The 50,802-nt window shown below is 34.4% G+C and overlaps 2 protein-coding genes, 1 non-coding gene and 1 pseudogene across 4 annotated transcripts; 1 reads left to right on the top strand and 3 right to left on the bottom strand.

The window, feature by feature from the left end:
- Positions 1–1,274, bottom strand: part of LOC140833422 (uncharacterized) — a 2,079-nt pseudogene extending 805 nt beyond the window's left edge.
- A 5,570-nt stretch (positions 1,275–6,844) lies between these two features.
- On the bottom strand, positions 6,845–9,222 carry LOC140834075 (large ribosomal subunit protein uL1z). Of its 2 annotated transcripts, none has more exons than XM_073198697.1 (6): positions 9,111–9,222; positions 8,935–8,972; positions 8,055–8,274; positions 7,797–7,962; positions 7,412–7,617; positions 6,845–7,190 (listed from the first exon to the last, which is right to left on the bottom strand). In XM_073198697.1, the coding sequence occupies exons 2-6, from the start codon at positions 8,937–8,939 to the stop codon at positions 7,137–7,139; spliced, it is 651 nt and encodes a 216-aa protein (XP_073054798.1). In that variant the 5' UTR covers positions 8,940–8,972; positions 9,111–9,222; the 3' UTR covers positions 6,845–7,136. The 2 variants fall into 2 exon arrangements, with proteins under 2 accessions (XP_073054798.1, XP_073054797.1); XM_073198696.1 differs by having other exon boundaries at positions 8,935–8,975; positions 9,111–9,218.
- Positions 9,223–18,263: 9,041 nt separating this feature from the next.
- LOC140834074 (cytochrome b-c1 complex subunit 9) lies at positions 18,264–22,087 on the bottom strand. The gene is made up of 3 exons (XM_073198695.1): positions 21,860–22,087; positions 21,561–21,608; positions 18,264–18,539 (listed from the first exon to the last, which is right to left on the bottom strand). Exons 1-3 carry the CDS (start codon positions 21,977–21,979, stop codon positions 18,492–18,494), a joined length of 216 nt encoding a protein of 71 aa, XP_073054796.1. The 5' UTR covers positions 21,980–22,087; the 3' UTR covers positions 18,264–18,491.
- A 14,375-nt stretch (positions 22,088–36,462) lies between these two features.
- On the top strand, positions 36,463–36,568 carry LOC140835630 (small nucleolar RNA R71). Its single transcript, XR_012118951.1, has one exon. It is a non-coding gene; the product is annotated as a small nucleolar RNA R71 (small nucleolar RNA).
- Positions 36,569–50,802: the final 14,234 nt, after the last annotated feature.

The raw sequence follows: 50,802 nt of genomic DNA, 5'->3' as shown, positions 1-50,802 counted from the left end.
CAGAAAATGGACAAAGACAAAAAGATGAACAACAATCACAATAAAGAACAAAAAAATCTAGTCATTTTTATAGGACTGAAGAAGAGTAGGTAGGAGTGAATTCAGCTCCAACGAAAGAAATCTCCAAACACTTCACAGCAATCATCAGTGCCCCTGGTTAGGAATCAGATTCTCCTGCTGACCACCCTTGATTCTACCACTGTTTTGAACTATCTTGTATAAAATTCAGCTTTTTGACAAAGATAAAGTGGATCAATGTGGAATTCAAGACTCTTAGTAACTCTACATTTCGAAGAAGAGTATCATTAGTGTATTACTGTATTTGGGTGCAAAACACAAGTTTTTACTTTGAGCACCAAAAGCTGGTAAAAAATGCAGCATTAATACCCAAAACTTGCTGCGACGAGTATCGGAAAAATCTGAACAATAACATCAACTTTGAAAACTTGAAGTTGTTATGATTAAGCGTTGCTCGTCTAATTTTACGCAAACCATGGTCAGGAAAACGACCTAATAAGAAATGACCAAGATCTTTAAGCCCAAAAGCAAAGTTTATCCATTTATTGCTGCATTTTATCCATGTGAAAGATTGCTAATTTAACATTTCACATGGATAAACTTTTTTAAATCGAGAAAAGCACTGCGGTCTTAAAAAATTGGGTCGAGTCCTCGACTCACCTCGGGGTCGAGGTTGGTCGAGCTCTTTTTTGTGTCAAGCGAAGAGCTTGTTTTCAATTTATATTAATTTTTAAAAAATATCTGTGTCGTGACCGTTTCGTGAAATTTCATGAGAACTGGAACGACGACCTCCACGACAGTCTTCGCGACCGTAATTGCGAACCATGGATCACACCTTTCAAACAAGAAATACAACAAAAAGTGATGCGGATCCCAAGTACCTACTCACCAAAATCTTTTCAAGAAATGAATACCAAACACTCAAGTTTGTAAATACGCATCAAACAAACAGTCACATCATCATAATGATAGTTCTTCTGCCATTAAGCTTACAATGAAAGGAATCCCACAAAGAACACAAGGAAAACAAATGAGTAAATCACACACTATCAAATAAACAAAAATAAATAAAAAATAACACCTCGACTCTTCTATTTTTAGAAAATTATGAAGTGATCTAGGATTGAATCCTTACAGAACTCGAAGATCCAATCTTTATCTGCTGGTGTCGGGATTAAACAAGAAAACAAATTTTACAGAGTACCTGAATTTGTTTGAAGATAAAGGGCCCGATTCTCGCAAATGACTGCTGATATATATATATATATGTGTGTGTGTGTGTGTGTGTGTGCGCGTGTGTGTGTATATATATTGAGTTCTGTAGGAAGAATTTGATAATGGGAGTAAATGATCAAAGAGAAAGATACCCAACGCTGCCAAACAAAACCTGCGGACGCCCCTAGATTTCGCTTGCTCCATGGTTTTTAAATTTAGAGGGGCTACGCCTACGTCTACATGGTTTGGTATATGCATGGAAGACGTGTGTCCACATGTAAAATCTATTTTGTTGTTATTAAATAATTAGTTAAAAAAGATTTCGAGGTATGCATGTATATTTGATAAAATAATTATAAATTTGTATAAAAATAATAGTCATTTAGTTATATTATTTTGATGACAATAATTTAAATTAATTAAAAAAACGTAGTTACGTGATTATAATTGATTCAACGAAATATACAGACTAATATATATATATATATTGGTGTGTTGTGTTATAATTTTAGTCCGTATATACATATATATATATATATATATATATATATATATATATATATATATATATATTGGTGTGTTTATATATATATATATTTTGATATGCTGCACACCTATGTGAACACCGATGAGGTGACACTCACCCATTAGATGCGCAATTTTTCAAGTGTGCACGATAGGTGTATATATATATATATATATATATATATATATATATATATATATATACTAATTACTCTGCACAAATGATGCGTGTGTGTAAAATCTTTTTATCATTATCGATGGATTAAAGTTAAATTTGACAAATTATGGGAGGATTAAATTGATATTTGAATGGTTGAAATAAAAAAAATAAAAATAAAAGTGTTTGTTGAAATTTAAAAAGAAAAACAAAAAACAAAAGTATAATATTAGTATCATATAAGGGTAAAATTGAAAAAAAAAAATTGGTGTCCTCTCTAAGTAGTTATTATCATGTCATCGCATTTAATAATATAGTATAGAAATATAGATATAAGAGTAAAATGTAATATATTAAAATTATTTTTTATATTAAAATTTCGATAAGTTTATATGTAGAAAATTGTTGGAAGTTTGCAAACTATAAAGAAAATTATAATAATTATAGGTTAGTTTTGAAAATACGACTTGAATATGCTAAATTTTATTCACAAGATCATCTTGTTTTATTAAATTGATAATTATAATTAAACATATTTATAATTTTAAACGGTAATTAATGAATTTTTTTAATGCTGAAAAGTGGATAAACTATGATGGTTAGGTATAATTTATAAATTTATTAAAATGTATTTTTATGTTATTTCTTATTAAATGAAAAATATAATTTTTAAATATGTTTGTAGTTATAACAATAATTAATATGGGTAAATATCATTTTAGTGCAAGAACTATTGATAAATTATTACATAATTATTGTAAATGAATTACTCGATACATAAACTATTTATGATTGACAAATTGATACATGATCAAGCTAAAAAAAATCAATTTTATCATTACCCTAAATTGCATTTTAGTTCAATTACCAATAATAAATTCAATAAGATGAACACTTTTTTTAAGATTATATATTTTTTTTGATTAATTTTTTTAAAAATAATTTTAATAAATAATTATCAACTCAAATTTACAACTAATTTTTTTAAATTGAAAAAAATATAATAAATGAGTATCTGCCCCCAGAGGATGTAGGTATTGTTTTTGCATGACCGGAACAAAAAATAATCATCATTTTAGTTTTTTAAAACTGGTATTTATATGTTGGAATTTGAGAAATACTCAAAATAAAATTATAGATAATGAAATGACAAATGTTATGTAAAAAAACCTATGACGTGTGACGGTCGAAATACCGATACGAAAAAATATGAAATCTCATTCATTCTCGACTTACGCAACTCTAATGATAGAAAGTTTCGTACTTGATTTAGATATTTATGATAAAGTTTTATGGCTTTTCGACTTATACTTTACATTAAATTTAAACTGAGTTTTGTGGCTTTTTTAGATGACATGTGACGCCAAAGCACCGATATGAGTTTTTAACTCATTTCCTTTTTTCTTTATAATATTAACCCATATTTATTTCTATTTTAACTATCTAACTTCTCGACCTATTCCAATACCAATTTAACACCATTTTTTCTCTCACTTTATAATATTAGCCCATATATAGTAGGTTTCTTGTGAGACGGTCTCATGAATTTTTATCTATGAAACGAGTCAATCTTACCGATATTCACAATAAAAAGTAATACTTTTAGTATAAAAAGTAATATATGGATAACCCAAATAAGATATTCGTCTCACAAAATACGACCCGTGAGACCATTTCACATAAATTTTTGTCATATATATATATTGAGATTACTTATTTTTCTCCTCTTTGTTTCAAGTTGACACACACATGTATTCACCGCAGTTGATTCCATATTTACGATTTACAAGTAATTTCTCATCTCATATTCCATACAGATTCAGAATAGTATTTTTTTTTCAGTAGATCTGTTTTATTTTGATTTATAGCTTGTTTAAATTTCATATTTTCTTTAAAAAAATCAAATTTTAAAAAGATATATATATATATATATATATATATATATATATATATATATATATATATGTATATATAACACACATTACACACCTTATATTTCAATTTCCTTCTAGCCATTTTCTTGTTCCTCCAAGCTTGTAGAGCTCGATTCTAGCTCTATTGTACCTAGCTAGGAGCTCAATTGAAGGTATCCCCAAAGCCTAGAGATTCGAATTTATACATGGAATTCGATTATTGGTATAATATTTGATATTTGTTTTGTTGGTGGTGGTAGGTTTAAATAATTTTGCAAATCGGAGGTAACTAAGAAATTAAAGATTATTTTCGAATTTTAGTCATATATTTGAGATTAAAGTCTAAAAAAGTTTTGATTTGGAATCACAAGTTGGTGTTTCGATTAAATTGAGAGAGTTATGTTTATTTTTCTGAAGCTGCTCAGCAGTTGGAATTTGTTCGCAAACAAAATGAATCCATTGTATTCAATTAAATTCCAGGAGTAAAGAAACGGAGATTTTGAATTTGGTTTCAACTAAAAAAGACTTGGATGATCAAGTATCTATCATTTTTCAATTGACGAAACTCCATTTGAGTAAGAATAAGTTGACTCGTTCACAAGTCTAGATACAGAGCTGAAAAATGGAAAATGGTAAACTTGGTATGAATAAGAGTCGAGTTGAATGTTGAGCAAAATAATCCAACTTTGAATATTTGGAAAATTTGATGAATGATTTGAATTGTTATTGACGATTATGGTTATTCAAATGGATTAGGCCGAAATCTTAGAAGTTTCAAGTTGATCATTGGGCAGTTGACTTGGTGTGGTATGTTACAATTCGGTTTCGTAACATACGATGGTAAGACATAAATTACGTTTTAAACATGTTTATGTGTTGTTTATGTGTTTTGTGGATTATGTGAGTTCTTAAATGTCTCGTTGATTTATATGTTTATTTATGTGGACATATTTTATGACATTTCGGTTAGGGCGTGATATTAGGACATATATTTGAGTCTAATCGTTCTGTTAATCGTTATAGTTGTTCACGACACTCGTTTTATATATTGAGATCATGATGTGGCTGATAGGCCTATATTGAAACACTTGAGACTGTAGATTCGATTGAGCAATCCCGCCTATTAGTGCAGCCATTCAGGATGAGCGCCGAGATTGTGTCATCTAGTTCTGTTAAGTTGTGCTATCCTGTTATACCGTGACAGATGTGTGGAGACCGAGTCGTAGGTGTTTGTATTAGCATCACAGCGTGTAGTCTATTATTGTGGGTGTTGGTGTTAGCATCACGACATACATGACAGAGCAGCTTAGTCGTATGACGATGTATCTTCCATGTACGTTTTTTCTCGAGCAGTACTTCTGTTGTTATCATATCGTTTATTTGCTCCAGCTACCCGTCATTATGGAGCTCAATTTCATGCATTGCATAATTTATTTTATATTTGTTTATGTATAATTTATGTTTATTTTTGTTGTTTTTTAATTGTTTCATACCATAATTCTAAAATTAGTTGTTTATGGCGGTGGGGGCTACTATGTTTGTTTTTGGGCATCATGGCAGGTCACGAGTAGTTTTGTAGCACAAGGGGAGGGTCTGCTAGTGGAGCTCGTGATTGAGGTTGGGTTGCATTGCTTCTGTCGGTTTGGAGTCTTTCGACTAGTATATATATTGAGATCTGATTATTATTTCTTGTTTGGAGTTAGTTCATGTTGATTTTTAGTCTTGTCGGCTTATTTGAACTACTGTTTGTGGATTGTTGGATTATGTCTAGTCGATACTTGCACGTGATTGTTTATGAATTTTTGAATTACACGTATTTTAATTTTTTATATGTCATATTTATGGAACTGCCATGCCGAAAGTTTTTTTATAGACCTTAATGTTCATTTTAAAATATTTAAAATCAATTTTCGCTAAATTTTTATTTTAATAAATATTATTTGATAATTAAATTGTAACTATAATAATCGAGCATCAGATATGCCTTTTCTTCATTTATTTGATATAATTTATTTATGTTTTTGGTTAAAATATTATCTAGCGTGATATGTGTTACATTTGCAAATTGCAATATATTTTCACATAATAAAAATTTATATCAAACAATTATGATATTTATTTTAGTCGGCCCAAACAATAAATCTTGGTTTCATTGAACAATCACGTATGAAAAAACTCACTCATTTTCAATCTATAAATTTCATAATAACCAGATTCCCGAATTTCAATAAATCAATATCAAATTCGAAAAACTAAATTGGTCATTATTTTTATTTCCATCGTCCAAATATAATATTTTTGAGTTCTTGTAATATAAATTTTTTTATTATATTTTTATCAATATGATAAAAAAAAATTAGTTTTATATTCGAATTGATAATTATCAAAATATAATTTTTAAATAAATATGAATTTTTAAAAATTAATCAATAAACCAAATTAAATAATCTAAAAAATAAAAATGCATATCAAACTGAATTTACAAAAAAAACTCTCGATCGACTTTTTCACAAGTCAATTTTGTGAAATATCTCTGACCCAATTTGACCATTAAAAATATTATTTTTATATCAAAAATATTATTTTCATTATATATATAGACTAAGTTGACATATATATGTACTTGAATTTGTTAATGGTAATAGATAACAGAACTTAAAAGTAATCAAGTTTAAGATAAAATAAATTTTTATTTAATTTGACCGTATATAAATTTATAGTTTATGTACCAATTAAAATATTAACAATAGTTCATATATCAATTTATTAATAATTCATATACCAAAATAAATTTTACTCATAATAATTTAGATATCCAAATCAAATCATAATCTGAAGTAGAAAATAAAAATGAAAAAACGGGAGTGATGTAGAACGAGTTGGTATCTCATGTGGAACGATTCTCCATATCCCTTTCGTCCAAGAAGACAAATGGAAGCCCATGTTTAATATAGAACTCCCGCAAGTTAACCATTATGTTATCTTTTAGAAAAACACATTTATCTAAGGGCCAAATATAAAATATAAAGTTTCTGTAAAGATTAAAAATAAGCTTTTTCATTCACTTAAAATCACCTAAATCAGGTCCCTAGTATTACTTTTTTTAACCATAAAAGAAAATGACACCTTCTTGCCCACATTTCGACCTGTCTTCTTGCCCACATCATCATGGTAAAATACTAAATGAGTAAAGTAGAGTTTGTTGTCTCAAAACAAAAAAAAAAACAATCTCCATAATCCATCTTCCACATTTCAACTTGAATACAAGAAAACTGATTTGATCTTGAAAATTAAACAAGAATATCACCTCAGAACACGCGTTGTGGCTTCCCCATCGTGCTCTTCAAGTACAAGCACCTCACCTGATTGACAACAAAACGGCCCTTCAGCAACCTTGGCAATTATAAGGTGAAATAACCATATATATGACACATTTAGGGTAAAATATTTTCAAGCTTCAACAATATTTTAGAGATATGGTACATGTAAAAAATTTTATTCCATCACCATGAGCAAACATTATAGCTAATGTTAAGAAAGATATATTTAGATGGCTAAAATATAATGGAAATTTTTGACTCACATTTTGCCAGTTTTTCTTCAAAAGAGAAACTAGGAAGTTGACACTCATTTGCACATTTTGGAAAATTTGTTTCTCTTCCATGTCACAATTTCCAACAGCAACTCCCATGCAAAGCACCTTCTTCAATTGGAATTTGACGGTTGCCTTGGTCTCATTCACCTTGGATTCTAGAGATTCTTGGTGGGACACAAGGGTGGGAAACTTACCTGCATTTTCATACAAGGCGACTTGAAATTTGACTCAATTTTATGACAGAGGTTATCACCATTGGTCAAAAAGGTGTTCACAAAATATGATGATGATCATCATCATATAGAAGATAATCTCTTACCTACTGCTACACATACTCGAGTTAAATCCCAGAAGGGTAAATTTTTTCACTTACCTGCCTTGTTAAGACCAGGGCCCAAGAGACGGGGAATTTGCTTGATAACAGCTTCTGAGGCCAAAAAAGCATGGTACTTTTTTGCGAGCTTCTTGACCAATTTCTTGTTTTTGTTCAATTTCTTCAGAGCCTCCACATCCATTGATTCCAAACCAATTTTCTCGGCCTGCAAATAAATACGGGGTTAAGTGAAATGAACAAGATTGCCATAGAGAACACGTGAAAATTTTTACACCCTTAGCAAGGTAAATTGTATACCTCTTCCACATGCTGAGCATCTCCAAGCATACAGACTTTCATTTTGGGTCTTGGGATGTGAGGCAATTTTACAGAACCACTGAATCGCTTGTCCTTCTGAGGATCGTAGTTCTTCAATCCAATCTGAAGCTCAATTGTCTCAGTAAAGTTGCGCTTTTTCTCCTTAACATCACTTGTTATCTGAGAAATGGCTTCCCTCACAGCATCACTCTGAAGTTTACTGCAAAAGCATTACAATCAAACCACATAAGCATTCACAAATAGATGTGCCAATAATCTCTGTATGAACCTTAAACACTTCATTTCATCTTGAAATAAAATCCCTTTTGTTTTCACAATTACAATTATAAACAAGGGCAAACCGCGAACCAAGCATTTGCTGAGGGTTAAAAATAAGCAAGCATGTATACCACCCGAGTAAAAATTCAGATTTAAATCAAAAGTTTCGGCTAACGACCATCCCCCCAAGAAAAAGGTGGAATCTTGGCACCATAGGTAAAAAGAGCAGCATAAATTTAAACGAAACAATCAAAGAGATACCATAACTCATATCCTTCAGACCACAGCCAACACCATAAATGATTTGGTGAATTCAAGAAAAACATATAACCGGAGAAATTTCTCAATCAGAATGCCAAAAACTCAAGGAGATCAAACAGAAAACACAACAAAGGATGAAAATATTTGCTTACGAACAACACATCCAAGCATATCCTCATACATTGCATCACTTAAATCCTCTTAAAACTATTAAATGGGAAATACCAAGTATAGGAGGATTGATTAGGAATCATACTCGATGTTACATAGAAGTAAGAGGAACCCATTACACTTCACTATCAAAATAAACGAAAACTACAGATAAAACAATTCAACGAACCTCATGATTCAAGAACTTCCACCCCTCCGAATCAAGGTCTGCTGCGTATCAGCAAAACAATTCCACAAATTAAAAAACATTAAAATCAATATCCCTTCAATGAATTTACAAACCAAATACCTCTACAACTATATATACGCGCCTGAAGAAAGATTGTAAATGGTGGAAGGAAGTACCTGAGCAGGGAACCAAGATGAGTGTGTGCTAGAGGAAACAAAATGGAAACAGCAGAACATATAAATGTGGAGCTACAAAACCCTAGAGCATGTCAATTTGGGCCACACGATTACAGCCCATATGATTATATTAAACGGCCCACTAAATATCGGGCTATCGAAATCAAATTTTTTGGAGCCCTTTTCAAAAAAAAAAAAAAAACAAGAAAGAAAGAAAGAAAGAAAATGACCAGAATTGTAATTGGAACATATTCAGTATTTTCAGTTGCGGTTGGTTCGGACAATGAAATTATTGAATGATTGGTAAACAAATGACAAAAGAAACGATTGATAGGGAAATGTAAACCAACCTTGACGAATAGACTATTAATACCTAGGTTGTGGAAGAGTTTATTTACCCAACTTTAAGCACACATAATCACAAATATCAGAGAGAGCGTGGTTTTGTTAAAAACGAACCAAACATGAGACAAAACCCTAAAGAACTTACAATCTCACATTATTACTCAAACAAACACAACCTTAAAGAATACTTGCACGAGTCTCATATATGTATATTTTTTAAGAAGCGATTTTTTTTAGTACAACATCTATAAATTAATAATCTCCGTAAAATAACATTTTTTCTTAGTCCCGATTTAGTTCAGATTACTAAATTAATAATTTCGATAAATTAATAAGATAATAATTTTTCAAATGTTCCTTATATAAACTTATGATCTCGTCGATATCATAAATTAATTAATAACCAATAATTATTTAAAGTTACAAGCATTACAAGGGTGATTTAATAAAATATGAAATAGATTGGTGAAATTTATTTGATTAGTCAACAAAATGAATATTATTTTGTTACTAGACAGATGTCAAGTTTTTAATAGTCTACCTAGTCAATCAAATCAAATGTCGTAATGTCGGAAACTTGACGTACGAGAACTTATCAGGATGTCACACATCCCAGTACTGTTCTCATTTATTCACGCTTAACTCAACAAACTGGAATATGATATGATGTTTATGTCATATTGATTTACAATCTATCACAATTTGGGCCGAAGGTAGGGAAATGGTAAGGCTGATATGTAAAAGATATGAGGAACACAAACAGATAGACACACACTTTCCCAAACTCATGGATCTAATAGCTCAACACATTAGTATCAAAGTATCTGTACTTTGCATTGCAACAAGTATAAAGAAATAAAGTTGTTCCTTCACTGATATTTATAACTTTTAGTAAAACGGTAAGCGCTCATCTCTACAAAATTTGAATTTTTTTTCTCATCAAATTCATCCATCCGCCTAAATACAATTTCAAAAAAATAAAAAGTTTGAAAAATTCTCCCATAATTATGGAAAAGTCAAACCCCAGATATACAGTTCCATACAATGTTACTATAATCATCTATCTTAAAATAGTAGTTCAAGCGCCAAGCGGCCAGACTTGTTCAAACAGGCAGTCTGAAACAATGTTATATTATATTAAATAATAGTATGTTTCTAAAAATCTTAAATGTGTATAGAAATAATAAAAAAATATTTATCAAGGTTTTAAAAATAAAATAAACTCTAATACTGTCAAAATAATACCTTAACAAAAATCCAAATAATTATATATAAAACAAAAAAAAATATTTTTTTTAAATTATTGGCCGCTGTCCAAGTACTTTTCAACCGGTTCACCGGTTCTTGACCGATAAAACAATTTTTAAAAAAATTTCGGATTAGACCCATGATCTGTAATCGGTTGTCAGTTGAACCGGACAGTCCGATCCCATTCTAAAAACACAGGTTCAATAAACATTATCGAGAAATTTTCCTATTAAGCTTTTGGAAGAAGTTTCCATGTGCGAACTTTAAGTTGGAAATTTTTTTGAGTCGTCAAAATATATCAGGTTCGTCGAACTAGTCCGCACCGTTGTGAAAAATTGATGAGTTGAGTTATGGTTTTGGTGGCTGGTTTGGAGGCGACCCTAAACAGGCCGCATGTTGTGGCAAGGCGGGGCAAGGCAAAATAGCCCACCAGTTTTTTAATAAATAAATTTTTATTTTTTCATTTGTTGTGAAAAAGTAAAAATTTATGGTAAAAAGTAAAAATCTCAAACTCTCAAAATTTACCAAACTACACACTTTATAATATTTTTCTCTCTACTCAATTGTGATTTTCTTCACAAATGAAAGATCTATTTATAGAGTTTCATTACACATAATCCAAAAATAAAATACATCATTACCTACATCATCACACACAAATTTCTAACTTTACAACTCTTATTTTCAACATTCAAATATTCAACTATTACTTTTCCATATTAAAATATATTATTTCAACACTTCCCCTTGTGATGATGATCATGATACGATGATGTCTTCATTACGTGTTTTGTACTGCCTCGTTAAAAACCTTACTAGGAAAAACCCATTGGGATAAAAACCATAGTAAGGGAAAAAGAGTGCAGTCACGTGAACTCCCCCTCATGTTGACACGAACAACTCTTCACAAATTTCGTAGATTGCGCATCCCAATATTATATATGTGCTTTCTGAATATTGACGTAGGTAGTGCCTTTGTGAAGAGATATGATGAGTTTTCACTTGATTGAATGTGACGAACATCAATACATTTATTCTTCTCAAGCTCCTTGGTGAATGCGAAGAACTTAGGAGGAATATGTTTAGTTCTGTCGCTTTTTATGTATCCTTCTTTCATTTGAGCAACACATGCAACATTATCTTCATATAGTATCACAGGCTTCTCATCAAATGATAATCCGCATGAAATTTGGATATGTTGGATCATTGATTTTAACCACACACATTCACGACTTGCTTCATGTAGTGCAATAATCTCGGCATGATTTGATGAAGTTGTTACGAGCGTTTGTTTCTGTGAACGCCAAGATATTGCAGTGCCTCCACGAGTAAATACATATCCAGTTTGGGAACGTGCCTTGTGTGGATCAGATAAGTATCCAGCATCGGCATAACCAATTATACTTGGATTAGCATCTTTTGAATACAAAAGTCCCAAGTCTGTCGTTCCTCGTAGATAACGGAATATATGTTTAATTCCGTTCCAGTGTCACTTTGTTGGATATGAGCTAAATCTTGCCAACAGATTCACGGCAAAAGATATATCAGGCCTTGTACAATTTGTAAGGTACATAAGGGCACCGATGGCACTTAGATATGGTACTTCTGGACCAAGAATATCTTCATCATCTTCACATGGACGGAATGGATCCTTTTCTATGTTTAATGATCTAACAACCATTGGAGTACTTAAAGGATTTGCTTTATCCATATTAAAACGTTTAAGGATCTTTTCTGTATAATTTGTCTTGTGAACAAACATTCCACATTCTTTTTGTTCAATTTGTAAACCCAGACAATACTTGGTTTTTCCAAGATCCTTCATTTCAAATTCTTCCTTCAAGTATGACACAACTTCTTGAATTTCCTTATTCGTTCCAATGATGTTTAAATCATCAACATATACAGCAATAATTACACATCCGGATGTTGTTTTCTTAAGGAAAACACAAGGGCATATTGAATTATTTACATATCCCTTTTTCATCAAGTGATCACTTAGTCGATTATACCACATTCGACCTGATTGCTTTAACCCATATAATGATCTTTGTAATTTCACAGAATAGCATTCCCTGGGTTTTGAACTTTGTGCTTCAGGCATCTTAAATCCTTCAGGGATTTTCATATATATATTACTATCAAGTGATCCATATAAGTAAGCTGTAACAACATCCATAAGACGCATTTCTAAATTTTCAGATACCGCCAAGCTAATCAAATACCGAAACGTAATTGCATCCATCACAGGAGAATACGTTTCTTCATAATCAATTCCGGGCCTTTGAGAAAAACCCTGTGCAACAAGTCGAGCTTTATATCTTACTATTTCATTTTTCTCATTTCGCTTTCGAATAAAAACCCATTTGTATCCAACAGGTTTTACACCTTCAGGTGTAAGGACTATAGGTCCAAAAACATTACGTTTATTTAGCGAATCCAATTCAACCTGGATGGCTCCTTTCCATTTTATCCAGTCCTGCCGATTTTTACATTCACCAAAAGATTTTGGTTCATGATCTTCATTATCATTTATGATGTCGATTGCCACATTATAAGAAAATATATCATCAATTTCATCTATATCTTTTCGGTTCCATATTTTTCCAGTATTGATGTAATTGATAGAGATTTCATGATTCTCGTCAGTTTGTGGTTCTGACAGAACATTTTCATCATCATGTGTTTCTTCAGGAACAACATTCTCTATTTTGTGATCATCATGTTTCTCTATGAATTTTCTTTTTCGAGGATTTTTATCCTTGGAACCGACTGGCCTTCCACGCTTCAGGCGTTTAATGACATCATGAGTATCTTCCATTTGTTTCTTTGGAATTTCAATTCGAGCAGGGGCATTTGCAGCATGTATATATGATTTAGTTACCCTTTTGTGTCTGCAAATGCATCTGGTATTTGATTTGCTATTCTTTGCAAGTGTACAATTTGTTGTACATCTTTTTCACATTGTTTTGTTCTTGGATCCAGATGTAACAATGATGATACATACCATGTAATTTCTTTTTCGGTATGTTTTTGTTCTCCCCCTAACATTGGGAAGATTTCCTCATTAAAATGACAATCAGCAAAACGTGCTGTGAACACATCTCCTGTCTGAGGTTCAAGATATCGAATGATTGATGGACTATCATAACCGATATAAATTCCAACCTTTCTTTGAGGTCCCATTTTCTTTCGTTGTGGTGGTGCAATAGGCACATACACCATACATCCAAAAATTCTCAGATGAGAAATGTCTGGTTCTTTACCAAATGCAAGCTGCAATGGGGAGTATTTATGATATGCACTTGGTCTGATGCGAATTAATGAAGCAGCGTGTAAAATTGCATGTCCCCATATAGAAATAGGGAGCTTTGTTTTCATAATCATTGGTCTAGCAATCATTTGCAGACGTTTAATCAATGATTCAGCCAATCCATTATGTGTATGTATATGAGCAACATGATGCTCAACAATGATTCTCATAGACATACAATAATCATTGAAAGTCTGGGAAGTAAATTCACCAGCATTATCAAGTCTAATTTTCTTGATTGAATAATCGGGAAATTGATTCCTCAATTTTATTATTTGAGCAAGTAATCTTGCAAATACAACATTTCGAGTTGACAATAAACATACATGTGACCATCTGCTGGAGGCATCAATCAATACCATAAAGTATCTGAATGGTCCACATGGTGGATGGATTGGTCCACAAATATCACCCTGAATACGTTCAAGAAACATTGGTGATTCAGTTTGGATTTTGACTGGTGATGGTCTTATAATAAGTTTTCCAAGAGAACATGCTTTACATTGAAACTTATTATTCTGAAAGATCTTCTGGTCTTTCAGTGGATGACCATGTGTATTTTCTATAATTCTTCGCATCATTGTTGAACCAGGATGTCCCAATCGATCATGCCAATTGGTTAATATAGAGGAATTATCAACTACCATGTTTGATTCAATGGGACTTATATGTGTATAATGCAATCCAGTAGGGAGCATTGATAGTTTTTCAATCACATATTTCTTTCCTGATTTATATGTGATAAGACACATATATTTCTCATTCCCTTCATTCATTGTTTGAGTATCATACCCATGGGAATATATATCATTAAAACTCAACAAATTTCTTTTCGATTGTGGTGAATATAAAGCATCATTGATCAAAAAATTTTGTACCATTAGGTAACAAAAATTGTGCTTTACCACATCCTTTAATCAAGTCTACAGGACCTGATATTGTGTTCACCGTTGTTTTTGTTGGTTTTAGTTCCAAGAAATATCTTTTATCTCGGAGGATAGTGTGCGTTGTACCACTATCGGGTATGCAAACTTCAGCTTTGCTCATAGCATTTTCCATATTTGAACTTCAAAAAAATATGCAATGAAATAAAATTACTGACAATACATATATAAATATAACACATATCATAATTGTACAATAAAACATTATTATATGAATACATGAAAAACAAATTATTGTACATTTATATTCTACCACTATATTGTTCATTTTCAGAAAAATCATTGAGAAAATCTACAGCATCAAAATTGTTCATTTCTATCCCACCAACATGTTGATCATTTCCAGAGAAATCATTCATAAAATCACCAGCATCAAGATGAGTTGAATCACTCAAACGGTCACTGCGTTCAGTGAAGTTGGTCTCCTTTTCTTTCCCCTTTAATGATTCTTTATAAAGTTTACAAAGGTGCTCAGGGGCTCGACAAACTTTGGACCAATGTCCTGGAGTACCACATCTGTAACAAGAACTTTCATATCTTTTTGAGTGATTCTCATTAACACTTGTATTCTCATGATGTCTTTTCTGTGGATGGTTTGGGATGCTCTTTTGAGATGAGTTATAACTATCTCTATTATTTTCAAAACCACGGCCGCGTCCACGACCACGACCAATTCCACGTCCACGTCCACGTCCACGTCCACGTCCACGACTTCGACCTCGACCTCGACCAAAACCTTGTCTTTGAAATTGATTTTGGTTTCCAGGTATAAATTCATTTTTACTTACAGCATTTACTTCTGGAAATGCTGTTGATCCAGTGGGTCGGGACTGATGATTTCTCATTAATAGCTCGTTGTTCTTTTCCGCCACAAGAAGACAGGCGATGAGCTCAGAATATCTCGCAAATCCACGTACTCTATATTGTTGCTGTAGAGTAATATTTGATGCATGAAATGTGGAAAATGTTTTTTCAAGCATCTCAGATTCTGTGACCTCATGTCCACAAAATTTTAATTGCGAGATTATTCTATACATCGCCGAATTGTAATCACTGACTTTTTTAAAATCTTGGAATCTCAGTGTGTTCCATTCATCCCGGGCGGTCGGAAGTATAACTTCCCTTATATGTTCAAATCTTTCTTTTAATCCCTTCCACAAAGCCATGAGATTTTTTTCAGTCAGATATTCACATTTCAATCCATCGTCGAGATGTCGACGTAAAAATATCATGGCTCTTGCCTTTTCTTGTGACGTGCATATGCCATTTTCTTTAATGGTCTCGCTTAGACCCAATGACTCAAGATGCATTTCTACATCTAGAGTCCATGGCATATAATTCTTTCCCGTGATGTCGAGCGCAATAAATTCGAGCTTTGTTAAATTTGACATGGTGGTACTAAAAAAAATTACGATGCATTTTATTAGTTAATAAATATTGCAATACAAAGTAACGGATAAACAACAAGTACAAGTATTTGTAAAAATAAAGAAAACGCACGAGGAGGATATTCTCCGATAAATACAAGACTCGTGAGTATGATAACCAAAATAATTAAAAATATCCTTGAGAAAGCCATCTTCTTTTTTCTTCGAAAAATTTGATGATGAATAATTTTTAGAGAAGAAGAGAAAGTTGGAGTGATTGAATGTGTTTGTGAGATGATATTTATAGGGCAAAAACTAGCCGTTTGTTACCGTTTATGACCGTTGGTGTACAAAAAATAAATGTATGTATTTGTATAATTTTATGGTAATAATATGATGTATATAATATTAGACATGTTTAAATAATTATGTATATCATATCATAATATTATAATGAGTGTCATAATTTATTTTGTTTAAAAACCTTATAAGCTTTTATACTTGTCGTATCCCTTACCGGGAGTGTGGGATGTCGTCTTAACATCCTCCCAGGATTTATAACAAGTTTATGAAAAATTTATTTTTATTATTTCTAATAATAACATTATATTGTATATTAAATAAATACACAATAAATAAATAACAGTAAAATAAATATTATTACTTTTGTTACCTTTTTCTTCTGTTTGGAGCTTGGAATAGTATGTAGGACTTTTAAAGCTTCGTGCTGATAACGTGTTGTGAAAAAGTAAAAATTTATGGTAAAAAGTAAAAATCTCAAACTCTCAAAATTTACCAAACTACACACTTTATAATATTTTTCTCTCTACTCAATTGTGATTTTCTTCACAAATGAGAGATCTATTTATAGAGTTTCATTACACATAATCCAAAAATAAAATACATCATTACCTACATCATCACACACAAATTTCTAACTTTACAACTCTTATTTTCAACATTCAAATATTCAACTATTACTTTTCCATATTAAAATATATTATTTCAACATCATTAAATTTTTTTGGAATTGTTACATAAAATGTTTATTTTTAAATTACGTTTTTTCATAAATTTGAAACTAATATTTGATATAATTTTAATGTCTTACATTATTAATATTAACCTACCTAGCCTACAACCCGCGATAGGACGGGTTGAAATTTTTCTAACTAGGGGTGAATATTCGGTCGGTTTGCTTACCGATCGAACCGAATTAGCCATAACCGAACCGAACCAAAATATTTGCCATAACCGAACCGACCAAAATATTTTTCATAACCGATGAAAACCAAACCGAATTAAAATCGGTTAATTCGGTTGGTGATTAGTTTTTTTTTTTTAAAAAAAATTGTGATTTAACTTTAATTATATATATAATTTTTCTTGAATACTACAATCTTCGCAAATGCATAAAAACATAAAATCCAATACATCACAAATGTATAAATTTTGTTTGAACACAATTATTACATATTATATCGATTTTAAAATTAAAAATTAAAATATATATAAAAATTGATAATAATAAAAATTTATTAAATAATAGTATTTACTATATCGGTTAATTCGGTTAACCGATTTCAAAATTTGAAAACCGTAACAGAACCGAATTAACCCATATAACCGATTTTTTTTTAATTTGAAAACCGAATTTCCGAAATAACCGAATCGAATTTCTAAATTGGTTCAATTCGATCGAATTGACTCGATTCGATCGATTAATTCGGTTTAACCGAACACCTCTTTTAATTCGGATCGGTTTTTACCATGGCGGGACAAAGTAGTAGGTCAGTCCGTTTAACAGTTTTAAGCAAAACTAACATAAAAATATATATATTTAGTTTCAAACACAGCAAGGACAACAGTTGTAGACCCATTCAACCAAGACCAGAAAGGGTTAGGATTATGACTTATAATCTGATGATCGGTAGACAGATCAAATTTAAGACTTCTAAAATCATGCCAATGCCTTTGCAGCACTATGGTTATACAGATTTCCCTCTCAATCTCATTTATTCACCCGTATCAAAATATCAGATGATCAAGCAAAAAGCTACAAACCACAACACAATTGTAGTAAAAGGTTTCGAATAAACACAGTTCGACGAAATATGGTAACAATTATTGAACATCCCAGATTCAATTAAGCCAGAATGCTACTTCATTCTGATGGCCTTTGTCCCAAGACTGGAATATCCTCGTACCGTTTCTGCAACAGAGAAGTGCAAAAATTTGACATGAGCTTTTGGATTTTAAAGGGAAAATTAACAGTTTATTGGTAAACAAACAATAACATGGAGAGACAAAACAATACAATGGAGAGAAGGAACAAGGTAGAATGTGATGACTTTTTTCTCCGCTTTTAGTACAGATGATACTGAAAATAGTGTCGATCAAGAATGCCCATCAACTTCACAAAAACTGCCACGACCCACGAGTATTACTTTTTTGGCCAGTGATGAGGAATGATGGAAACATGGCTATTTAACTTTTTAATAACATTGATCCTGTTTGGGAGTCTCGTTTCTTTGTTTTTCCAAAAAAATATACAGGTTGTTAAATTTGCAAGCACCTGTTTATGGGGAAACAATAAGCAGAAACAGTCCACCAACAGAAAACAAGGTCCTCCATGTTTCTATTTTTTAGCCTATTTCTATTTATCGCTTCTCCAAAAAATACCATTTCTACCCTTCACATTTCATCAACTTTTACCCTTGTTATCAATTTTATTTATTTTACATCCCTTTTTTTACTTTTAATATTATATATTTAGTTATTTTATAATTTTTACAACAAAAACTACTAATATTTAAATGCATTATTACTTATTTTTATTTAATCTAAAAAGTAGCAAAAATAAAAAACAAAATATTATTTAATTATATCATCTTCAGGCATTTCATGAATCAAAACTGATTTTGATCATCATCCCAGGTAGACCAGTCATTCTATTTATAGTGAAAAAATTTTGGACTCCCAAACAGACACTTGTTTACTTGTATATCAAAAACTAAAAATCAATCCTTCAATAAGCAGAAACATGAAACACAGCAAAAGGCAAAAACAGGCCCCCAAACGTACCCATTATTGATTGAAAATGAATCCAAAAATTTAAGGTAGTCATTGGTTAATTGGTTTATATAAATCCTTGACGGATGAAACCAAAACTGCTCTGACACCTAACATAGGGTATATGCAAGGTTCCTTAACCAACCATAGATTCGTTTGATAATACTTAGCCTTAAAAAAGAAGTTCACAAGATGTTCTATTTTCCCACAGTCTATTGGGTTTGAGAAGAACTTTCTGAATAGATAGAAGATTGTTTGCATAGAAAGACATAAATGGATTCATATTATACCTACTTTGTTAAATGATGAACTTTATCATCAATTCTACTTGAGAGTTTGGTACATGATGGGATTCTATATTTTTTAATCATAGTTGTTAAAAGCGAGCGGCTGGCTGCGCCTGTCGAATTTTAATGAAGAACCTACTCCATCAGATAAGCTCTTAGGCACATTAAACTAAAACCTAAAAACCATTTGCCAACAGTTGGTACATAAGTGGTGTTGGCCCTGACTTGGAAGGTGCTTGCTAATCTCTTGTTCCATGGTGTAAAATGTTTATGTATGTGTATATATATTTAAGTGTGCACTTATACGCATATATATATGTCAGGAATATCTTATAATTAGTTTATTAGTTCACCAATTTGGAAGTAATTGGATATTTTCCCACAAATTTAATGAAATGTATGTACAATGATTTAATATGTATCTAGTTTGTTATCAACTTCTTTAATATCTACCTTGTTTCTCTTGAGTTTCTTAGTACGATAGACAAAATTTCATCTATATATATATGTATATACGGGATAATTATTGCAAAATGACATTCATATACATTTGATAATTTTAGACATTTAAGTATGAAAAATCATTTAGGTATTGTTTTCATTGTTTGAATATTAGTCAATATATTTTATATTATCTTGGGTGAAAAAAATTATTTTAGAACGTATTTAATAAATTTCTGTGTTCATAATGTATTACATAAATATTAGAAAATTAATGAAATAAACATTAAGAAATGATAATGTATATTTGTGGTATCTTTTATTAACTCTTACGTAGTTATAATAAAAATTAAATGATATTCATATAGCATCTTAATATAAAATATATTATTTGGTTATTCATTTATCTAGTCAATTAGGTATCCATAATTATGTACGGATACATATAGACAACAATAACATTTATCCATTCATCAGGGAAAAAATTATACAGTTATTTATTTATTTATTTATTCTTAACTATGGATATTTATGTACCGTACATATATTCAGAAAATGATGCCGAAAACATCTATATACAGAAGTTTCAATCTTAATTATTAATATATTTTCAACTTATTCTTCTAATTAGGTACTTGAGATTTTAGGGATGTTACATGTAGCCACAGCCATTCAACTGACAGAGTAACAGACCAGACGGTAAGGCAACACAGAGTCATTTAGTCAACTAATCCTGGCATTCTCTAAAATCTATCAGAAGACTTCACAAATGCAACCACTTATAGCCAGAATTATATTTCCTCTATACGCCCTCATCCAGTGTTTTTGGGGATGATATTGTTCATCCTAACTTCTAATTACTATATCAACCCAACTACTTATCACGTTCCAGGCAACAACCTCATTTCCTCCATGCAACTCGCACATGGTTCCCTCTGAAACTTCTCAACTAAAGCCCAATTGTTAGATAACCACAGAACAATTTAAGTCACCGAACAAATGCCAAAGCAAGTACAAGCACCAACCAAAAAACACACAATTCATAACCAGAGTAAAAAAAATGGAATTTTCTCTTGACAATTAATAGAAGATGACATGAAATGGATTATTTCAACAAGAGCAGGCATATCAGAAAGAAAAAATGAGCATCTCGTTCGATGCTTTTAAGATCTTTTACAGGAGGGAAAAGTGTGATAAATTTGGTGATATATGCTTCAGCAACACCAAAATAATCGACACCATTTCAATGCATTGATGCTTGTTCGCCATTTTCGAACACAACAATATATTTACCAACAAAAACTATCACAAATACCAAATGTTTGCGAACAAAGAAGCACCAAAAATGTGATTTTGATGTTCTCAGACGCAGGATAGCAATTTAAATAAGCTAAAAATGCCTTAATAATAAGAAACGATAATTAATTACATACCCCAACATTGTTATGCTCCCAGAGTCTACGAATGCCATAATCAACAGCCTGCAAATTTCCACATAGAAAAACATATCAAACATAGAAGTAAATACAACCTAATCCGAAAATTAAACCAAATACCAAACAATCCAAAGCATAGTTTAACATTAACACAAATCCGAAATTTTAAATCGACAAAATAATCGATTAAATCCATTCAAAAGTATTCAGATCCAAACTTAATCAAGTCATTCCAACCATGTTTACGGAAAAATGCACAAATGTACACTCAAACTTAGACGCATAAAGATACGGACTCGTTCACCGAGAAAAGCGCCGGCGACGACGAAGGTCACGTAGATAGGAGTACGCCGCATAACCATCCTGTAGAGGCCTTCCCACACGCCGCCGCCGCTACGTCTAGCCGCCGATTCCATTTCCTCCCTGTTTTCAATGAAAAAAACTAAAAAAAGAATTCTACTGGTATTTTGCTCAGAAATAAGAGAAATGGGTAAATATCAGTCGATCCTGTATACGTAGCTTTGCTTCATGTTTCATTGCATTGGACTTTACCCAATTTATTGGGCCTAAAGAATGAGCCGGTCCACCAACTATATTGGGCCTAACTATTCAATTCCTAATGCCACCAAATATCAGTTAATTTTAGTGGACTGATATCAGTTACCAAGAAAATTACGTTTTTGTTCCATTACACTATTGTATCGTTACATTTTGATATGTTTCTATGATACAAATATGTCAAATCTATTATAGTATTGGTTTATATTTTTTGTCCCAACTATAACTTGCTAAGTGATTATGGTTAATTCACCTTCTTATAACCCTTCAAGATGATAATGAGATAACCTTTTATCACCTCTGTCTAAGCCACATGAAGTAAAAATAGCATGATACAAATCTTCATATGAAAGAAAGACGAACACGATTAAATTCGAATTGTGTCCTTAATTCAAACGAACAAGGATCGGTGTTGTGATGTTTCGATCTTTTGATTCAAGCAATGCACGATCTTCACCCCTGAACTACGTGGTTAGTAATAAACGATCACAAAGGAACAACCAACACTCAAACGAACCTTCAAAGAACTCGTCTTTGACAATCCGTGTAAAAAAATGATCGACAAACGCTACAAAATAAAACTTTGATAAGTTTGATTTTGATAACAAAGCACAGGCCTTGAAAGGTTTGAGAGAAAACTCAAAATTGTTGTATAAGCTAAATGATAATTGTTTACTATCTTCAAAAATTCATGAAAAATAAGTTTACATACTCAAAAGATATCAAATCTAGTTCCCAGAATAATTGGACTCTCTAAACTAGGAAACTAAAATATTTTCCGCGGGTCTTCACGCTCGGGCGGTAGGATGTGATCGCTTGGGCATCGAGTGTTCTGGAATTTTGGCTCTCTGGCGCAATATTTAACCGCTCGGGTGCCGAGTGTTATGGAAATAATTGTCTTGTATAGTAAGTGTGGCGCTCGGGAAGGGAGATTTGGCCTTCCTAGCGCCAAGGCCTCTGGACTCCTCATCATTTAACACTTGAATCACGTTCCTATGACTCGCAAACTTACTCCCATGAATCACGAACTCCTCAGGACTTGGTTCCTTGCTTGCAACTTCTTTTTGATTGCTCATGAATCTATGCAATGCTTCCTTGAATCCCTTCAGTCGCCATCTCGTGATTGGCCCCTCCGCCAATACTAGTGGATCCCGCACTTTCCTTGGAGCTTGATCTACTATGATCACATCATCCTCCCCTTCTTGAAAAATGTTTGTTCTCAAATCTTGTTCATCACCTACATCAAATTACGAAATATCACTAACATTAAAAGTGGAACTGATGTTATACTCACATGGCAGATCCAATTTGTATGCGTTGTCATTGATTCCTTCAAGGACTTGAAGGTAATAGCTTTGAACGTCTCTTCTCGGGGAACCTTTCCTTCCTTAAGTCCAGCTACTCCCAGTCACCCTTCTCAAATACCACCTTCTTCTTCCCCTTGTTAGCTTGCTTGGTATATTGCTAATTTTTCTTTTCTATGTTGGTCTTGACCTTTTCATACAAACTCCTAACAAAATCTAGACCAATATCTCTCTCTCCTCACTCGAGTTTCTAGGCATCACCCTCGACGAAAAACCAATCGGCCGTGACCTCCACTCCACAATCACACACCACCATTGAATCATCATGCCACTGCCGGAACTTCGTCGTCTTCTGGTTATTGATGTCAATGCATAATTTTGTCTAGATTTCTAGTGCGATCTAGACAAGGAGCAAAGCTTTTAATCTTGGACCTAATTGTAGGATATTGAAGTACGACAACTTAAAGTTAATTGTTCGTAGGGATTTAAAACTTAAAGTTAATTGTTCGTATGCAGTATATATGTAAATTGAACCTTGTTTAAGAATTCAGTAAAACTATAGCCGTCAACCAGATTTGCAACAATTGGATCGTGGTAAAAGCGCTAATTATTAGATTAGCAAACTTTTAGTATTATGATCAAGACAAAAACTTGTGTGAGACGGTCTTACCAGTCGTATTTTGTGAGACATATTTTTATTTGGGTCATCCATGAAAAAATATTATTTTTTATGCTAATAGTATTACTTTTTATTGTTAATATCGGTAGGATTGACTCGTCTCACAAATTAAGATCCGTGATACGGTCTCAAATGAGACTCACTCTATGATCAAAGATTAATTAGTAGATTTCTTACTACGTCAAAATACCCATATAGAGTTTTAGAAAATTCTAGAAACTATTGGATGGATAATTACTTACTACATATCTATTCAAAAGTTGATGAGATAAATATGTCTTATTTGACAAGGGTGAAACATCTAATCCTATAGCGTTCTAGTAGGATTGAGATACAACTATTGAGAGCAAGGATCTAAAAAGCGTGAAGCACCCCGAAGTGCGGATGTCGAGCTCCAAGCTTTTCAAGCTTAAGCGAGATTAGCACATGCTTAAGCATCAAAAGTATTTTTTATTCTTAATGTAATTGTAATTATCTCAAACCAATAAATAGATAAAATAATACATAAATATGATAAATTTAACTCTGATGCATTAATTCTCATATTTATAAAAACATAAAAATCTCTTGTTTTTGCAACTAGAACACGTTAAAAAATGCTAAATATTTGTCAAATCGTTATCAGACATGCTTAATCATAATTAAAAAATAAATATCTAAATTATAAACTTAATTTATTATTTTAAAATAAAAAGACATACATTCAAAATAAAAAAGTTTAAAATAAATAGATACGAATAATTGTGAATAATACTATTGACGGCGTGCGATTAATGTACGCCGTTAATGTTTAAACACGATTTTTTTTAAAAAAATGATTTACTTTTAACAGCCCACATAAACATGCACGCTGTTAATAATACTATTAACGGCGTGCCTTTATTGTACGCTGCGAAATTTTCATAGGTTATTTATTAACAGCTCACATATAACTGTACGCTGTGGTTTATATAATTTATTAACAGCACACATAAAAGCACGATGCAGATATTACTATCCGCAGCGTGCTTTTAATGCACGCCGTTAATAGTATAAGTGCAATACTATTAACAACGCACATATGGATGCATACCGTGAAAAGTAGTATTCGCAACGTGTTTTTAATGCACGCTATTGCTGACGTGCTGCGGAAAATCATTTTTCTTGATTAGAGACAAAAATAATACCTGAACCGTTACTGTTTCCATAATTCTCTCAAAGAATCGTCACTACATTTTTTGACGATTTCAGCTGTTCCGTCACTATTAGCGACATATTTTTGCATGTTGCCAAAAAATTCTGTACGTGAATGCTTCCCATACTCATCTAGAACCATAGAAACTCAAATGTGAACCCTGAAACAAATGACTCACATAGATTACGACATGAAATTAACCCTAGATCGTTCTACCTTTTACTGCTGCGTAGAAGGTGGCCGAAATATTTGAATTTTGCAAGTATTAATATGAAACCAAGACCCAATTATTACCAATACCAAAAACATTAAAAAACACGAAATTGGTCCTCATTTCTCATCTTGGAATTTTTTTTTGGTCACCTCAGTAAAATAATCCTTCGGGCCTTTCTTTTTTCATCATCATCATATATATTTCAACGTTTGAACTTGCGAGATTGCTTTTTGACTTCGATTCATTGGTGGAGGCACGTTATAATAGGAGGTCAATGGATCTAGACAGCTTTGAAATTATAACATTTTTGCCTAAGATGTATTAATTTTATTTTTATGGAAATATTTTTTTTATAATATTTTGCACTCCTAGGACTCTCAGATGCCTAAGTTGAAGATCATAGTCTAGCATGGCGAGAAGGACATAACAAAAATTGTTAAAATATGGGATTGTAACTTGTAAGATCGAATATTCTGTAATTTTCTTCGTTTTGACTTTTGGGCATGAGTTGTAAAAGTTTTGTTCGGTGCAATAATTAGGATTTTGTTGCATTTTTTCACTTTCATTGAAGTGCTGAAATGACATTGAATATGTCGACGATAATCGTCATGATTTGTTTGATGCTGGATATTATCACTCCCACTGCGATGAACCATATCGTTCCAAACACACGAGGGTCATTCTTAATCACACATAATAAAAAACGACGTGAGCCATTTAATTGTTATGCCCTCAGGATTAGGGTTTTTAAAAAAATCATCTGTCACATATCATTATTTGTAATATCAAGTGTCATACCAACGTTCTAGAAGTGGAGAAGAAATCAATTTATTATGCTAAGAATAAATTTTGATTGTCATGATCAAAAGGAATAATAACTAATTTATAGGACCACTTATAAAATGTTTCCTAAAAATGGTAGAATATCATTTAAAAAAGCGATTTTAAATATGGAAAAATTATAATTTTGATATTTTATGTTTGTATTATTGTGATTTTTGTCTCATGTTGTTGAATTTCAGTCTTAGTCTACTATATTTTATGATTTGAAAATTTTAATCTTTTTTATGTGTGACACTGATGTTTCTAAAGCTAGCTAAAATAACTAAAATTACAAAAAGAAAAGGACCAAAATTTTAAACAAAACGATAAATTGACTAAGATTCAATTTTGATAATATAAAAGATCAGAATCATCGAGAGATAAACATAACTGGTGAAGAAAACAAGTTGAAATGAAATTTTATGGACCCAAATTACACAAAATAATTAAAATGATACGTAATAACTACTAAAATTGTCACCATCAAAGATTATTTAATTCGTAAGTCCGAGGTTGGAAATCAGCCCTATAGAAAATTAAGAAGCAAATATCAGTACTCAACATAAAAAAGTTAGGGCGTTTCACTTCAAATTTAATTTAATAATTAAAAGGTATTAGTTTCCTTAAAATCTGGTAACCTTGCATTATATATGTTCATATTCGTTTTAGCACTTTAGAATTTTAATTACTTCGTAGGATGAAAGAATAATTTCTTACTTTAAGAATGCAAATTACTTCAGTGGAACACAAAATATATTAAGCATGCTTAATGCCCAACCATGCACAAGTTTTTTGGGTTTCAAACTAGCATTACATGTTAAGGATTTCAACAGCTAAGAGAGCAATCGATCATGGCATTTGTGTTGTTGAACATTTAAAAAAATTTGAGTTGCATCGTTATCCTCGACTATAGGTTTTGGTAAAACGGTTTACGATTAATTCTACAATTAGTATTAGAGTCGATTATATTATTTTTGTTAGGATCGGTGGAGTTGTTTCGATAGGTGAATAAACATCTACATTTTTCTTCTTAAATTTGAGTTGATGTGATCACAACTGGTGTTAATAGCTGAAATTGAATATCAACTTTCAAAGTTCAGTAGACAGGTGGACAGATAGTGCTGAAATAGTCCAACCAAAATGTTAGGATCGGTTAATATGAGTGAAGTATTTATAAGGGGAGTTGAATAAATACTTCAGTCTTTTGAACTCTTTTTTGAATATGAATAAGTTCTTTGAGGAACTGATCCTGAAATCTTGTATGTTTATATCAATCAGTTAACTAATAATAGTGCAAAAAAAAAAAAAAAAACCCGAGGGTTGCTTAAATATTTTGGCTAAGGTATCGTGATAACTGAATGAATAAAAATAATGCTCACGAGGATTTTTATAGATATTCGGAGATTTCAAATGCTCCTATATCACGTCTTCTATCTCAAGGATATGAATTCTTTAAAATACTTAGATTAATTACAATGAATATGTAATAATCCACTTAAGCTTGGACTTAAACACTGTCAAACTGAAACTCTTAATTTTTCTTACATAACTTAACAATTGATAACTTAATTGCTCGAATGAGTAGCCTGAATGCTACAAATGTATCAATGAGTTGTAAGCTAAAGTTTGCGATTTGCACACTGAATAGAAACTTAAAAATAAATAACAACTGACTGAAAAACTGATTGATCTGGTAGTTCGTTACAACCTGTTGTTTTCACTTACTTCACTAACTACTTCACGAACGAACTTCTCAGCTATTTATAATCTTCGATCCCAACGCTCACATTGAATGCATTAATTAACAATACCAGTTGAGTCGTCTTTTATCCATGTATTCAACCTTTTTCAAACAGAGGTATGATGTATCAGAATGTTATCTTCGTCTGTTTTGCTTTGGTATGGAGTGTCAAATTTTTTGTTGAGATTCAAATTGCAGCTGATGACGTGGATAACTGATCAGGAGTCAAATTGATTGACTGATCAGTTCAGCTGGTCTATATCAATCTAACTGATGTCCTTTCAGTTTGAAAGTTCTACTATTAGTTCAGTTTTGATTGTTTCATATTAGCTATATCAGTGTTGCGAACAATATTATCAGTTCTAGTCTTCAGTTCTGATATCTGATCTGTTTTTCAATCTTTGATTATTTGTTTGAGACTTATTAATACTTATGAGAACTTAAGTATAATTACTTCAGTTATTGTTCTGTTTCAATCTGATAAGTCTTTTTCAGTTCTGAGATCAGTTGTGTTCTTTCAGTTCAGTTACTTGTTCAGTTCAGGTATTTGCATTAAAAATTTGGAGACATTACTTATATAAGGAGAAGTGCTAGATTTTCACAGATCATAAAAACTTGAAGTACTTCTTCACATAGAAAGAGTTGAGGCAGCGAAGATGGTTAGAGCCGGTAAAGGACTACGACTGATATATTATCTATCATCCGAGAAAAGCTAATATAGTTGCGGATGCTTTGAATAGAAAGACTACAGTTATTACTCAACTGTAAGTTCAGAGACAAATGCAGGCAGAGATTCATCGATTCGAGCTTGCAGTGTATGCTAGGGCTGAAGCCCCTAATCTTTCTACTATGACAGTACAGTCAAATTTGGGGATAAAATTTGAGAAAATCAGTCTTCCGGTGAGCAATTGCGAAAATGAGGCTGAGAGATGAATTTAAAGGCCGAAAGTTGTATTCTGAGGAGGATGACATAGTTCGGTATCGAGATCGACTATGAGTTCTTAGTGGGGAGTCACTAAGAGAAGTTGTTATGTAGCAAGCCCACAATACTCCGTACTCCATTCATCCTGGAAGTACGAAGATGTATTGTAATGCCCGAGAATTAATCACTGTTAATCGAGGATTATTGACTTATAATTTAACGTGATTACGAAAGGGCCAACTGAGACACGATTTAAGAGAATGTCCGGCTATTTATTTTGAATTTCAGAATGTGTTGCCGAAGCAACACCTGCACCCGCGCTCAGGAAGACACCGCACCCGTGGTGCATGTCCAGTAGGGTAGCAATTTTTGAAAAACTGAGACCGCACCCGCGGTAAGAAACGAGACCGCACCCGCGGTGCAGGACCGCACCCGCGGTGCAAACAAGACCGCATCCGCGGTCGTATAAATTGGAAATTTGGAAGGAAGGCCGAGAGCATAGCGCACTCGCGGTAGAAAATTGAGCGCACCCGTGGTGCGACGTGTTTCGCGAAGGAATGGACACGTTTTGGAAATCATGCATGGTGTATATATATATATATACAAACGTACGAAATCCTTCAGATTCAGTAAGAAATCGAGAAAGGGTCGAGGGAAGTTTAAGAAAAATCCTTACGCTTTTTGTGAGAAATCCGTCCGTTAGATTTTGAATCTGACTTCGGTATTGAGCCCTATCGACGTAGGCTACAACTGGACGTAGGTTTTACTACGTTTTGACATGTTTTGGAATTATAATATTGTCAGAATTGAATGGAACTCATATATGTTGTTCTTGACATGTTAGACATCATAGAATCGAAGTCAGATTAAGAAACAGACTGATTATGGAATTGTTATGAATTTTCAGGGTATATTGATTTATACCAGACAGATTTGAACTGTGATTGGATCACGAATTGTATTGGATATGGGTTATGGATTGTAACTGTGATATGAGGATATTGTATTGACGGAGATACTGAGTTTGTACCGTTATGCCGATGATTTGAATTAAATTCAAATTGATCAGATTGTTATTGACTTGAAAGATATATTGACATGAGATTATTGATATTGTCATTGCCAGACAGACTGTGAATTCAGGACTTCGACTGAGCCAGAAACCGACGAAAGAAAGGTATAAGTCAATGTGGTATTGGCAGATCGACTTGAGTCGGTTTAGACTTGAGTTTCCATAAATCACATACTTTACTTTATTGCATTGATATTTGCATTATTTGACTGATATACTTGCTCTCTTGAGTTATAGATAACAGGTATCAGACGAGTAATCTTGTGACATAAGTTCCTGATAGTGGTGGGATCGCCACGAGAACATTGCACGATGTCACAAGATAGTATAGAAATATTGGGACGGAAGTGCCTGATAGTGGCGGGATCGCCACGGGCACATTGCACGATGTCTCAAGATAAGGATATTAGCGATAGAGCTACAGTCCATGACGGTTAGGTCAGGACACCGGATGTTGGTTATATCGAGTAAATAGAATTGGAATTCTTCTATTACGGAATTCGATATAGGAACACCATATTTTGTTATATCGAGTAATAGGATCAGAGTTCCTTCTATTACGGAATTCGATATAGGAACACCACATTTGGAAACCGGGATCCCTAGACTAGGATTGAGTCTAGTCTGAGACGTGGAGTCACATATATGTTAGACAGTTTTATGATTGATCATGTTTCAGATTTTGATACATATTACTATTATCTGATTACATGCTTTATATTTGTTTATATGATTGTATGTTTCGTTGATTTATACTGGGATATATTCTCACCGGAATTATTCGGCTGTTGTCTTGTTTGTATGTGTACATGACAACAGATGAGACATGATCAGGGTCCAGGAGATGAGGAGAGATCGTGAGAGAGTGGAGACTTCGGACTTGGATGTATATAGGGTTTTGACACTTGATATTTAGATGTTGAACCTTAGTTTTACTGATTTGTAGACGGTACAGGATTTGTACTTTCTTTTATACTGAGTTGTATATTAGTTGATTTCACTACGTTCCGCAGTTTAAAAAGAAAAAAATTTTAGACCCTGTTTTATAATTGATTAATTAGTCCCAATGATGATTAAGAACTGGATTAGCGTCCGGGTCCCCACAACAGGTGGTATCAGAGCGATAGATCCTTGAGATATGAGCTAGTGAGAGGGGTAGAATGTGTTTTCTTTCCTGCTTTTGATTGCTAGCATGATTTACTGCTTTATAGTACATGTTTATCTGTTTATCTGACTTGATTTGAAAACATGTATTATTGAGAACAAATCAGAGCCGATTCTGGATCAGCAGTAAGATGATCGGAGGAGGACTGAAATAGAACTTTGGTTTGGGGTTACTAATCCTTTTGATTTCAGATATGCCTCCGAGAAGAATACCAAAACAGGGGATTACATCGAATCCTCCCATGGATGTGACACCCACACCAATGGAGAAACTGTTGAAAAGGTTTCAGTCATTTCATCCACCGACTTTGAAAGGTACGGAGAATTTCGTGGAATGTGAAAGTTGGTTGGACGATATTGAAGCGATGTTCGAATCTTTGGAATATACTGAGGAAAAGAGGGTGAAACTGATCGGACTCCAGCTGCATGATGTGGCTAAACTACTGGTGGATCACGACGAAACGGGCATTGGAACAACGAGGTACGGCCATTACATGGAATGTGTTTAAGTCTGAATTTTATCTACGGTTCTTTCCAGTATCTTATAGGAAGGACATGGGAGCCGAGTTTGCAAACTTGAGACAGGGCCAATTAAACATTGAGGATTATGTGGCTAAGTTCTCTACACTGCTCCGATTTGCTCCCCACGTAGCTGAACATGATGAGGCCGTTGCGGACCAGTTCATAAAGGGCCTAAATCCTGAAATATTTACCTTGGTGAATACCGGGAGGCCAAACAATTTCACCGATGCCTTGAACCGAGCCAAGGGAGCTGAAGCCGGTCTGATGAGACAGAGAGAGGCTTCGTTTGTGCTTCCAGTACCGGGACAACAACAACCACCTCCTCGATTTGAAGGTGGCAGCAGCAGTAGCAGGAAGAAGGATTTCTTGAAGGCTAGAGGGAAGCAATTCAAGAAATCTGGAACTAGCTCGTCCAGTTCGAGTGGCTCTAGACAGACCGGTCAGGGCCAGAGTTATACAGGACCGTACTGTGGTACGTGTGGAGGGAGGCATTCCACAGATCAGTGCCGAGGAGTGGTTGGCAGTTGTCGTATTTGTAGACAGCAGGGACACTTTGCTCGAGTGTGTCCTCAGAGGAGTGCCCAGGGATCACAGGCAGCTGAGTCATCGGGATCAGTGGCTCAGGCAGGTAGACGACCATCTGCCGTTCATACTTTTCAGCCAGCACCGTCTACTCAGTCACATCAGAGGCCGGGAGGGGGCCAGACAGCGAGCCAGCCTCCGAGACAGCAGGCCAGAGTTTTCGCTTTGACCGAGAAGCAGGCACAGGATGCACCTGATGATGTTGTAGCAGGTAACTGTTTTATTTCTGGTTATCCTGCATATGTATTGATTGATACTGGTGCGTCGCATACTTTTATTTCGGAGAGATTTGCATTAATGCACACATTGCCTGTTGAGTCATTAGCCACTGTAGTATCTGTCACGTCTCCGTTAAGAACATGTTTGATATCAGTAAAATCTGTGAAACCGTGTATACTGCAGTATGATGGGCATACGATTGAGTTAGACTGTATTGTGCTTGGTTTATCTGATTTTGATTGTATTGTCGGTATCGATATGTTGACCAAGTACCGAGCTACAGTCGATTGCTTCCATAAGATAGTTCGATTCAGACCTGAGATGGCTGAGAAGTGAAAATTTTATGGTAAGGGTTCTCGAGCCAGAATTCCTTTGATATCTGCAATAAATATGACACGATTATTGCAGGATGATTCCAAGTTGTGGCTCAATTGTGCAACCCATGTAGTGCTTCAGGCGCTGGGCATTGACCGTAAATGTCCTATCCTTCCCATCTTTCAATTCTACAGCTCCCGATGGATAAACTTTCGAGATCACGAATGGACCAGACCATCGCGTCTTCAATTTTCCGGGAAAAATTCGCAACCGGGAGTTGTAGAGTAGGACACTTTCACCTTCTTTGGATTCTCTCTTGATGATCCGCTTGTCATGGGCTTTCTTCGTCTTTTCCTTGTAGGTTAGTGCGAGATCATATGCTAGATTTCGGAATTCCTCCAACTGATCTAGTTGAAGCAAACGTCGTTCGCCTGCATCAGTAAAGTTCAAGTTTAGTGCTTTTGTTGCCCAATATGCCCGATGCTCTAACTCTACAGGTAAGTGACATGCTTTACCAAACAATAATCTGTACGGTGTCGTGCCTATTGGTGTTTTGAAAGCAGTCCTATATGCCCAAAGAGCATCATCTAACCTCACCGACCAGTCTTTCCTACTGACACCTACCACTTTTTCCAGAATCCTGCTTAATTTCTCGATTAGACACTTCCACTTGACCACTCGTCTGGGGATGATAAGGGGTAGATATCTTATGTGTGACACCATATTTGTTCAAAAGTTTTTCAAATAGTTTGTTGCAAAAATGTGTGCCTACTATCACTAATGATTGCTCGTGGTGTTCCAAATCGGTTAAAAATGTTTTTCTTTAAAAATTTTAGTACCACTTGAGCATCATTAGTGGCATACACTTCCGCCTCTACCCACTTAGACACATAGTCCACTGCCACCAAGATGTATTTTTTTGTGAAAGAACTGGGGAATAGTCCCATGAAGTCTATTCCCCACACATCAAAAACCTCACATTCAATGATATTATTTAAAGGCATTTCATGACGGTTAGAGATGTTACCTGACCGCTGGCATTTATCACAATGTAGCACATAAGAACGAGCATCTTTAAAGAGAGTTGTCCAATAAAAGCCACATTCAAGTACCTTGGATGCCGTCCTTGTTGGTCCGAAATGACCACCTACCTCACGGTCATGGCAATGGTTGAGAATTTGATCAAACTCTTCCTCCGCAACACACCGTCTTATCATGGAATCTGCACAAATTTTAAACAAAAAAGGTTCCTCCCAAAAATAGTATTTCACGTCAGAAAAGAATTTCTTTCGTTGGTGAAACGATAGGTTTGGTGGAGGTGTGCCTGTGACAAGAAAGTTAGCGAAATTTGCATACCATGGACAATGTTTGATCTCAAACAGTTGCTCTTCAGGAAACCAATCATTAATAGCTTGATCTACACAATCATTACTAACAATCTCTAGTCTAGATAAATGATCCGCCACCACATTCTCAACACCTTTCTTATCTTTTATTTCCAAATCAAACTCTTGTAACAGTAAGATCCACCGAAGTAAGCGTGGCTTTGCATCTTTTTTAGCAAGCAAATATTTCAGTGCAGAGTGGTCTGTGTAAATAATGACTTTTGACAAAACAAGATATGCATGAAATTTATCAAGTGCAAACACTACTGCAAGTAACTCTTTTTCAGTTGTGGCATAATTTAATTGTGCTTCATCTAGAGTCTTACTTGCATAGTATATAGTGTGGAATACCTTGTTCGTCTTTGGCCGAGGACAGCACCAACCGCAGCATCACTGGCATCGCACATGATCTCGAAGGGCAGATCCCAATCCGGTGCCACCAAGACAGGAGCCGTCACCAAGCGCTCCTTTAAATCCTCGTATGCCTGCAAACAGTTAGAATTAAAATCAAAGGGCATATCTTTCATAAGTAGAGAAGATAGAGGTTTGGCAACTTTAGAAAATCTTTGATGAACCGCCGATAGAAACCGGCGTGGCCTAAAAAACTTCTAACTCCCTTTACTGAGGTTGGTGGTGGTAGGTTCTTTATGACTTCAATTTTTGCCTTGTCCACCTCAATTCCTTGCTCCGAAACATTGTGCCCTAAAAACAATTCCCTCTTGTACCATGAAATGACACTTTTCCCAATTGAGCACCAAGTTCGTCTCCTCGCATCTTCTCAACACGGATCTCAATTCTGCAAGCACTCATCAAACGTTGCGCCAAAGATAGAAAAATCATCCATAAATATTTCAAGAAAGGTTTCAATCATATCATGGAATATAGCAGTCATACAGCGTTGAAATGTAGCAGGTGCATTACAAAGACCAAAAGGCATTCGGCGAAAAGCAAACGTGCCATAAAGACAAGTGAAAGTGGTTTTCTCTTGGTCCTCAGGTGCAATTGTGATTTGATTATACCCCGAATACCCATCTAGAAAACAATAAAATTCATGCCCCGCTAATATCTCCAACATTTGATCAATAAAGGGAAGAGGAAAATGGTCCTTATGGGTGGCATCATTCAACTTCCTATAGTCAATACACACTCTCCACCCCGTAACAGTTCTCGTGGGAATAAGTTCATTCTTTTCATTAGTGATCACCGTAATCCCACCTTTTTTAGGCACACATTGAACCGGACTTACCCAAGCACTATCGGAAATAGGGTAGATAATACCTGAATCGAGAAGCTTAATAGTTTCAGCTTTCACCTACCTCTTGCATCTTTGGATTTAGTCGTCTTTGAGGTTACACGAGAGGTGAGTACTTTTCTTCCATCAAGAATTTATGCATGCATATCGATGGACTGATTCCCTTGATGTATGCCACCTTCCAAGCGAATGCCCTTTTGTGCTCTTTGAGAACTTGCAACAGTTTTTCCTCCATAGCATCTGTCAAAGCAGCAGAAATAATGACAGGCAACATGTTATTCTTACCTAGGAACACGTAATTTAAGTGCAGAGGTAAGGGTTTGAGTTCAAGCCCCTTTATCGACGCATCCTGATTTTGAAGTCTAGTTTCAGTGGATGAAATAAACTTAGACATCATTTGCTCCAAGTTGGATGTTTCTTCTCTAGGAGGATCGGATCTGTACATCGGTTGTTTCCCATATTGTTGTCCTCCTTGCGGTCTATTCTGACTGTTTTGACCGGCCCATGAGAAGTTGAGATGTTGCCTCCACCCATGATTGTATGTGTTCGAATAAGGGTCATGCCTTGGGCGGTTTTGGACTCCCACTTGGTTCACTGGTGCCTCATTTTGCACATAGAATGGATTATCATCTTGACAGTACTTCGCATAGTGTTCCCCTCCACACTTTTCACAGAATATCTCTTGAAGACGCATCGCCGTGACACCCATATTCAAGCCGTCTATTTTCCTGTTTAAAGCATCAAGTTGTGCAGTAATAGCAGAAAAATCAGTTACCTGGTGCACTCCTGTACTCTTCCGCTGGTTGTTTCTTTCAGATTGAGGATGATAGCTGCTAGCAGCCATCTCCTCTAACAACTCATATCCTTCCTCCGCGGTCTTTCTCAACAGGTTTCCACAAGCAGCCGCATCTATCATAGTACGGTTAGGAGTAAGCAAACCATAATAAAATGTTTGAACGACTAACCCAAGTGGTAACTCATGATGTGGACATCTTCGTAGTAGATCCTTGAAGCGTTCCCATGCCTCATATAGAAATTCCTGATCAAATTGAGCAAATGTCGTAATGTCTGCCCGCAGCTTCATGGTCTTGGAGGGAGGGAAGTATTTGATGAGAAAAGCTTTCGCCATGTCGTCCCACGTAGCGATCGAACCTACAGGCAAACAATTTAACCATGCTTTAGCTTTATCACGTAAGGAGAAGGGAAATAAACGCAACCTAGCAGCATCATTAGAAACTACAAAGAATTTAAAAGTATCGCAAATTTCAAGAAAATCCGCGATGTGCGTGTTTGGGTCATCCATTGCAGTTCCTCCAAGTTGGACCGTGTTCTGAATCATCTGGATTATGGCTGGCTTGATTTCGAAGTGATTCGCCCGCACGATAGGCCTCACAATGCTAGGGTGTGCACCCTCCAATGAAGGCTGGGCATACTCCAGCATTGGTATGCGACGCGGTATCTCAACTTGTCTATTGTCATGCTGTTCCTCTCCACGTTCTTGCTCGTGTCTTTCCATCAGTTCTTTAAGTCTTTGTTGTTGTCTTCGCCTTCGGAAAGTTCTTTCAATTTCAGGATCAAACTCAATCTCCACGTCAAGTGACTTTGGCATGCACTGGAAGAAATATCTGTAATAAAATATGGAGTGTTATCTCAAGAGAAATAAAATAATGCTAAAGGAAATAACTAAAAATAAAATTGTAGATTAACAGTCCCCGGCAACGGCGCAAAAAACTTGATCGAGCAAAACTTGCACAGTGAAATCCCGAATAAAATATGATTTTGTATGCTCAAAAATTAATCGCAAGTGCACGATGTCAAGTTATAATATAGTGTACGTGAGTACGAGTATCGTTCCACTGAAGACTGTGGTTACAATTATTATTTTCAGTTATTTAACATTTAGCAACGAAAATTGAGTTGTGTGATTATTCCTACTATACTCGAATAATTATGCAATTAAAATGATTCAACAAGTAATGAATGAGAATTTATATCTAAAATGATTGAGTTAAAATTCAATGAGAAATTGATTTGTTGGGAATCTCGGTTCACCTACCCCTCGTTTATTGATCAATTCGTTCGATCGTGATCTACGCTTCCGACAAGATTTCCTAATCTATTGAACATACTCTCTCGAGCTATGCCAAACTAATTCTACTCAATGAAGCAATTAAATGTCTTTAATTATTTATCAAGAGCAAATCGCATTTCGATCTATGAAATCTCTTAGTTTTCGACCCTAAGGACTATGACTATCGGCACGTATCCAATTTCATATATCTATGTAAATTGTAGATCCGCGAATTACTACTCGATCCTATCACTCGTTATTCTCTCGAACTCACTCGTGATATGAAAACGTCGTTAAAGTTAGCTACGCTTTAATGACACGATAAAACAGTAGTAAAATCAAGAATAACGCACAATCGAAATATAAATTAATTCAAATCAACGTTCGGGGTAGGATCCCCTTTTATCCCAACAAATAATAAAGTTTAGCTACTAGAATTCATAATTCAACTAAGCAAAACAATGTTTAAAAGATAAAAACTTAGGTAAAAATACTAGAAGTGACGAAAAACGCGAAGAACGGTGCCCGGAAAATGTCGAATCTTCACTCCAAGCGCCTCGTGCTCTCCAAAACTCTTGACGGCTGAAGAATCAAGTCTGAATAGGTCCAAACGTCCCAAAACGTCCCCCCTATCAGCCATCCTCCGAAATAAGGAAAAGAATCGAATGCAAAATCTTGCCAAAATTAGGCGGCGCTCGGGCGGTAGAAAAGTACCGCTCGAGCGCCACACCTTCTGTAAATCACCTTGGGAAGTGCGGCATTCGCGCTCGGGCGGTAGAAAACTACCGCTCAAGCGTCGACTCTTCTGTATGTTTCCTCGGACTTTCACCTCCCGCGCTCGGGCGGTAGAAAACTACTGCTCGAGCGCCAGCTCTGCTGCACTTTATTTTCTTGACTTGACACTTGGCTCCGATTTTAGTTCTTCCGGCCATTTTTCCTGAAATTTCATCACACAATAGTGAGATATGATAAAATGTAAATGTTTACTCTAAAATGAACATAATGTGATTGAAATAAACGTATGCACAACGCAAAACACACACAGACTAATGCAATAAAACACGTAAAAACGACACATATCAAACATCAACACCATTTGAAGTTTTGTATATTGACAATTTACAAATTACTTTGAACTAACATGTTTGATGAAACCAAACGAAAAATAAGAACAACCCAATAATCAGAGCAAAACAAAATACAGACACTGGATTGAAGATAAAGATCATTAAATATTTCCATCAATATTAAGTATAGGATATCAATAATATTAATCAGAGCTCAAGATTATATCAACAAAGGCAAATCATATAGAAAAACAATGAAGATTGAACTCAGTGCAAACAGAAAGCTAACCAGAACAACACAGATGAAGAAAAGTATTGGCAAGAGCAGAACAACAAATATCATATCAGCTATGCAGCTAGCATCATAATGCTAAATAAGAAAAAAAGTTTCAAATCATAATAGTTAAAGAATCGAACAAAGATTTAGACAATAAGAAACGTCACTCGTTCAAAGCATTGTTGACAAGATAAGAAAAATCTCCAGGGCTTATCAGATTAAACAAGGATCAATAAAAGAAGCCTAAAAGTATTATCTGATAATATCACCTTGTATCATATCATAGAATAATTCAAGTCTCTTGATCACATAGTATTTTCAGATAATCAGAACACTGAACTGAATAAGTACTACTTCAAAAGACTAAACACTTAAACTTTTATCAGTGTTCAAGATCAAGAGAATTAGTTCAGAAGAATGGATCAGAGAAAATTTTACCTAATAACTTTCAATACTAAAATAAGCGGATTTTTATCTTATCGGCTATCAAAAACAATATCATCACAATATGTGGACAATCAACAATCATATTTCATCTGATAAAGAATTTAAATGACTCAAGGAAAAATATTACAAAGATCATTAATAAACAAGACATATCGTATCATGCTGTATTATAGCCTATAGGTACTCGACTGTCATACTTAATATTCAGAAGAATTCATTAAAGGCTCCTGTCTAAACTACTCAACCGTTAATCTCTAGAATATTTGAAGAGTTGAATAACAGTTTGAATATGAGGATTCATTATACTGTTACACTAGGGTTATATTGATTGTTCGACTGTCTCTCAACCGACTGTAAGAACTGAACTAGGAGTTTCGATTTAGGCATTAGATAAGTCCTAAGGTTAAAGTGGGTTGTTAAAAGTGTTGTAAAAACAAAGTCGTCTAGCAAAATCTTTCCTAAGTAGAAGAAGTGGTGATGTAAGAGTTTGAGTCTCCAAACATTCATAAATCATTGTGTTATTTCCTTTACTGCACTTATTTTGTTGACTTATCATATTTGTCTCGCTCTGAGACCGGGTTTAGTCGACACCGACGTTGTTTTATAATCACACAATTGAAAAAAACAAGCCTCGTAGCACAATATAAACCAAAACCAGTCCATTATTCATAAAACCATAAAATCATCGTCTTTACAATTTAAATAAAAATATTCGGAAGCGATAAACATAAACTAAGCTTTAAAACTTCTGGAATAACTCGAGATCTTCTACCATCTCCAAAATTTCTCTTGCTCATCTTCATTCATTTGTTCTTCGTTCTTATCTGGGTGGGGAGGAAGTAAGGGGTGAGTATTTTGGAAAATACTCAACAAGTGGGGCCGTTCGAGTCAAATAGCAACATATACATATACTTGAATTCAAATTGTACATAGCATATCATAACTTGAATAATAACGAATATTCATACTTCATAATCATAACATGTCATCACATATCATACTCGTATATCATACTTGTTTATCATTGAAAGTCATCTCATTTTCATGGTTTCTTGATATCATTCTCCTATATGTTAATCCTCTAAGGAGTGAGGCCATGCCCAATATGTTAATTCTCTATGGAGTGAGGCCGTACAACGGTTACCATCCCACCTTATAAGGATCATAGTTCGGAAATCCTTTCCCATATCCAATCGAATCCTAACAGTGCTTTGAACATATAATTTGTCTTGAAGAAAATATATTATGAGCAAGGAATTATGCTCGAACAAAATTTCAAAAACTGAAGGGAGATTCGTACACAAATTATAATTTCTTTAAACGCAAGAACACTTCAAAGAAAAAGTACGAAAGAATATATACATAATAAAAGCATACTTACGAAGGACAAATGCGCAAATTATAATATAGAAAAAACTCACTTACCTCAGATTTGGTTGAAACAACGTGAAAGGTTTATGTACTGGGAGTTCGAAATTCCTTCTAGGTTTGGACTGCAGCAAAGCTTCGCTACTCGGCAGAAATTACAGAGGAGAGTTTCGAAAATTCAAGAGAGAAATTTCAAATTTGAGGTGTGAAGTTTTCGAATGGAATGAGTTGGTATTTATAGGGGTGAGGTGAAAATCTTTTCATAATTTGGTTGATATTCTTTCCAAAATTTGGAGATGCTCCTTCCATAAATATCGAGATACTACTTCCATAAATATTATACGATTTCTTGTTGAGAAAAGATGTCTTGTATGTAATATTTCTTTCCAATTATGTTGATATTCATCCTTAATTTCGAATTTAAGGTGTATCTCTTGCACTGGATTCAAAATTGATGTATTTATTGGCTTGGAATCTCAAATACCATGTATTATTTAATCCTTTTGAATTTATTGTAACTCGAAAATAAATTTTCATACATGTCTATTAATTAATTATGAACCTAAAAATTTGGGTTCTCACAATATTTGAGTATAAAATCCTCATAAGAATCATCGAACAGTTTTTCGTACTTTGTTTGGTCCAATCATTTTGTAAGTTTTGAGAAAATCAGGTCTTGTATAGCTAACCATATCAAGAACGATAGCATTATTTTACAGTGTTTTAATAAAATTTTGAAGTTTTTATTCATCCCCTCTATAAACATCATCGATCTTAACAAGTGTTATCAGAAAGGGTTTTTTCTCGATCTCTGATATACATAAATATTTCAATATTCTCTAAAAAATATTATGACTATTGGAAAATTTGTATGTAGGTACATTTATCTGTATAGGATGACCAATGAAGATCCTAAAAGTAAACACATCCATTGCAGTATATGATGGTGCTCTACAGATGGTGGAGAAGCACTGATCCAAGTGGACCGCTGAGGAAAAATAAGCCAAACTGGACAACAAGTCCAAGTTTATCCTTAGTAAAACTTTAGATAAAAATATGTTTGTAAAATTAAAACTTGTTCTACAACCAAAGAGATCTAAGAGAAGCTTACCCAACTCTATGAGGGCAATGAAAAAAAAAAAACAAGATGACAATGATTATCTAGAAATACGACAACGCCAAGATGAAGTCTGGAAAAACTATCAATGAGTGTGATGAACGTTTTTAACAGTATCGTTATTGAACTTTTCATATCTTGGTAAGGAATACTTGAACCATTAAATTGCTTTGAAGTTAATGAGAGCATTATCCATAAATTGGGATGTAAAGATGGTGGCCATGAGAGAATCCAAGTATTTAAGCAAACTAGATTTGCATGACTTGTTTGATGACCTTAAATCCTATGAGTTCAAACTTGAGATTTGAAGTTAAGAAGAGCCATCTACATCTCAACAGACAAAATCTCTGGTTACGATCATTTCTAGTCCTCCAATTGGAGAGATTTCAAGCAAGAAGAAATTTATTGCAGATTGTAACATACCTAAGAAATATGAGAAGAAATAGTTTGAGAGGAGACAGTCGAATGATGAGAAAAGGTATTTCAAGAAGAAGAAATATTATAAGGTTCTTTTTATGTGGTGAACAAAAGTAATTAGGCAGACTCCGAAATTGAATCCTCTAGATTAGACACCAGCTCAAGTGAAAGTAATGATGAGTCGATCCAGTTCCTGATGACAGATTCAGAACCAGAAGGAGATGAATATGAGGCATTTGATTTTGGATATAGTTAATTTACACAAGAAGACCTTGTCACCGCACTTTGTTATATGGCTAAACAGTTCGAGATTTTGTCTAAATTATTTGAGGAAGTGAAGGTAGAAAAATTAAGCGTAAAAGATAAGTAGAGTGAATATATCTCCTTGCAGCGAAAGGAACTCGACAGTCTCAAAGTGAAACTTAGTCTGCTTGCCATTGAGAATGATAATATATGGAAACTGTTCCAAGCCACTTTGGATGAAAATAAAAAGTTGTTAAAGATAATCAACACTTGGAAACAATCTTCAGTTTCCTTGAATAAGATGCATGAAAATCAAAAGCAAGCTGGTGATAAAACCATATTAAGCTTTAACAATAATGATTGTATTTTTATTGAAACAAGTATCCAATTGTATCTCAACAAAGACAAGTGTAAAAGGATAAAATTTGTCTGGTCTAGTAAGATATATGAACATGATAAGCCTAAGATCCGAGCAGACCAGAATTCACTTTATGAGAACAAGGATAAGCGTAAAAGACTAAGATATGTTGAACCTCAGGACTCTAAATCTAGGAAAACCTAGCTAAAGCCTAGACAAAATGGTACTGGAGAGGGTAACCGGTCGAATCCCAACCAGTCTTTTTGAAAAGATGACATTTCAGCCTATGCAAAGTGTTCCAAGGGGGAAACCAAGACAATACTATAATTGCAGGCCAGTTCAAAGAGGTATATACTCGATAGCAAGGACAAAAAACCTATACAACATCTTGTTAAATCTAGAACACAATATAGCACAACACACAACTTTACTCGACCACGTGAGTTTCTGAACTCACGCACGGTAAGCCCATAAAGGTAATTCAAGCGTGGGTCTTGAAAATATTAATCTGATCTTGACCCAACTAGATGTGGGTACCAAAAGTGTTTTGTATTGTTGAGACGTACATAAATCAAAAAGGGTTGAAGAGTCAACATAGTACCTTGATCGTAGATGTTCATGGAACGTGACAAAAAAACAAAAAGCTTCTGTTACAAGTATTGAATGCAAGAGACCAAAAATACATTTGGTGATGATTCAAAAGGTAGAATCATGAGTAAAAGTAAGATTATCCATGGTAATGTCATCATTAAAGATGTACTATTATAACTTGATTAGCATTAGCCAATAGTGTGATAATGATTATTCTGTTGAATTTCATCAACATACTTGCACTGTAAATCTAGAAATTGTGATATCATTTTAACCAGAATAATAGAACAAAAAACCTATAGAATTAGTTAGAATTATGGCCAACTTCCTTCTCCTACATGTTTTGTTGCTCATAATAGTGATAAGCATTAATTGTGGTACAAGCAACTGAATCACTTAAATTTCAAATCAATTCCCAATCTGAGTAAACAATATTTGGTGACCGGCTTTCCCAAAAATATTTTCATAAAAAATAAGATATGCACAACATGCCACTTGGTAAAGTAGGTGATATACACTTTAAAAAGTAAAATGTGTAACTCTTCAACCAGGGATTTACTCATATGGATCTATTTGGGCCTGTAGCACTACAGAGCATAGGGGAATGAGGTATATTCTCGTGATAGTTAATGATTACTCTCAAAATACTTGGGTAATATTTCTACCATCTAAAGATCAAATCGCTTTAAATTTGATCAAATTTTAAAATGATTTAAAAATGAAAAATATACTATGATAGATAGGATAAGGAGGTTACCGAGTTTAGAAACAAAAATCTTGGATCATATCTAGATAATCATGGAATCAAACATGAGTTCTCAGGGGCTTGGTCTGCTCAACAAAATGGTGTTGCTGAGAGAAGGAACCAGACTTTAAAAGAAACGACTAGAACAATGATTGTTTGTTCAAATGTTTCTCAAAGGTTGTGGGAAGAAGTAATCAATATAGCTTGGTTATACTCAAAAGATATCTAAGGTTAAGCAAAAAGGCAAAACCAAAAGTCCTTATGAGATTGGAATGGCAATGAACCGGGGTAAGCTCTATATCCAAAATCTTTGGCTGCAAGTGTTTCATTCACAACAATGGAAAACTCACCTATCTGCCTTTCGGTGATAAAATGATGAGAAAATATTTATAGTTTATTTATTGGTAAGTAGATATTATAGAGTATTCAACAAGTAGGTCCATGACCGTTGAAGAAATGGTTAATGTTATTTTTGATGACTCTACTATTTGTCAACTCAAGAACAAATGGATATAAATGATCTAAGGCCAAAATATGTATAATAAAAATCCCATCTATGATAGTGGATAGTGATAGTGATATAAATCTAAGGAGACACAATGAAGAGACTCGTGAAAACGGTAATAGTAATCAAAGAAACCAATCTTACCGGACCAGATCAAGGGCTCATGGAACCAGTCGTGGATAATGATCCAAGAAGAGGAGAAGAGAGATTATCATTGAAGAATGAAGATCAAACCCAACAAGAATCCGAAATCCACTTGGACCAAACTATCAGTGGTGAGCAGAAATCATCCACCTAATTTGGTCATTAGTACACCTTTCCGCACCTCTTAGAACTAAGGAGCAAATTATTGATGAGTTTTGCTTGCAAGCTTTTATCTCTCAGCTTGAGCCAAAGAAGGTTGATGAAGCATTAACATATGCTAGCTGGATAGAAACCGTGCAAGAGGAACTCGCAAGTTTGAGCACAAAAAAGTTTGGCATCTATTCCTATGACACGACATGGAAATTTCATCGGGACTAGATGGGTGTTCAGAAATAAACTGGATGATAATGAAACGGTTGTAAGGAAAAAGGCTCGTCTTGTAGCCCAAGGTTACAAACAAGAAAAAGATAATGGCTTTGACGAGTCATTTGCACCGGTTTCAAGATTTGAGGCCATCCTTTTCTTCCTTGCATATCTTGTTTTCAGGAACTTCAAAGTCTATCAAATTGATATAAAATCAGCATTTAAAAACGTCTCCAGGAAGAGGAAGGTTATGTTGAACAACCTTCATGTTTTATCAATTTTGCATATCCTAACTATGTTTTTAAATTAGATAAAGCTCTATATGGACTAAAGTTGGCAGCCAGAGCATGGTATCATAATTAAATTTTTTACTTGATCATGATTTTGTGGTAGGAAAGTTAGATAAGACCTTTTTCAAGTTTACCGAAGAACATCATATCATGTTACTTCAAATTTATGATCATGACATTATATTTGGTTCCACTAACCCCAAATTATGCGGAAAAAAATCTAAAATTATGCAGGAGAAATTTGATATAAGCATAATGGACGAGCTTACATTTTTCCTTGGATTAGAAGAAAAACAACTAGAGAAAATTATTTTCATCAATCAATTCAAGTACACCAAAGAGCTCATCAAGAAGTTTTGAATGGACAAATGCTCGTTGCTTCAACTCTCATGAGCGCATCAATCAAGTTAGATAAAGATGAAGGGGGAATTTCAGTCGAGGTAATAATGTATCACGGTCTCCTAGCATCACTATTATATTTAACCACTAGTCGATCAGAAATTATGTTTGCAGTTTGTATTTGTGTTAGATTCCAAGATGCTCCCAAGGAATCTCATTATATTGTTGTTAAGCGTATACTTAAATATCTTAAAAGCACTATCAATGTGAGTCTTTGGTATTCCAAAGACTCAATTTTTGACCTTATTGGATATTCTGATGGAGATTACGCAGGTATAAGATTAACAGATAAAGCATAGCAGATCATTACATTTCCTTGAAAACAGACTGACCTTCTGGTTCAGCAAGAAGCAGATATTCATAGCCACTTCAACCGCTAAATTATAACATCTCACAACAATAGCTCAGATCTATGGGACCCGGTCGAATGAAGCTCCCATATCCTGTTACAACACAAGTTCTATTTACATTGCATACAACCAGTGATGCATTCCATAACAAAACACATTGATATTAGAAATCACTTCATAAGAGATCATATACAAAGAAGGATATTCGAGCGTAATACATCTCAATTGTTTAGCAGGCAACATATATTCCCACCAAACCTTTACCGGACATTAAGTTTTCTTATTTTAGAAATATTTTTTTGGTTTTCTAGATTTATTTTAGTGCATATGTTTAGGGGGAATACTCCTTGATATTTCATTGAATTATAATGAAGTAAAAATGTGTCAAGCTTGATAAAACAATTGTTCAACCGGTACATAAGTTTTCAATTAAAATGGTTGAATGCCTTTTGGAATCTAAATTTATCATACCACTGGTACTTAATATCTTCATATCTTCATTATTATATTCATTTATCAAGTCTTAAAGCTATTAATCACACACAATTATTTTAAAATATGTAGGCACAATTTCATATGCTTTTCAAAATTTCGAAATTCAAAACCACAACTTTACTGACACATGTTCTGTTGTGATTGTCCCACAAAATCATATCTATATTTCATCTTCATTGTTTCAAACACTTTACGCTGATATATTTTCTACAATTCCAGTTTTTTTTCTCTAAAAAATCTTCATGCTTTCACTTGTTCTTAGAAATTTCATAATAGTTCGAAGATGTTGATCCTAAAGAATTGTCTCATAATCAACTTTGAAACTATCCTCTCCCTAAAGAACGAGTCTATTTCGTCTGACTTGGAGATGCTCGAGGTTTTCGATCTGAGGAATTTCCTCACTTGTGGTTCTATTCCAAATATTTCTATGGTTAAACAGTTCTTCGCTTCTGAAAGGATGGAGCATGGAAGCATCATATGTACCATCAGTGGGTCGAACTACATCATCTCCCAACAGTTCTTTGGAGATGTCCTAGAACTGTCCACAACTTGTTTGGAAAAATTTTAGATCTTCCAGGAGGGAACACCGATATCTTGAGTATTAGTTCTCTCTGGCTGGAAGCCCTATCTCTATTCTAGTGGATAAGCATGATCTGAAGGTGGAATTCCGTTTTCTGGCCACCATAATTGCCAAAGCCCTACTGGCCAAAGCAGAGACCTACGAAAGATCACCAGGAGAACTTCCAATACATGGCGGTGATCACATCAAAGATATGTATCAAATGTTTTGATCTATTGTTTGGGACTCTCTGTGAAATGATCAAGGGAAAGGTCAATCTGAAGAGTTCGCTCTGCAGATCTACTATATGTTTGGACTGTTGAAGGTGAAGCTTTGCTTTACTAAACCGTTGCATCTCAAGAAATGTTTCAATGTTGCAATTGTTGCAGAATTTCTGAAGAGGAATACTACCACCACTACTGATTCTCTAAGATCAATGTGGTGAAATATGTTGTGCAAGAGGCTGAGAACCAGAAAAAGGCACCGGTTGGGGCATCGGTGAAGAGGTAGGTTTTCTATTTTGAGACCGATGAAGAGGAAAATTAGGATAATGTCCCTTTAAAAAAAGTCTTCATCAAGCCCAAAACTCCGATCGCTGCATCCAAACGGTTGGATCCTGCTGACCTAAAGCGATCAAAGTGAAAAAAAAGAGGCCAATAAGAAGAAGCTCAAGTTGGTGTCTGAGCTGACACGACCGTTGCCCGTCCCACAAGTCCAACTCACTCGACTAGTGGCTGGCATTCGCATTTCTTAAAGAGCTTCTCCTTCAACTATCAACTACCTATGTTGTTCCCCCGATGGACCACAAGGATAAGGTAAAGTGGAAATGCGACCTCCATCTAAAACTCCTATAGCCATTTAGACATATGTCACTCTAACAATGTCTCAAGTGCTGAAGGCTGTGGCGAATAAAATAAATATGTTCGACAGATGGTTTGAACATTACACCTCTGTCATGTTCAAGACCATCCTTGGAGGAGGATCTACTACAGAAGTTGTCCACTCTCGGAGGCCAGATGCAGGACTTGACAGAGACTAATGAATTTGAAGTAGCTCTCGATCAATGGTCCTTCATTGATTTCCAATTAAGAAAGAGTCTCTTGCAGCTAATAATTTTTCAGAGGCAGAAAAATTTTGATGCCACAAGCCGCTCGACTCCCGATGATGATGCAATCATCTCACAACTAGAGTTTGACGTTTTGTCCATCACTTTCAAGATTCAGAACAAGCGGGGGAGTTTGATTTTCCCAAGCAACAGCTTGCCAAGACAATCGAAGTCTATGCCAGTTAGGCCCTTGCCATACTCAATGAAATGAGCTTGGCGGAAGAAGAAAAATAAGAAGGTTCTAGGAAAGAAGAGAAAAACAAATGGGATGAAACAGTTGTCCCAAACATCACTCGTTTCAAGCGGTCACATACCGACAATGTCCCATCCACTATCTCTGAAGCAGAGCAAGCGATGATTGAATAACCATCTTCAACTGCTATAGACAATGCAACCGCTGATCCTACTTCAACCATTGGAGAAACCCAACTAGAGCTACCTTTCTCTTCCTCCACTTTTACTAACCCTGAAATAGGTTATTCCACTAATGTTGCGATAGATGCACCACTACACGAGGTCTGTCTGACCTCGGTGGATGATATGGTGAAGTCTATGAGGGACTCTGACCTGGTGATTGGTCCACTCGCATGGACACTTATCAAGACATTGTTTCCAAGAGTGAATATCTTGAAACTATATTTGAAGAAAAACTTTCGAAGTCCCGACCATCTCAGAAGATAACTGAACAAACAGAATCTCCATATCATTCTCCTTCACTGGTCGAGTCTGACATACTAAATGATGCCACTCTCACTCTTCCCAATTGCGAAAGCACCTCTGGAGCTGATAAGATGGAGACTGTTGAGATGGGTACTGAGAATGAAGACGACCGGTAGGAACCTAGTGACAGTGAGGCTGACCCTTCACACACAACTGATCTGAATGCAGTCGATAAATTTTTTTCAGAAGTCAATTTCTATCTTGAAAGATCCGACGCCTCAAAGTCGACTTTGATGCTCGTCTAATGGTCTCCAATATCGGTATCTCCAATCATCGCCAAGCTATAATGCGAAATGTGTCTGAACTCTAACGATACATAAACATTTTCATGAATGAGTTCAAGAGTTCAAATGATCACAACAATGATGCCATAGTAACCTTGTCTGGACAGTTAACCTAAACTAAACAAAGACTTGTGGCTCGTACTTACGGTATTCAGACAACCCTTGGCATCTAACTATAATAAATGCTTGATCATTTTCAGAAAGGTGATGCCAATAAGGGGAAAGAAGAACAACAAAGGCAAGACGGAGACAAGATGAGGCCACGAGAAGAGCAGCTAAAGAGGAAAACAGAAAGAGAGATCAATATAAAAGAGGTGGTGGATCAGGAGGTGGTGTAAGTTCCTAGTTTTGGGGGTAGTATAAGTATTAATATTTTTTATGCACATAGGTGTATAAGGATTTACTGCTTTCCTCTTACATTGTAACAATGAAATTCATTATCAAAAAGAAATTCATTTTTCTTGTGCCTATGTTTCTAGAGCTTAGGTTTTTTACATCACCAAAAAGAGAAAAATTGCTAGATCATTTAGTTTAGGTGATAACAAGAATGGATTATTATATTTGATCGAGCTGTCTTTTGTATGTATTACAGGTATTCGACTGTCCTACTGAATATTCCGAAGAAACCATTCAACCAGTCTCAAGATGCAAGGCTATCCAACCATTTTATTATCAGCAGCATGTTTGATATCCTCAACCACTCAAGCATACAAGTATGTGGCATAAGTATTACTCAACCATTCACCTTATCGAAATACATTTATAAACGATTGAATAAGATATCTTCATATACAAGCCACACGTCTTACAATAATTTCACCTACTTTATCAGAAAAGTTGGTAGACTGATCATGCATGACAAAAAAGATATCAGAAGATCAGATTGTTCCTCCTAAAAATACATAGTGCAAAGCTAGTTAATTTTTGTTGTTAGCTGTCATTTCTTCTCACATTTGGTAAATGACAATTTTTTTATTAATTAAAGTGATAAATTAGGAAAGGACGGTTAAAATAGAATGTTGAAAGTGTAAATGTAAAAGTACTATAAAAGATAATACAAAGAAGAAATGAAGTGCTTGAACAACGAGATTTTACACACAGACAACAAACATCCAAGCTTGAATTTTCTAAGAGATTTATGAGCACCTTTCCCTCTCATCAACTACTGCTCAACATCCATCACTTCAAAGAACATTTATCAAATCATTAAAGATCATCAATGGTTCTTGTATAAACTAGTCAATTGTTTCTGTCTAGAATGTTTGAATTCGAGGATTCATTATATTGTTACAGCAGTGTTGCATTGGTTGATTGATTTTGTGTCTCAACCGGTTGTAGGAATTGAACTAGAAGTTTCGACTTAGGCAGTGAATAAGTCTTAATGTTGAAGCGAGTTGTT

Source organism: Primulina eburnea, chromosome 6 (genome assembly GCF_022965805.1).
Source record: "Primulina eburnea isolate SZY01 chromosome 6, ASM2296580v1, whole genome shotgun sequence".
Taxonomy (NCBI): domain Eukaryota; kingdom Viridiplantae; phylum Streptophyta; class Magnoliopsida; order Lamiales; family Gesneriaceae; genus Primulina; species Primulina eburnea.
This window is presented reverse-complemented; position numbering and strand designations above follow the sequence as displayed.

Coding starts and splice junctions, on each gene's coding strand:
- LOC140834075 (XM_073198697.1), bottom strand. Junction 7,963..8,054: donor ATGCTCAGCATGTGGAAGAG/GTATACAATTTA, acceptor ATTTATTTGCAG/GCCGAGAAAATTGGTTTGGA. Junction 7,618..7,796: donor CCCTGGTCTTAACAAGGCAG/GTAAGTGAAAAA, acceptor ATGAAAATGCAG/GTAAGTTTCCCACCCTTGTG.
- LOC140834074 (XM_073198695.1), bottom strand. CDS start 21,979: ATGGAATCGGCGGCTAGACGTAGCGGCGGCGGCGTGTGGGAAGGCCTC. Junction 21,609..21,859: donor GCGCTTTTCTCGGTGAACGA/GTCCGTATCTTT, acceptor GGAAATTTGCAG/GCTGTTGATTATGGCATTCG. Junction 18,540..21,560: donor GGGAGCATAACAATGTTGGG/GTATGTAATTAA, acceptor TCTCTGTTGCAG/AAACGGTACGAGGATATTCC.